The 64,852-nt window shown below is 50.3% G+C and overlaps 4 protein-coding genes across 8 annotated transcripts in view; 3 read left to right on the top strand and 1 right to left on the bottom strand.

Moving 5' to 3' along the window:
* Prss46p overlaps positions 1 to 6,635 on the top strand; it is a 15,741-nt gene extending 9,106 nt beyond the window's left edge. Inside the window, exon 5 of the mRNA XM_008830874.1 lies at positions 6,381 to 6,635. Within this exon, the coding sequence (XP_008829096.1) occupies positions 6,381 to 6,635 (255 nt within the window). The remainder of the gene's footprint in view (positions 1 to 6,380) is intronic.
* A 1,846-nt stretch (positions 6,636 to 8,481) lies between these two features.
* On the top strand, positions 8,482 to 14,909 carry Prss50 (serine protease 50). Its single transcript, XM_008830865.1, has 6 exons — positions 8,482 to 8,650; positions 8,720 to 8,905; positions 11,379 to 11,541; positions 12,367 to 12,650; positions 13,628 to 13,794; positions 14,209 to 14,909. The coding sequence occupies exons 1-6, from the start codon at positions 8,482 to 8,484 to the stop codon at positions 14,443 to 14,445; spliced, it is 1,206 nt and encodes a 401-aa protein (XP_008829087.1). The 3' UTR covers positions 14,446 to 14,909.
* A 722-nt stretch (positions 14,910 to 15,631) lies between these two features.
* On the bottom strand, positions 15,632 to 25,758 carry Tmie (transmembrane inner ear). The gene is made up of 4 exons (XM_008830536.2): positions 25,203 to 25,758; positions 21,349 to 21,466; positions 18,055 to 18,204; positions 15,632 to 16,778 (listed from the first exon to the last, which is right to left on the bottom strand). Exons 1-4 carry the CDS (start codon positions 25,296 to 25,298, stop codon positions 16,672 to 16,674), a joined length of 471 nt encoding a protein of 156 aa, XP_008828758.1. The 5' UTR covers positions 25,299 to 25,758; the 3' UTR covers positions 15,632 to 16,671.
* Positions 25,759 to 32,865: 7,107 nt separating this feature from the next.
* On the top strand, positions 32,866 to 53,612 carry Als2cl (ALS2 C-terminal like). 5 transcript variants are annotated; one of them, XM_017797458.2, is made up of 26 exons: positions 32,866 to 32,941; positions 36,818 to 36,946; positions 37,599 to 37,797; positions 38,111 to 38,176; positions 38,476 to 38,641; positions 39,124 to 39,255; positions 39,880 to 39,999; positions 41,327 to 41,385; positions 41,527 to 41,593; positions 41,990 to 42,186; positions 42,612 to 42,677; positions 43,053 to 43,151; positions 43,242 to 43,427; positions 43,765 to 43,876; positions 44,850 to 44,927; positions 45,591 to 45,721; positions 47,108 to 47,281; positions 47,391 to 47,487; positions 47,690 to 47,847; positions 48,328 to 48,393; positions 49,527 to 49,700; positions 50,524 to 50,566; positions 51,378 to 51,439; positions 51,548 to 51,697; positions 51,922 to 52,018; positions 52,358 to 53,612. In XM_017797458.2, exons 2-26 carry the CDS (start codon positions 36,844 to 36,846, stop codon positions 52,436 to 52,438), a joined length of 2,883 nt encoding a protein of 960 aa, XP_017652947.1. In that variant the 5' UTR covers positions 32,866 to 32,941; positions 36,818 to 36,843; the 3' UTR covers positions 52,439 to 53,612. The 5 variants fall into 5 exon arrangements, with proteins under 5 accessions (XP_017652947.1, XP_017652953.1, XP_017652957.1 ...); XM_017797464.2 differs by lacking the exon at positions 39,124 to 39,255; XM_029562195.1 differs by lacking the exon at positions 32,866 to 32,941 and having other exon boundaries at positions 36,844 to 36,946; positions 43,266 to 43,427.
* Positions 53,613 to 64,852: the final 11,240 nt, after the last annotated feature.

Raw genomic sequence — 64,852 nt, 5'->3', positions numbered from 1 at the left:
AGTGCACCTGTGTTGTGCAATGCCCATGGAAGTCAGAAGAGGGTGTCAGATCCTCCGGAACTGGAGTTACAGATAGTTGTTAGCCTCCATATGGGTGCTGGGAATCGAACCCAGGTCCTCTGCAAGAGCAGCCAGTGCTCTTAACAGCTGAGTCATCTCTCTAGCCCCTCCTGGTTATATTTTTAATGCTTATTTCATTGTTTTTTATTTTTATTGGTTTGTCTGCTTTTGGGGTCTTGATGTAGTTGTTTTTATCTTTTCTTGAGCAGAAAGGTTTGTTCTTTCTCATTTTGTGTTCAAAGCACTTAAAAATCATGTGATTCCCTTTGACTTGAACGTTTAATTAAGCTCTTCAATTTTGTACAGTTGTGATCCCATCGTCACTGCTCTATTTTAATTAATTAAGTGATGTGTGTGTGCTTGTGTGTGCCACAACTGTGCATGTGCAGATCAGAGAATAACTTTTAGGAGTTGTTTCTCTCTTTCCAATGTGTGTGTCCCAGGAATCAAACTTAGGTCGTTAGTTTTGGCAGCAGGTGCCTTTTCTCACTGAGCCATCTTGCTGGCCCCATTGCCCTGTTTTAATATACATTTTGTGGATCAGTGAGATGCCTCAGTGGGTAAAGGTGACTGTGGTGCAAGCCTGGTGAGCTGAGTATTGCTAACTAAGGTTGACCTCTGGTCTCCCCGCCACACACACACCTACTCCCACACAAAAGTTATTTTTAAAAAGCTGGAGAGATTGCTCAGCAGTTAAGAGCACTGGCTGCTCTTATAGAGGACTTGCTGGGAACCAAAACTGGGTCCTCTGAAAGAGCAGCCAGGGCTCTAACCACTGAGCAACCTCTCCAAGCCTGTGAAGAGAGTCTTAAGGAGAAATTATTAAATCAGTTGGCCTGTGGGCTTGTCAGTGAGGGATTGTCTTGATTGTTGATTGACATGGGAAAACCCAGTCCACTGTGAGTGGCACTATTCCCTGAACAGGTGATCCTGGACTGAATCAGAAAGCTGGCTGATCACAGCAGCAGCAAGCAGGTAGCATGGGTACATTTACTTCTCTACGCTCTCATCTGTGGATACGATGTGACCAGCTATTTCAAGCTCTTACCTCTGTGATTTCCTTAAGATAATGGACTGTAACCTCAGTTGTGATCCCAATAAATCCCTTTCCTCTCCTTAGTTGCTTTGGGTCAGTGTATTTATCACAGCAACAGAAATGAAGCTAGGATAGTCAAGGTACACTTTTGTTTCATTCATCCGTTGGAAAGATTTATTTTTATTTATGTGTATGTGTGTGACTCTGTGTGTGAGTGTGCATATGCATGCTGGTGCTCCTGGATGCCAGAAGAGGGTGTTGAATCTCCTGGAGCTAGAGCTACAGACAGTTATGAGCCACCGAGTGTGGGTGCAACCAAACAGGTCATCTGGAAGAGTAAAAAGTGCTTTTAGCTGCTGACACATCTCTCCAACCTACCCCATTCATGTGTTTTTATTTTTTATTTATTTAAATTTCATTTTTATTTTATGTGTATGAGTGTTTTGCCTTCATGTACATAAGTGCACTACCTATGTGCAATGGCCCTGGTAGTCAGAAGACAGTTTTGGATCCCCTGGAACTGGGGTTACAGACAGTTGTCAGCTGCCATGTGGGTGCTAGGAACCCAACCCAGGTCCTCTGCAAAATCAGCCAGTGCTCTTAACTGCTGAGCCGTATCTCCATCCCCCAGATTTATGTTTTTTGATTAATTTTTCCCTTAGAGTCCTGACTTCTGAATTTAAAAGACAGAACTTCTCTAGGACACAACAGAGTTCTTTATGTGAAAACATATTTTTACAAATAAAAAGAAATATATTGGAATAAATGTTTATATGCCAATGTCATTAAAAAAGTAGTTTTTATACTTGACAGAAGGTCTGTGCAAAGAAATGGATGCATAAACACATTACTGCTGCAAGGCAGCATGAAATGCATACTTGCAAGTCTCAGTGAAGGGTCATTGCAACTTCTAGCTTTAAGTTACTTAATTAGCATTGCACTTGATAAGATCACCCAGATTTCCCAACATCCTAGGAAAATAGCTACTTGGGTTTAATTTATTTACATCTAGCAAGCACTGTGTGCTGGGTCCTGGGGTAGCATCAGGCCCAGGAAAGGCCCTAGCTTCAGGGAACAAGCAGTCCTCCATATTAGTCTATACAGAATAAATCATGTAGCCTTTTTTCCCCCAGTGAAGCTGGACTCCACATTAAGATGTTTAGAGGGAGTTGGTCCATTTGTTAAGTGCTAGAATCAGGACTACAGATGCTTCACTTGAAAAATATTTCTCCATGTTCTGGAACATTTGAAGTAATAGTTACCTCCTCCTTGAAAACTGGATAGAAGTTGCCTATGAAACCACAGACATGTTTTCCTTTGAAGGATTGTTCTGGGCACTATTTTAACTTGTTTTGCACATAGTTATTGGACTAGTCAGGTTTCCTATCACTCTTTCATTTTTAATTTTTATTACATTTATTTATTTATTTGTGTATATGTATGTGTCTGTGTGGGTTCCATGTGCATGTGTGGAAGTCAGAGGACAACTTGTGGGAGTCATTTTCCTCCTTGTACTATGTGGATCCCAGGGATTGAACTTAAAGCCCTCAGGCTTGTCTACAAGCTCTTTTACCCACTCAGCCGTCTCACTGATCCTCCTATCACTCTTTAAATTAACTTAAATCATTTGCGTTTTCTAAGAAATTATTCACTTCAATCAGAATTTAAATCTACAAAATAGAAGTTGTAAACAGACTTAAAATTCTGAGAAAGTACATTTTTACCTGGGTACAAGTCTCATCTCTAGTCATACTCAAACCACAAGGCATTTGCCTCTTCCCCCTCCTCAAGATTTACATGGTGCTTATATATTTTTTAAAGAGCAGGCTCTTGGCCTCATTTCCCAAGTCAATGATTTCTCTGCTTTCTAATGTATGAATTTTTATGCTTATTAATTCCTTTTAAAGTATTTTGAGCCTTGCCAGGCGTGGTGACACAGGCCTTTAATACTCGGGAGGCAGAGGCAGGCAGATCTCTGTGAGTTTGAGGCCAGCCTGGTCTACATAGTGAGTTCCAGGCCAGCTGGGGCTACAGAGAGATGCTGTCTCAAAAACACCAAAAAAAAAAAAAGTATTTTGAGCCTCATGTTCAGTGATAAATAATTGATCAACAATGAATAATTCATCTTCATTCTCTTTTGTTTGATACTAAAAGTATTTTAGACCAGAACTAAAATCCGTGCAGTTTGGGCCACATCCTGTGGGCTTGTATCGCCTGCATGTATGTGAGTGCACCTGTGTCGTGCAATGCTGCAGAGGTCAGAGAGGGCTTCGGATTCCCCTGGAACTGGAGTTAAGGACAGTTCATAGCTGCCATGTGGGTGCTAGTAATCAAACCCAGGTCCTCTACAAGAGCAGTCAGTGCTCTTAACTGCTGAGCCACCTCTCCAGCCCCACAATCTATGACATTCTTGTATTCTACATTTTAATTGTAGATTTTAATTCTGTTTTCATCTTAACATTTTTGAAAGTTTTTGTTTTCCCTTAATGGGGTGGTTCATAGTTTGCTACTGACTTTTGGCTTTATTTACCTGTGGAAAGAGAATGTCCACATATAATGGCTGTCTGTCTGTTGCTCTTCTATCCTCTTTCTGCACACTCTGTATTTCTCTGGGCCTCTAGCAAGGGCCCTCACATTATCATTGCTGGCTTGATTAGCACAGGCCTGATTTTCTCCTTTAACTTCCTGTCAAATGCATCTTTGTACTCAAATCTATTCAATAATATGCATCATATAAAATGTTCATATTTTTGAAAAATACTTAGTGTGGCAATATATTTTGAAATTCTTTTTAACACTGATTTATTTATGTGTGCATGTATATGCACGTGTGTGTGCTATAGTGTAAGCATGGAGGTCAAAGGACAACTTGTGGGAATTGATTCTCTTCTACCATGTGAGTTCCAGGAATCAAAGTCGGATCATCAGTCTTGGCAGTAAGTTTCTTTACCTACTGAGCCATCTTGCCTGTCTCATGTTGCTATATATTTTATTTTATGTAAATAATGTGACACGCATGCCCTCCTATAACCTTGTTTTTATTTTTTTAATCTTTGTGGTTTGTGTTCATTTGTTTGTTTGTTTGAGACAGATTTTCCTGGGGTCTAGCCTAGCCTCAATTGAACTTTCTGTGTATTTTAGAATGACCTTGAACTTCTGGTCCTCCTACCTCTACTTCCTGAGGGCTGGGATTGTAGGACTATGCCACCGTGTCCTCTTTATATGGTGTTGGGAATCTAACCTGGGTCTTCAAACACGCTAGGCAAGCACTCAGCCAACTGAACTACATCCCTGTCCCCAAATGCTCCATCTTAATCCATCATCTATTTTCAACAGTATTTGGTGTTCTTCACTGCCAAGGTAGCCTTCATTTTGATGTTATTAAGAAGAATATATTTCCCCTCTACAGGTTTGTGGATTTTGAAGCTTCTTTTTATTTATTTAAAAAATTTAAAAAATATTTTATTATTTTTATTTTATGTGTATGAGTGTATTGCCTGCATTTGAGTAAGTGCACCCATGTCGTGCAATGTCCTCAGAGGTCAGAAGAGGGTGTTGGATCCCCTGGAACTGGAGTTACAGATAGTTGTTAGCCTCCTTGTGGGTGCTGGGAACAGAACCCAGGACCTCTGCAAGAGCAGCCAGTGCTCTTAACCACTGACCCATCTTTCTAGCCCTGAAGCTTCTTTTTAAAACATGTGCTTCAAACAAACAAACAAAAAACATGTTTCATTCAAGACATAAAGTTCTATATATTTTTAATTAGTTTTCTTTTTCACTTCACATGTAGAATTCTCCTAAACCCAGAGTATAGTATGCTAGGATCCAACTTCATTTTTGCCCATCTTCTGAACCAGTGTTTTCATGCTCTACTGAGAATCCTGCTTACCTGTGGGCTTCATGCTCTCAAGTGACAGAGGCCAAGTCCCTCATACACATGGGCTCTCCATTGCCCCACCCTGATGATATCATAAGCTTTGGAATTTATCTGTCTGCTTGGTCAAATCTGCCTCCAGCTGGATGCTTCCAATATTCTCTGCCTTTTCCAGATTGTTATTTACCAGCCCTCCTTTAGAGTTTTCAACTGGAGATGGCAAGGCCTGCTCTGAGTTGTATCTCCTGCATTCATGAACAAGACTGTGAACCTTAAGCTCACTCGCACCAGGGCTTGGGGCAGGCCTTGGGGAAAAGGTTTCTGGGCTCTCCTGACTTTTTGGGTTCCAGTTTCCATTCAGGTTTCAGGCTCTAAGGCGTCCTTACTTTCCTGCCAGGTCATGCATGCACTTAAGATGCTATTTAAAAGAAAATCTCATAAGAAGGTTGTTTAGGGTTTCTTGTTTTTCATACTGTTGGAAGCCAATGGTTGAGAACTGACTTTTGTACACAGTTGAAAGTTGTTCATCTGTGCCTAGTAGTGTTTCTGTACACTAATGTAGGTCTTCTTTTATGTTCTTAAGCACAGCTTTATGATTATTTTCCTTAAGTTTTTTTATGTGCTTTTCAGTAGATCATGTCCTGTGAATCCTTTTGCATCATATTAAAAAATAATATAGTGGTTGCGTATGGTGGTGGTGCACGCTTTTAATCCCAGAATTCAGGAAGCAGAGGCAGGTGGAGCTCTGTGAGAGTAAGGCCAGCCTAGTCTACATAGTGGAGTTCCAGGCCACATGGGGCCATAGGGAGACCTCTCAAAAAATAAAAACAACAACAACAACAACAACAAAACCCAAACATAAAAAATAATATAGTGAGCCATTCTCCTGGTTCATAAAAATTTTGAACATTACAGAGGAATGTGAAGTTTTTTTCCTCTCTCTCTCTCTTTTTCCTATGCTGGAGATAGAAACCAAGTTTCCATACATGCAAGGTTAGTGCTCTACCATTAGGTGACAAATGCAATTCCATAAGAGAAAATTTAAAAAACATAAGGAACCCACTATTATCTTCTGTATGTCATTGTAAATGTTATTCTTGTACATATATCTGTGCACAAAATGAGGGGAATTGGTTTGCATTTCTAAGCGCACCTTCGGTAAGGGAGACTGTAGGAAGGAAGATCGATAATTGTGCCTTGGAGGCCCACTGGGGTTTAAAGAGGGCATACTGGTCAGAGAGCTGGCAGAATAATGAAGAAAGAGGCCAGCATGGTCCCAAGCTTGAACCCTGGTACAGAGTTTCTGCATCACGGAACAGGTTCATAGGCAAGTTTCATTCTTGGGGCTAATAAAGGCCTAATCCAGTTCATAATGCTGCCTCCTGAGGCCTCCCTTCCTCTCCCCTGCAGGATACCTCTGGCAGCTCCCTTGTCTGTCAGGTGAACAAGACATGGATCCAGATGGGGGTGGTGAGCTGGAACTTTGGTTGTGGCCGTCGCAGGTTCCCGAGCATCTACACCAGCACCTCCCACTACACCCAGTGGATCAAGAGGCAGATCTCCGACTTGAGGTTTTCCAGTATGGCTGTCCCTTCCTACCTGAGCCCAGTCATCTTCACTGGCTACATTCTGCTGGTATCTTTGGGCTCCCTGTGGTTCCTGTGAGCTGTGTTTCTACAATGGTCCCTCCCGGAGTCTGCTTCTCCCTCCTCTCTGCTCCATCCCAGAAGTGGACACTGCTGGCATCACAGGACATCAGGATAGAGGGACTTTGGGGGAGGGTCCTAGACCCACTGTGGGTTTTGTTCCCTAGTTATTCAATGAAGATGCTCTCAAACTTTGAGCTACTGAAGTTGTCATGTTCTTGACTTTGGCCAGAGCCCTTTAGACCTACCTCCCTTACCTTCACCAAACCTAGCTATTCTCACAAGCAGAGCCTACTCTGACAATCTTAGCTTGTTTCTGTCATAGGCTTGTTGTGTGATCTTGGGAGATTGATCCTTTTTTTGGCTATAGTCTCCCTTTTTGCTAATTGGGACTTGAAGCCCCTGTTCTGGATTGTTCCCAGCAATCCAGCATGCCCCATGGTCCAACGCCCTCCTCTGGGTCTCTGAGGAAAGTTTTTCCTCGGGCCTTCCTGTAAGGACTGGCTTCCTTCTGAGAAACTTTCAATGGCTGGATCACAGACTTGCCTCTATGAACCGTTTTCTGGAACCCCTTCATCTACCCCTGAGGGTCTGCAGATCCCAGCTCCTTCTCCCTTTCATGCAGGGGCAGGTGCCTGCCTGCTTGGATGTGTATGAAGTGACTGTACCCTGGGCTCCTGGGCTGCTTCATGAACCCCATCAGTGACCTTTAGCCCTGGTTAATCTGGGGTTCAGAGCACCAGCCCCCACCCCCAGGGCATCAGAAAGGCAGTAGGCAGTTTGTTCTTTCAGGGATTTGTACATAAATTACCAGCTCAGGCATCTCTCCTGAGAAATGTCTTGGCTTGATTCAACTTTCACTTGTCTTTTATTAGGCTGTAAGTTTCCAAAATCCTAGCACAAAAGCTTCTAGTATATTCCCTTAGACTCCTCTTTAAATGTGTTAGCCATCTATGTCACTGATCACCTTGAATGTTCACCAAATGCCAAACACAGTGACTTCTTGCTTTTACCGTGGCCTGATGGATACCATCACTCCTCCTCTGTGGAGGGGTGACACTTTACCTGAGCCACCTTTCTTTTGCAAATAGACCTAGAAAGCAAGGGCATGGTGGAACAGAGAAGAGATTGTTGCTTAAAGTGCTGTAGCCTTTAGGAACCATTGCTGAGGGGCCAGAGAGATGTCTCAGAGGATAAGAGCCCTGGCTGCTCTTCCAGAGGATCCAAATGGTGGCTTACAACTGTCCATAACTCCAGTTCCAGGGGATGCCACACCCTCTCTGGTCTCCTCTGGCATTGCACACACATGGTGCACTTATTTCATGAAGACCAAACACTCATGCGTGCACACACACACACACACACACACACACACACACACAAATAAAAATTTCTAAAGAACCATTTTTGAAGCTGAGCTTGGTGGCTCACTTCTATCATCCCAGCACTAGGAAGGCTGAGGCGGGAGGGTTGCCACCCTGTCTCAGTGCTCTTTCCGACCCCAATCAACACCTTAATTTGCGTAATTTCAGTGCCTTGGAGCAAAGGCTGTCAGCAGGGGAAGGTATGGATGTCCGCAGGGGGGAGTAGGAATTGGTGGGTGGGGTTTGGTCTTCCTCTTGGTGCTGCTGGTGGTGATGGTGACAGTGAGGAGAGGCCTGGGCACTTGCTGAGGTGAGGCAGAGACTCTCAGCAAGTGCTTCAAGCTAGAGAGAAAGAAAGGGCCCACGGGACTGGCAGACCCCGGCTGAGAGCCCTAGTGATGCTCGCCGGCCTGCCTGCCCGCCACACGGCAGGAGCAGTCCGCGAATGGCCGCTAGGAGGCGCCACTGCGGGCTGGGCACCAGAGCCGCCCCAGGCGACCGATGCGGGGCGCCATCAAGGAGAAGCCCAGGGGCACCATGGAACGCTGCTGCAGGGCCCGAGCCCGTGGGCAGGGCCCCCGTCCCGCGGGGTCCTCGCGCGTCCGCACCCTCACTGTCCTCCTGCTGGTGCTGCTGCTGCTGCTGCTGCTCCTGCCTCGTCTGCCGGCAGGTGAGCCGCGTCCGCCCCTCCCCGACCGGCCCCGCCTGGGCGCCTCTGACCCCTTGTGACCTCCCTCAGGCTACTTGGCTGCAGGCGAAGCCCGGGGGGTGCTGTCAACGCCGGAAGTCCCCGGAGTCTCCTGTGCCCCCAGAGCCACCTGTCCCTCAGGCAGGCCTCGCCTCCCCAGGCAGGCCAGCACTTCGAAGAGCACAGCTGCACAGATGTCGACCCCAGGGACGTCTACCAAGTCCAGCAAAGTCCTCTGTGAGCACCCGCCGTCTGTTGGGCGGGGGGTGGGGGGTGGTCTTGAGTTGTCGCCCGCCGTCTGCTGGGCGGGGGTGGGGAGTGGTCTTGAGTTGTGGTCCCGGGGAGTGGAGTGGGGTGGGGGTAGAAAGACCAAGGGAGCAAGCCCCTGGGAGGAGTGGAGAGGGATGGGACCGTCCTTGTACAGATGTTTGGACTGTGGGCTTGGTCCCGCCTTGGCAGGGTCAGACTAGGGGTCTTGTACTCACAGGCCTTCCATGCTTTTGAGGTAGATAGAGAACCAGGAAAGCCAGAGCCAGGAGGGCAGAGGGGGTGCCCAGAGCTGGCATCTTTCAGGTGACTGTTGCTCAGCTGCATGCCGTCAGCAGGCCTGCCCTTGACCTGGTCCACTCTGGACCAGGGTCCCAGTCCAGAACCTTCCTCCTACACACACAGCTTTGTGAGCCTTCCTGTGATGTCTCCAGGGTACACCTGTATACCTTCATTTAAGCAGTGGTCTGTATCCAAGACCCATGTGGGAAACAGTTATTATCCCTGGATTTGGTGCATTTTCTTTAACCGCCTCAGAAAGTCTCCCAGAGGACCATGCAGTAGTGCATGTGCATGCTGGTTGTCTCTTAGCTGAATATCTTTTTGTTTGAGACAGGGTCTCACTATGTAGCCCTGGCTAGCTTTGAACTCACTATGTAGAACAGGCTGACCTCAAACTCACAGAGATCCACAGTGCTGGGATTAAAGGTGTATGCCACCACATCCAGCTCTGAATATCTTTAAATTTTTTTATTTTATGTGTGTGAGTGTACTGCCTGCATGCATGTAAGTGCACCATGTGGGCCCCTAGTGCCTGCAGAGATCAGAAGAGGGCATCAGATCCCCTGGAACTGGAGTTACAGATAGTTGTTAGCCACCCTGTGGGTGCTGGGAACCAAACGTGGGTCCTGTGGAAAAGCAGTAAGTGCTCTTAACCACTGAGCCATCTCTCCAGCCCCACCTCCCCCCACAGAATTCTTAAAAGGTATTCAGGGGCTGAAGCAATGGCTCAGCGATTAAGAGCACTTGTTGCTCTTTCAGGGGATCTGGGTTCAGTTCCCACAACCCATATGATGACTCACAACTGTCTGTAACTCCAGTCCCAGAGAATCTGATGCCCTCTCCTGGCCTTCTCAGGCACTAAGTTCACATGTGCAGGCAAACACACATACAATAAAAAGAAATCCTAAAAATGTTTCTTAAAACACTGTTGCGGTAGGCTGGGGAGATGGCTGAGTGGGTAAGAGCTCTTGCCACTCAAGCATGAGGACCTGAGTTCAAATCTCCAGAACATATATGAAAAGCCAGGCATAGTCCCATGTGCCTGTAACTCTGGCACTGCAGTGCTGTGGTTCTCTGTGGGGTGGGACAGAGACAGGAGGATTATTGGGCCTTGCTGGTTGCCAGGCTAGCTACAGATTTAGTGAAAGGCCCTGTCTCAAGGGAATAAAGTGGAGCGCAATGGAGCAGGATACCCCAAATCCTCCTCTGGTCTCTGCATGAGCACACGATTGCGCGCGCACACACACATGCGCGCGCGCGCACACACACACACACACACACACACACACACACACACACACACACACATTGTAGGTAAGGTAGATCGTGCACCAGGCCCTGAGTTCCATCCCAAGCACAATTAAATAAAAATAAATAAATAAATAAATAAATAAATAAATAAATAAATAAATAAGCAAGCAGCTGGGCATGCTCACTTTCTTAATTTCACAGTCTATTGATTTGTTAGGAAACACTTGTGTGGACCTACCCAGGAAGCTGGATATTGGCATCTTCTTAAAGTAGCTGCAGTTGGTGGCACTCTCACCTTCAGGAGTGAGCATTCTGGCTAGAATTCTCATGGACACTTGATATCACAGACACTTAGCTTTTGGCAGGAAGGTGTGTGATGTAGCTTAAGTCTGTATATTCCTGATCCCCCAAAGAGGCTGAGCGACTTCTGTGGCATTTGTAGCTTCCCTTCCCTCCTTGGGATATGCCTGTTCCCACACATGGCCTGCTTTATTGCTGGGTCATCTGTCTCTCTCTCCATGAATCGTAAGAGTGGATTCCCAGAGAACAGAGTGGGGTCCACCTTGGCTGAAGTGGAGGACACAGTGAAGGTTGAAGCAGATGGACATATGGACTAGTTTGTGAAGGGTCTGGCTGGAGCTGAGGGGTACACTAGGCTGATTATTGGGGTGCTCTAGAGCCCAAGCTGTGGGAACAGGGAGAGGGGTACCTGGGCAGTGCTGAGGCTCCTCTGCAGCTGGAGATGTCCACATATGAGTGCCATCATTCCATAGTGACAAACAAAAAAGGAGGAGCAGGGTGGACAGAGGTCAGTGCTGGACAGGCTGGTGGTAGGGGTAAGGGTGGGGACAGGGTCACAAGATGCAGCTGGGTAAGCCCACCCTCATCAAACTCCTTCCTTCCTCCTTAGCCTGCGGCTTCTCTCATGAGTCAGACCCTACCCTCAGGGATCCAGAGGCCATGACTCGGCGGTGGCCATGGATGGTCAGTGTGCAGGCTAATGGCACACACATCTGTGCTGGAACCCTTATTGCCTCCCAGTGGGTGCTGACTGTGGCCCACTGCCTGACCCAGTGAGTTGGGGCCCAAGAGGGGTGGGTGGAAAGGCATTTGGAGTGCTAGGGGCCCAGTCACCTTTCCAGATGACCTATTTATTGGTAGCAATTATGTCCTATGCAGAGCCCACAGACCTGGTCCCAGCCTTACCCTTACTCTGAGCAGGTGAGGGTTTTGTCTTATAGATTCCTTCCTGGGACTCAGCCTTTGGCATGTGCCCACCCTTTGCCCTTTGCCCTGCCTTTCAGACCTGTGCAGTCATTTCATAGATAGGGAACAGAGGCTCAGAGGCCTTCTCTCTATTGGAAGAGGAGGTCTTTCACTCCACCCCCTTTGCTCCCACTTACTCCTGTCAATCAATGGTTTCTGGCTCTGGGTATATTGATGTTCTAGGGCCCGAGAGTACCTGGCAGTCCATCTGTGTTGTCCTTAAGGACTGACCAGTGGAGACATATTCCATGTTGGCCTAAGGGACAACATAATGACTTCAGGGGCCAGGAATGGTGGCTTGAAATCCAGGCCATGGATAATTATACAGGCCCTCTGTTACCTGTCATGGTGCAACATAGTAAAAGCCCAGAGTCTCACTCGAGGAAACAGAGTTCAGATTCTGGCTCTACCACTTCCTAGCTGTGCGTCCCTCAGCAGGCCACAGGTCTTCTCTGAGTCTGTTTTCCTCCTCCGTAAAATGGAAAGGACCACGAAGTGTGTGTGCAGGGCTCTATCATAAGGAACAGGAGGAGGGGGTGTGGCCTGCCTGGAATTGCTCAGAGGGCCACAGTGGAGTGGGGGCTGAGGCAGGAGCCTAGAGCTGATGGCAGACCCCCTCATGGTTCCCCTAGGCAGCATGTTAACTATACAGTAAGGGTGGGGAGTCCATGGATTAACCAGACGGCGATAACTAGCTCCGACATGCCAGTGCTCGAGATCATCATAAACCGCAAGTATCAGCCCCGGCGGTACTGGTCCTGGGTTGGCCGGGCCAATGATATTTGCCTCCTCAAGCTCCAGCAAGGGCTCAAGTACAGCAAATATGTGTGGCCCATCTGTCTGCCTGGCCTGGAGTATGTGGTAGATGACAGCTCTCTCTGCACTGTGACAGGCTGGGGATATCCCAAGGTTAATGGTGAGTCAGAGACCCCTTCCCCCTCGGGTGCACAATGGGAGAGAGGATTTGGATGTGAGCCTCAGTGACCCAAGGATGGACCTTCATGGAGCATCTTCTTTAAGGGGCCAGGAACCTTCCTCTTGGTTCTTCATCTCTGAAGACCCTTTGAGGGTCTCAGCAGTGAACTGCTATGGTCACTTGGGCCCTCAGGGACCATTATTGCCTCAGAATCAAGCCAGCATATGTAAGCAGAACTTTCCTGAAGGCAGGAAGTTCTCAGAACAATACCTTGTCATTCATATATAACCCTAGAGTGAGTTCTTGTGTCTATAAAATGATCCCCAGAAGACCCCACTTGGAGGCCGTCTGTATCTGGAGGTTGGGGGTCACTCAAGGCCCTCCTCCCTTCAGTGGCCTTCATTCCCTTGTCATTGCAATGCAGAAGCAAAGGCCCTCAAGACAGGCATGTCCTCTCATGCTCATCCAAGGGGATCATTTTTCTGATGGTCTCTGGGAATGTCCAGCTTTAGGGAGCTATCAATGTGCGAGAAAGATGCCCTTCTCTCTGTCCTTAAGGAGCCAATTTATCCCCAAACAGCCCATTCTGTGGCCTATCTAGAAATGGTCAGAAGTTTCCTGTCTCCCAAGAGCTCAGACACAGTGGAGGTGGGATTGAGGATAGTGGTGGAGGGTGGATTTAGGAAGTTTGGTAGGGAAGAGGCCCCTAGGGATGGCTTTAAAAAGATGAGGGCTTTGCCCTTGCAGGCACTTGGGCAAGGACTAACAGAGCCAAGAGGTTGAGGTGGGATGTCCACTCTAGTGCCTCTGTATGAGGTTACCCTTGGGAGGTGCTGGCTAAAGGAGCTCAATGGCTGCTATGGGGCACACAAAAGAGACTGGAGGGTGGAGAGGTAAGGAAGGTAGAGAGAGAGCTGGTGAGGGCGTAGGTTGAGGAGCTGCAACCAATGGCTAACCCATGGGGACCTGTCCCACAGGCATGTGGCCACAGTTCCGGACCCTTCAGGAGAAGGAAGTCACCATCCTGAACAGCAAGAAGTGTGAGCAGTTCTATCACAGGTTCTCCAAAATCCCCTCTCTGGTTCGCATCATCAATTCTCAGATGATATGTGCCTCAGACGGCAACAGGGAGCAATTCTGCTATGTGAGCACCTCCAAGTCTTACTCATTTACCCCACAGACAAGAGGTGGAGGGCTGCCAGAGGCAGAGTTGAGGGCTATGGAGAGGAGAGGGGGGATGGAATAGATAAGTGGGGAAGGGGAGGGGAGAGGGCAGATGAAGACACAGGTTTGATGTGGAGATTGGAAAGAGAGATGGGAATTGGATAGAGATGATGGATGGAGGTGAGCGGCATAAGAAGGAAGGTAAGGTAGAAGGGGGAGTACTTTTTGAGGAGGGTACATTGGGACAGGGGCCTCTCTCAGCTATATTTACACTGGGGAGCTATGGTAAGGACCTGGTGGTCAACACCTAGGCTGGCTCCTTGATCTGGGTCATGTCCCCCCCTCAGACCTCGCTTGGCCTTCCTGAACCTTTTTACTTCCTCCCTCTTCACAGGAGATAACTGGTGAGCCCCTGGTCTGCTCTTCGCATGGCACATGGTACCTGGCGGGAATGATGAGCTGGGGTGCAGGCTGCAAGAAGAGTGAGGCCCCACTCATTTTCCTGCAAGTTTCATCCTACCAGCCTTGGATCTGGGATCAGCTCAGTGGGGAGCCCCTGGCCATCCCGGTCCCATCCAGGATCCTGCTCCTGGCTTTCCTTCTGCCCCTCAGCCTTCTGGTTGCACCGTGACACTGCTTGTGTCCCTGGTGCATCCCTGTACCAGGTCTCTTCTTCTCCTCCTCCTTCTGAATGCTGTTCTGTGGCCCTTACACAGCAGAAACTAGCAAAGATTAAACACTTCTTTTTCCTATGTTGTCTTCTTCCTGGGTCTGCTCTAGTAGGCAACTGGTATATCCATTGGGGGTGGGTAAGGGACTCTGGGTATTTATACTAAAAAGTGTAAAGCCTTTCAAAGTTTAGCGTGCTCCTAAGAAAGTGGAGGGGGTGTGAAGGGGCAATGGGGAGTCAGATGATGGCCTAGAATGTACTACCCAGGCTGAAGCTGAGGCTGCTGGGACTCCAGACGTGGACTGATTTGGGTTTTTTTTTTTTTTGCAAGCCTTGAGTGGGACTTGGGCTCTCATTGGTCTTGATTACCTTGTGGCTGGTGGCTGGAACGTACCAGTATATTGCTCCAAAGATCCATAGAATACTTTGACCTCCTAACTCTATCTTCTAACCTGGAGACTCAGGTGCACGAGTCCATAAAGGGTTAATGCAGACTTCAGGTCAGAGGTCTGGCAGACAACCTCCCCCCAGGCTTCCCTAGCTTCTGCTCTGCAGGAGCTGGAGTGGCCCATGTCTCTCTGAACTTCCACTGCCTTGTCCCATGGGGGTGGGGGTGGGGGTGGGGGTGAGGGTGGGGTTTGGCCTGTCTGGGGAGAATGACCTTTGCCAAGAAGCCCTGGACCCTGAGGGAAGATATCAGGCATCTAAATCCATGACAGGGCTTTCTGTGGTCTGTGTCCCCTCAGTGCTCTTCATCATGTGAGCCTGGCATGCTCCTAGAAGGATGATGATCCGGGTCCAGATCAGGAGCCAGATGACTCCTGTGAGTTCCCAGTATCAGGCTCAAACCATTGGAGGCCTATGGAGAGCATGGGTAGAGGGGAGGAGAGTTCAAGGTGGCCTTATTAGCTTCTCCCAAGACTGCCTGGTGGGATGGGGTAGCTGCAGCTGCCTTTCAGCCTCCAGGCTACTTTTGTTTGTTTTTGTCTCACCTCAATTCAGGCTGGGACAGGAGTCAGGGAGAGAACTTCAGGCTGGTCCAGTCCACTTATTATTATTAATTGCTGTGTCACCTTCCCTGGAATCCTTTGCAGACTGATAAAGTGTTGGGGGTGGGACAAGGGACAAGAGTCATCTCAAGAGGCAGTTTTATATCCAGGAACTGAGGAGGCACTCAGCTTTATTTACGGATCTCCACAGGCTGTTTTTCCAGCTGTCTTCTCCATCCACAACTCTGGTCTGAGAACCTGAGTCTGATGTTGGGATCCCCTCTGCGTTCCTTTTCCCTACAGAGTCAGGTCTCCCCCAACCCAGTGACATTTGAGTCCTTGTCTTCTGGGAAGAGATGCTTCTTTGAGTAGGGGACACGACAGATGTTGTATGCTGCTATATTAGCAGGTGGAAAGCTGACTGTGTCTCTTGCCCCTAGAGCCCCAACCATAGAAAAGACCACCACAACAGCCTGAGGTGCCCCTTGGCTTCTAAAGTATCTCTTGATTCCCTTGTGGAGGCCCAGGCCTGCTCCCTCGACCCACTGGCTTCAGTTCTCTGTATCTTGCAAGCCCCCGTCCCTGAGCTGGAAGCCTCTAGCCCCTGGGCCTCTCACCAGTCTCCCATCAGCTTCCCAGCAGCCCCAGCCCCATCACACTGTGATCTTGTTTTTAGAGTTTGTCATTTGCTGGGTCAGAGACTCTCCTGCTTCTGGGGCCCCACCTGCCAAGCTTTGGGGCAATCTCCTTGCCACTAGGGCTGCTGTCTGGCTATGTCAGAGAATCTCTCATTTTGTAAGTTCCCCCATTAGCCCCCTCTCCAAGTTCATGGGCTCACACTCAACCCATTCAGTCCTGACATCTGACACCTCCCATCCCTGATTCCTTCATAGCCACCTCTACCTCTGTAGAAAGAGTGAGACAGGAGAGAGGAGTTTAAGGCCACTCTGCATCTGCAGAGGGACAGTGGCCCGAGGAAAGTGCCTGTATGGATGATGTCAGAGTCCAGCCTGAGAAGCCCGGATACCTGGGAAGTCTTGTCAGTGCCGATTTGGGGCCATGAGGAAAGGGCCATGACCTTGGCATTGCCTCTGACCACAGCCTCTGTGGTCCATGTATGAACACGGAGTTCTGATGCCTGGATCCTGGGCTGAGCTTGGGCTTCAGGGCCTGCCCACCCCATGTGCCACCTCTTTCCTCATTTCTCTCCTTTCTTCTTCTTTGCTTCATTCTTCTCATCCTCTTCTACCTTGATGGCCACTGTGTCCACGCTCTCCTTCTTCTTCTTCTTCTTCTTCTTGTCCTCTGTGGATAAGGGGAAGAGGTCAACCACAGAGGTGAGACCAGCTCAGGGCCTGGTGACCTCAAGGGGCCAGACCCCCTCACCCTGCCCTTTCCATCTTTCTATCTTTCAAGTGTTTCTTTTTTATTTGATTTTTCTCTACGTGTGTGTCTGTATTGTGTCTGTGTATTTACACATGTGAGGGTGAATGTGGGCATGCGTCTAGAAGCCAGAGGTTGGCTGGTGTCTTCTACTGCTCTCCATCTTATTTTTTCAGTTTTTTAATTTTTAGAAAATATTTTATTTAGCCAGGCGTGGAGGCGCACGCCTGTAGTCCCAGCACTTGGGAGGCAGAGGCAGGCGGATCTCTGTGAGTTCAAGGCCAGCCTGGTCTACATAGTGAGTTCCAGGACAGCTGGGGCTACAGGGAGACCCTGTCTCAAAAAGACCAAAAAAAATTTTATTATTTTATGCGTATGAGTGTATTGCCTGCATGTATGTAAGTGCACCTGTGTGTGCAATGCCTGCAGAGGTTAGAAAAGGGCATTGTATTCCCTGGAACTGGAGTTACAGAAGATTATTAGCTGACATGTGGGTGTTGGGAACTGAACCAGAGTCCTCTTTGAGGGCAGCCAGTGCTCTTAACTGCTGAGCCATCTCTTCAGATTTATTTTTAATTATGTGGATGTGTGTGTCTGTATATGTGCATGTGAGTGCAGTACCTGCAGAGGCCAGAGGCATTGGATTCCTAGAAGATGGAGTTACAGGTAGCTGTGAGTCACCCAACTCTAGTGCTGGAATCAAACTGAGGTCTTCTGGAGGAGCAGTGAATACTGCTGAGCCATCTCTCCAGCCACCCATCTTATTTTATTTATTTATTTATTTTTTGAGACAAGGTCTCTTACTGAACACTGTAGCAAGATTAATGGGCCAGCAAATTCATGGATCCTTCTGTCCACCTCCCCAGTGCTAGGGTTGCAAGTGTGTTCCATCATGCCTGGCTTTTTTATGTGGGTGCTGGGGATACAAAAATGTCCTCATGTTTGGGCACCAAACATCTTATAGACTGAGCCATCTTCCCCTGCCCCTACAAGCTTTTTCTACTAGAAAATAAACTCCCATTTTAGTTTCCTGGCTCTGACCAGTTTCTGTGCTCGGGTCTCCTGAGATAGGGCCCTTTCCCCTCTCTGGACTGTGTACAGGTAGAGGGCAGGGACAGGGTGAACTGGGACAGTAGGACTGGGGAACTAGCCAGTCGCAGAGTCCAGTGCTGGCTAGGGTGGAACTGGAACTACTCACCTCCAGGGATTTCTGTGAGCTCATTAAGGGGAGGCACAGTCTCCAGCTTGTCCGTGTACATCTTGGCAGCCTTTCGCTGTAGGTACCGAGCCTCGATCTCTTTCCGTGTCCGTGGCACACGGCAGTTGAAGACACAGCACAGAATGATAACTGTAGGGATGTCAGAGCGGGTTTGGCTGGGGTAGGTCTCAGCCATCTTAGGAGTACCCAGACATCAGGTTTTCCCGTTTACTTAGGCATGTCGCTCATAAGATACTTTGGCCAGACTGGAGGCTTAACATCTACAAAATTCCTAGGTGACCTCCTGAGTGAAACTGACCTCATACACTTGTATATGACCTGTGCTTAGCATAATGCTTTACTGTCAAATTCTTAGTAACCTGAACATGAAGCCTGATATCTTCATTTGTACTGGACCCATAAATTATATTGCCAGTCCTGGTCTGAGGGTCTTTCTGATCACACTAAGTACCAGAGGAGGTTAAAGTAAAGGTTTGAGGTATGACTCTAGCCTTGGCTTCCCAGAGCCATCCTGTGCTTCTGACCCAGGTTCCTAGGTACTTCAGGACACCCTAGGATTCCTGCTCCATCTCCTGAGAGCAGAGCCAGAGCTGCCTCAGATACCTGAGGATGTAGTTGTGTTCTCAGCCTATCTGAGAACAAGCCTGGGTCCTCTAGCTGGAGAAGGAACCAGTGACAGGACACAGACCCTGTCCTGGAGCATTTGCCTTCAAAGGAGTTATTCTTGGAGTGGTTTTCCGGCCAAGGGCAGTTGCACCCACGCCAGTTGAGCCAGAACCTGGACCTGGCCTGTCTAGTGATGGGAAGGGCAGGTTGAAGCTGCCAGGACCTGGCTAGGCTGAGTTTATTTTTCTAGGTCCCCACAGTCTGACCACTGTGGCCCCAGCCCTAGGGGAGGGGATGAGGCTGATTCCTACTATAAATCAAATGACCAGACAGAACTTCCTGGCAGGCTACTGAAGGGCAGAAGGGCCCAGGCATGACAAGTCAGGGCTACTTTGGAGAAATGGATCAGACCTAGGTAGGATGGGGCCATCTTGTTTACTCAAGGCAAGGCCTCTTGAGTTAAATATTTTTTACTTGTCTCACCCAGATAGATATTCAGAGAAGCAGTGGATGGATGGATGGATGGAAGGATGGATGGCTGATGGATGAATGGATGCATGGATAAAATGGTCCAAAAGCCTCCACTGCTGGGAACAGGATTTGATTCCTGAACATTTGAATAGATTGGGGAGCCACCAGCATCCACGCATATGCCAGGGGACAAAGGCTTACTATATTAGGGCCCCAAATTGTGGTTCTGATCATACCTCTGCGGTTAGGCCTGAGTCAACAGTGGACTTTTCTTATCCAAAGAGCTCTACTCTGATCTTTCCCGGACCCCCACATGCTTGAGACCCAAGGCTGTCCTCCTTCTCCAACTCCACTGGCTTGAGCACCTTTCCTAGTCATCCCACTGGACATTCCTCAGGACCCTGCCTGCTCAGGTCCCATTCAGGTTGGTGCCATGTCCTGGGAGGCCGGGGCTTCAGAAAAAGCTGAACAGGCAGCTATTGGCAGTCAGAGCAGGGCTCACACTGCTGCTCTAAAGAAAATGAAAAACTAAGGGCTTTGAGTCAAGTTGCAAGGCCAGGCAAGGGCTTGGGATACCAGTCCAGGGGATGCAGGAGACTCCCAGAGGCTCTTCATCCAGCCCCATCTACTATCTCTGAGGGGTTCTTGGTATAATATTCCATGAAACAGCTGCCTGAGCCTAAGCATTCTGGGAAGCAGAGAAGCGATTTTCCCAGCCCCTGCTCTGAGCAGCTGTGAGATGGAAGGTAACCAGTGCTGACCTGCTGTTCAGGGGCCTTTGGTTCCAGCCTTTCCCCCTCTAGAAGACTAGGTTAGGGGTAGGGGATGCTCTGGGCACTTGATGTCCAAAATACCTCTTTGAGACAGACTCTGCAAATTTCTGATGTAGCTCCAGGCACCTCCACTATTTGGCTGGAGCAGAGTCTGGGCAATGCTGATAGGTTCCTGCCCCCTACCCTCTGGGATACCCCAAAGTTGCTCCCTTGGCTGCTCTTGGGCTTCTCGAGACAGTTCTTTCCAACCTTGCCTCTTGGTGCCAGGGGTCATCTCCCTCAGGATCCCTGGGCTCCAGCTGTGGAGACATCTCTCTATGGGGCCTTCACTAAGCTACCTGACTCTTTCTAGGCCTCAACTGGCAACACAGTCTTAGATCTGGGAGGAAGGGGGTGTTTTCTATCTGGAGGTCACATTAAGTGTGAAGAGAAGAACGTACAAATCAGATGTCATCCTAGGAGACCTCCACATCTGGATGGTTTCACTGTGACCACCCAGCACTCTGGGGATCTCCTGGGAAAGCTCCCACTAGAATTTAAATGTCATTTTAGCAGCCCGCCCCCTTCAGGGTGCATTTTGGCAATGGCCCACAGGTTTCTCTGAGACCTGACGTGGAGACTGGTTTCCTCTTAGCTTCTGGTCCCTCTGTCTGGAGTCTTTCCAGCTTGCTTCCCTCTGGTCTACAACTCAGAGGCTCCCTCCTCTGTGGGCCTTTGTAGGTGCAATCGCTTTCCTTTCCCTTTATTACCTACCCACTCTGCACTTGCTCTGTACTCTGGTACTCTCTCCTACCTGGCCTGCCTTTCATGTATCTTTCTGTTCCCTTAACTCCACATTGAGAGGGGCAGTGGAAGGGTGCACACCAAGCCCACTTGGCTGCCTTTTTGCAGGAATAGGACTCCAGACCCCAGGAGAGGAACAGGCCCCCTGCTTTGAAAGGAAGTGAGTGTGAGTCATTTCTGGAAAATGGCTTTTGAGGAGCCAGGGTTCCAGGCCTGGGAGCCACATCTGCTAGGTGTCTGGGGAGCCTCTGGTGGAGGGTGGCCTTGCTGGGGCCCCTGGGTGTGGACTTTTTAAACTGGCCAAACTACAAGAAAACCATCAGGAGGCCAGCCATATGGAAAGATGACATGTCCTCGATTCGGTGGAGTCCCCTGTAATTACCATAATTGCCATGTGGCTGCCTCCCTGGGTCCAGCAGAAATCTTTGGGTCACCACTGGCCCGTCAGTCTTCCACAGGGACTTTGTGAGGGTGAGGAGGTGCCAGAAACCACGGCGGGCCTCCTGTGGGTGCCTGGCCTACTTGTACTGCCCGGAATTGCTGCTATGAACTCAAGGGGTGGTGCTGAAGGGGCTGAGGGTTCTGGGGGCACTATGCTCCTCCTGTGGTGAGGTGGAGAGGGTAGGGAGTGGCTACTCACTGATGCACAGCACGAAGAGTGAAAAGATGCCCACCACGTGCCACAGGCGCATATCCCAGAACACCACCGTCTCCTTGGTCAGAGGGGGCGGCTTGGGCTTGGGCGGGGCGGTGCTGGGCTATGGGTCAGAAGAGAGAGGAGCATAAGTGAACCAGGCAGAGGCCAGAAGGTTGAGATGGGGTTAGCAACACTCAGCCCACGCATTTTAGAATCTCCCAGCCCCAACTGTTTCAGGCATTCACAACCAACATCCTAGACCTCAGAAAGTTCCAGATTTAGAGCAAAAGCAACGATCAATGTCACAGATCATGGCACCAGGGACTTGGATTGGAAGAGTAGTTGGCACTTGGGGAAATAAAGACCCAGAGGGGCAAATGTGGACAGCCTGACCCACCTAGGTCAGCACCCCTTGGGCAGCTCCTGCCTTTCAGTCCAGGGCCCCACATAGATGGGGTCTCAGGACCAAGGCCAGAGACAAAGATAAGGCCTGTTTCACTGGCCCCATTTGCTGCCCCTGTAGACTGGCTTTGCTCTAATCTCCCACCTCATCTCTCATCTCATCTACTGCTAGGCTACCTGGCCAGGACCTTCCTAACACAGGTGACCTCATACAGTCTCTTTCCTCACTGATAGCCACACCACCAAGAAGGCTAGGCCAGAGTCCTGGCAGGACAGGCCTAGAAAAATAGTAATGCAGCGCCACCAGGTGGCCAAATGTGTAACTGCAGTTGTAGCAACCCTGAGCCAAAGGGAGGGTGGGTTGGAGGGGGTGGGCGTGTGGCTTAGGGACATCATTATACCCTGGGTTTCTAGCAGGCTCAGCAATGCCCTGGGTCTAAGGGGAAATGGTCCTTCTCCAGGGCATGAAAGGGCTGTTATCTTGCCTTGAGTTTCTAGAGAATACGATCATACCCAGGGGAATGAGGGGCCATGTGTGGCCCCACCTTGGGTGTCTTGAAGGGACATACCAGTAATCTGGGTGTTTAGGAGATACAATCTTATTCTAGGTGGGGTTTTTGCAAGGGGGGTTGGGGGGAGTCTTTTGAGACAGAGTCTCCCTGTAGCCCCAGCTGGCCTGTAACTCACTATGTAGACTAGGCTGGCCTTGAACTCACAGAGATCTTCCTGCCTCTGCCTCCTGAGTGCTGGGATTAAAGACCCAGTGTGGCCTAGGTGGGTTTTTAAAGATTGATTTGTTTTTATTTTATGTGTGTAAGTGTTCTTCCTTCATGTATGCATGTATACCACGTACATGCCAGGTGTCCATGGAGGCCAGAAGAGAGTGTCATATCCCCTGGAGCTGGAGTTACAGACAGTTGTGAGCTGTCATATGAATGTTGGGAATGGAGCCCAGGGCTTCTACAAGTACAGCAAATGGCTATTAACCACTGAGCCATCTCTCTGTGTTTTTTTGTTTGTTTTTATTATATTTAAATTTAAAACTTTTTTGGAGCTAGTATCTCGTAGCCAAGTTGGCCTCTGACTCCCTGTGTAACTGAGGATGACCTTCAACTTTTCATCTTCCTGCTCCTATCCCTTGAGTGCTGGGATTACAGGTATGTGCCGCCTCACCTGATTTATGCGGTGCTGGAGATCGAACCCAGGGCTTTGTGTGTACTGGACAAGCACTCTGCCACCCGAGCTACGTTCTCAGCCTGCCCTGGGTATTTTGAGGGGACATGAGTGTCTAAGGGACATGGCTATGCCCTGTAGAATGTGTGCAAGACCTGTTCTGACCAGAAAAGGATATGATCTTGTCTCTGTCAGCAAGTTTGGCTGAGGGGCAAAAGTGTATGTGTGTGTGTGGGGGGGGTGTTCAGAGGGAGTCATCGTATAATACGTTGTCCCCTGAATGACCCATCAAAGACAGGCTTGAAGAATCCCTTGGGCTGCTTGGGAAAGGCCACTTGTTACTCAAACCCTCTCCTGCCCTGACAATCATACATGATCCATAAACATGGATGGGCACCTATTGAGAACCAAATACTTCCTTGCCTAAAAACTGCCACCTATGGGGTCAAGTGGCATTCAGAGGGGATCATCAGCCTATGATAGGCAAACCAGAGATGCTGAGCCCTGGATTGGTGCATGACTCCTAGCTCTTTTCTCTGGACCTCAGTTTCGCTCCCTGTATTTGGAGTGGAGTAGTTTTAGGAGTCTCTGGAAGCTCTTTACCCAACCTGATGACAAAACTGGCAAAAACATGCCACTTATCAGCATCATCCCCTGGATGTATCAGAAAACCCTTTGGAGGCAGGCACATGGCATGTGGATATGGGTAGAGGGTATATTTGTAGCTGGAGCACAGGCTCATGAACAGTGTGTTGGTTGGGCTCGGTGCATGACTAGAAGACCTTGAGGGTTAGAATAAGGTTCCTGGAATCTGAGCCAAGGCAGCTAAGCATACTCTTGTACACACTCTTGCCCCAGCCTTGATGTGGGTAGAGCTGGGCCTTATCTCTCAAGCCTGGCTCTAGGGTGGAGGGGAACAGGAACCAGCCAGACATCTCCTTGGTGGGCCCTGCTAGGGGTGAGAATTCTATAGTTTGGGAGTCCTGCCTCCTTCAGAGCCATAGCCTAGAGGAAAGGGATACCGCAGTGTTTGGGCCGGAGGTGACATGGATTCCAGCCCTGTCCATCTTTCTAGTGCTTCTCTGGGAAGACTAGGCCTTGTTGGCCTATAGGCAGATGAACTCCAAATGAAATTTCCTTTGCTGAGCCAGAAGATGGATTCCTAGGAGTGGGAAAACCCTTGCCTCAAAGCTGACTTGACCATTTCCCTAGCCTTATGGACTACTCCCAGGCCAGTTCAGTTTCTGCACAGGGGCCTCAGAGCAATTGGTGAGAGGCTTAAATATGCTCCATGGGGCTCAAGCCAGCCTGGCTTCCCTTACAGAGCACTGGAACTGACACTTGACTCCATCAGTCTCTTGAACACACTCCTTCCTGGTCAGTAGCAGAAAGGACACACTACCCAGGAGTACAGAGCTATGTCCCCATATCCTCCTCAGACCCTCCAGTTCAAGGATATGGTCCCCTCAGAACTCTCTGAGTGTGGCTGTCCCTTGGCAGCTGCCCCTCAGGCCTCCATTTTGCCCTATCTGCCAAGGCTCCACTCTCAACTTCTCCCTGGCCTTGGCTCTTGAAACTTCTCTATCCTGCCTTCAGCTCCAGAAGGCAGGAGGTCCCAGGGACATGTAGCAGAGAACCAGAGCAGTTGCAAGTGGACCCAGACAGGCTCTGGCCAGCTTGGCCCACCCATCTTCACCTGCTGGTTACTGGGCTCTCTCCTCCTACTCTCCCACTCTGTGTCCTCATTTATTCTTCTAAACCTGAACAAGTCACCATGCTTCTACTCAGAAACCTTCCAGAACTCCGGATATCACTAGAACCCAGTTGGATCCCCCCATTCCCTGAGTCCTGCATTAGGCAGGGGCTCTGGAGAATCTGTGCAGACAGAGGTCAGGTCCTCCAGCATACTTAAGTTCAGGTCCAAATCTCCCTCATTTCACTAGAGGTCAAGGAAGGCAAGGGCTAAGCATGCTCCCATACCCCAGGAGAACAAAGACTGGGTAACAGGACTGTGCCCCTCATTACACAGGGCAAGGCTGTGCCCCACCCTCCAACAGACTGAGAATCCTTGAGGTCAGGGTGGGTCTCCACCACCAGTCAGAGGTTGTGTCCTGCCACCAGACCAGGGACCCTAAGAGTCAAAGAGCAAGGGGCTGTGTCACCCCGTGAGGTCATGCATCCCAAGACAAGAAGAAAGGCTATGGCCAGTCCCCCTCCCCTCTCCGCGGCCCCCTGCCTGGACGGCGCCAGCACCCAGTGCCCTCCGCCATGCGGAGCCTCACCTCCACCAGCTGCGCTGCGACCCGGGCCAGGCAAGCCCCCAGCACGGCGCCGCCCAGAGCCCAGAGCCGCCCCACGCCTCGCCGCCATCCAGCCATGTCCGCCCAGCGCCGCGGGCCTGGCTGCGGGTCGCGGGGGCCGAGGGGTTGATGAACAGGGCTGCCAGGTGATGGCTCCTGGCCACGGGCGACTGGTGATGGTGGTGGCGGCGGCGGCGGTGAGTTCTGGTCACCAGCGTTTGAGCCCGCATCATTTATTCATCGTGGGTGTCAGGTTCCTGGGGCGCCACCTGCGCCATCTCTGCTGGGGTGCTGGTGGGGGTGGTGGGGTTGGGGTGGGAGTAGGGGTGGGAGGCCCCCTCTGGGCGATCCGACTTCAGACCTCCCAAGGACACCAAAGCAGGGAGAGCAGGGAGGGAGAAAGGGACAGATTGAGACTGGTCCTTAACAGATTTTCCCCCCTCCCTTCCCTACTCAGGCCTCAGTTTCTCTACTTGGAATTAGGGGAGGAGCTGGAATGGGCTGATCTAGAGGCCCTTCCCATTTGACGTCCTGAGTTTAGAAAAAAAAAAAAATTGTATTGGACTTGGGTTGGGGGGAGGAGGCAGACCGGGCATGTTGCCATGGTGACAGTCGCTGAGGGATGTCCTAGGCTTTCTGGGCTGGCTTCCTGCCCAGAGGCAGCTCTGGTCACCCTGGACACCAGAGCTGAAGAAGGGGAATGGAGAACCCCGGATGGCATAGTTAGAGCCGGCCAGATGTTGGTACTGTGGAAGGTTCCAGCAGGAGCCAGTATCTTCTGCATCACAGGACAACATGGAAGGGCTACAGGGCCATTTTCCGACCTTCCGTTTCTGCTATAGCCTGTCACTGCAGTTGGCCCCACACAGACCTGTGGGCCTGACCCTGGTGGTGAACTTTGAGTTTCTGAGCAGCTCTGGAGACCTGAGGGAGAGCTGAGGCCTTAGTGGAGAGTGGGGCAGGTGGAGCTGGGAGACTCCTTGGTCCATCCATCTCCCTCCCCTTCTCTCCCTCCCTCCCTCTTCCATCATCTGCCTACTGAGTGCTGGGAGAAAAAGCCCAGCAACTTCTGTCATGAAGGGCACCAGTGGAGTCCAACCCAGGCTGTGTGTGTGTGGAGACCCTTCAGCAAGGCCCTCAAACTGGACCTCTGAGGCTCTGGTCTTGACAAGGATTGAGGTGGGCCTCAGCAGGGAGTAGAGGGCCAGCTGCCCCTCAGGGTCTGCTGAGGACAAGGCAGGCAGGAAAACTGTAGTTGCTGGAAAAGGACAAGCGGCCCAGGCCCAGGAGGCCCATTAAGGACACACTCAATAGTGGATGGCAAAGTCTGGGAGTTATCTCATTCAAAGCAAGCAAGCCAAAAAATAAATGAAACAACCCAAACCCACAAAACAACAACAAAAACCCAAATACTCACCCCACCCCATGCATCTAAACTCAAGGCATTAGCAGAGACTCTGTCTCTGACTTGTTTGAGTCTTAGCCACTGTCAGGCTAAGAAAACCACATTGATACCCAGAGGGAGTCACTCTCAGGACATGGGGTCAGGGAGGCAGGACTAGGCTGGGATTAAGTAAAGCTGACTGTGGCACTGTATAGACCATTGCTCCTCTTTGCCTCTTTTTCCTGACCTGTGGAACAAGGAGGCAATGCCCACCACAAGGCTGATGGTGGGGAGTGGGGAGGGCATAGGGACGTTGGCTCTGAGAGCTGGCCCTTTCTAGCATAATGACAGCCCACTGCTGCTCCCACGGCTCCTGCTTGCTATTCAGTCCAGGGGAGGGGTGCTACTGTTTAAAGTTTATCATCTTTTCTGTCTAAGAAGTAGGGCAAGCCAGAATTGTAGCCCTATTAGAGCGCTTGCCTGGCATGTGCGAAGGCCTGGTTCAATTACTGGCTCTGAAAAAATAAACAAACATAAAATAAATCAAGGAAGGAAGAAAGAAGCAGGCCAACCTGGTGAAGAAACCTGAAGGAACTACAATCCACATGTGCACTATTGTTTTATCCTGAAAGGGCACCACTCCTTGTGAGTTCTATCTCTCTGCAAGGGTCTATCACTGCCCCCATCCCTCTCTAGTGTTTGGAGACAGGGTGTTTGCTATGCAGCCCAGGTTGACCTCAGACTCACAATCCTCCTCTGTAGGATCTTAAACAGAGCTGATGGCTCCATATCCTTTGAAACCAAGTCTTTTGATCCAACAAAGCTCCCTAGATACCTCCTCTCATGATATACGTACACACACACACACACACACACACACACACACACACACGGAAAGAGAGAAAAAAATACTATACATTCAGGCTTCAAAATCCAATTGGCTTAGTACAGCAGGATGTCCCAAAAATCTTGGTGTAATTTTATAGTTGAATAACCTGAGAAGTGAAAATTTATGACTTTACAAGAAATACCACTTGATGATTGGGTCTCAGTGGCACACACTTATAATCCAGCACTCAGTAGCTAGAGGCAGGAGGATCACTGCAAGTTCAAGGCCAACCTGGTCTACACAGTGACTTCTGGGCCAGCTAGCTCGACATAGCAAGACAAAAGAAATTGTATTTGAGGGGCTGGGCATGGTGCTGCATGCCTTTAATCCCAGCACTCAGGCAGAGGCAGGGGGATCTTTGTGAGGTCGAGGCCAACCTGTTTTACATGGTGAGTTCCAGGCCAGCTGGGGCTACAGGGAGACTCTGTCACAAAAAGACCAAAAAAAAAAGAAATAGTTTTTGAAAACTTATTTAAATTTCTTTTTTGGCCCTCTGAAAATGGCAAAAGTTGAAAAGGGTGGGCTGAAGAGATGGTTCAGCAGTTAAGAGCACTGGCTGCTCTTGCAGCAATTCCCAGTACCCACATGGCAGCTAACAACCATCTATAACTCCAGTTCCAGGGGATCTGATGCCCTCTTCTGACCTCTGTGGGTACTGCATGACTCTGGTACATTTAACCTTCACGCAGGCAATACACTCATACACATAAAATAATACATTGTTTTAAAGTTGAAAGGGGTTATTCAAAATTGACAAAATATAATTAGCACAAAAATTTAACTACTTTTTAAAAGTTTTTTATTTTTTAAATATTTTACTTATTATTTTATTTGTATGAGTGTATTTCCTGTATGTGTGTAAGTGTACCCATGTTGTGCAGTGCCCATAGAGGTCAGAAGATAGTGTCAGATTCCCCTGGAACTGGAGTTACAGATGGTTGTAACTTTCAAATAATGTTTCTTGTAAATTTGTAGCTTTATGTTTCATAATATCTGAAACATATCTCAGCACTTGGGAGGTAGAGACAGGAGGATCAGGAGTTCAAATCCAGCCTAACTACAAAAGATCTCAAAAAACAAACAACAATCACAAAAGCTTAATCTACACTACATATTCTGGGACATGATCAAACTGACTGCTGTAAACCATCAGGCAGATTACTTACCATCTCTGAACACCAACCCTTACCTGTAAAATAGGTGTGATGACAGCAGGTAGTGCCTGCATGTGATAAGCCATTGTAATGTTTGTCTTTATAGATTGTCATTGTTCAAGGCTGTATGTACATAGTACACTGAATAAAAACAGAGCAATATCTTATTCGGTCAATACTCTGTTGTTAGATCAGGGGTTTCCAATTCTCCAAGAAGTGAAACTTACATTTTGGATTGATAGTTGGCCTTTGCTGTGACTTTGGTTTCCCCTGTTTTCTTTTGTCTTTGTTTTTTGTTTGTTTTGGTTTTTTTGTTTGTTTTTTGTTTTTTGGTTTTTTTTGGTCTTTTTGAGACAGGGTCTCCCTGTAGCCCCAGCTGTCCTGGAACTTGCTATGTAGACCAGGCTGGCCTCGAACTCACAGAGATCCGCCTGCCTCTGCCTCCCAAGTGCTGGGATTAAAGGTCTGCGTCACCATGCCCAGCTGGGTTTCCCCTGTTTTCTTATGTTTTATTCTTTTGTTTGTTGGTTGGTTGGTTTGAGACAGGGTCTCCCTATAGTCTCAGCTGGTCTGTACCTATGTAGATCATCCCAGGCTGGCCCAGATCTCACAGCAATCTGCCTGCCTCTGCTACACCACCACTCCTGGCTGTTTTGTTAAGATTTATTTACAGGGCTGGAGAGATGGCTCAGCAGTTAAGAACACTGGCTACTCTTGCAGAAGACTCGGGTTCAATTCCCAGCACCCACATGTCAGCTAAGGACCATGTGTAACTCCAGTTCCAGGGGCTCTCATGCATGGTATGGGTGCACTTACATCCATTCAGGCAATACGCTCATATACATAAAATAAAAGTAAAAATAAAAAATGTAATTACTATGGTGCTGAAGAGATAGCTCAGGGGTTAAGAGCACTTACTGTTCTTCCAGAGGACCCAGGTTCAGTTCCCAGCACCCACAAGGTGGCTAACACCCATCCTTAACTCCAGTTCAGGGAGAACCAACACCCTCTTCTGGACTCCTCAGGTATTTCACACATGTGGTTCACTTATGTACATGCAGGCAAAACACTCATACACATAAAATAAAAATAAAATAAAATAAATATTTATGTATTGTGTGTGCCTTGTTAGTGTGCATGATACGTGTGTAGGGGATAGTGTGTGCCACAGCACATGTGTGGAGGTCAGAAGACAACTTTGTAGAGTAGTTTCTCTCCTTTCACCTTTACGTGGGTTCCCAGGATTGAACTCTAGTTGCCAGGCTTATACAGCAAGAAAGTGCCTTTACTAGCTGATCCATCATGTCAGCCCTGCTCTGCTTTCTTGTGAAGGATAAATCCCAGAGAGGAGTTGTGCTTGGCCTCAGGTCACAGGAACTGCAGCCTCTGACTCAGTCTTCTGCCTCTGATCCAGGGCTCTGCCCAGTCTTTAGTAGTATTGCTACTTTGTACCAAGCCTGTTGACATCCCCATGTTCCTCCCCCTACCTCAGCTGGGTCCGTCAAGACTAGGGTAGGGGGTCTCTGGCTCCCGGGAAAACAGCACCCCCTCCTTGCATGGAGGCATGAGTATTGGCGTGCTCAATACAACTTGTTCCTCCTGCACTATTTTTAGGTCTTGTGGGTTTCCTGAAGGGAGCTAGTCTAATCTCCTGGGCCTCTGGGCTGGAAGCTATGGGCAGAGACGTGAGTAGTGGCCAGGAGACCCCATGTTACTTCTCTCCTGGAGCCCGAGATGATGGAACTCTAGGCTTAGCTTTGGAGAAGCTGAGGAGTAGTGAATAGGAACATCCCCCATCCCCAGTCACAGAGCAAGGCTGGGATCCTGGCCATCATGGACTTAGCCTGAGGTGGGGGTGGGAGTTAGATAGCCTGGCTTTAGTGACACAGCAGCCAGGGTATGCTGGGTGCTGGCTGTCTCTGAACTTGCTGGCCCTAGGCCCAGCCTAGAATAGCTCAAGTGCATGAACTTGTGTTTGTGTACCAAGACAATGGTGTGCATGGGAGTACATTGCATTTTGTCTGCCCCTCTGTGTCCTTGTAGATGGATGCATAAGTGCCCATGAACAGGGCTGACACTGTGGAGCTGTGAAGCACAGCAGTGGAGGTCACATCTGGCCCAGGTGAGTGCACAGACTGCCACATTCCTCCCTTGTGGAACTGCATGTATGTGCAGGGCATGTGCATATCTGTGGGGAACTGAGGCAGGAGCACTGCACTGCCAGGGACCGAGGCTGGCGAATCCGGTGGAGATTGTCCTTTGGGCACTGCCAGGGGTGCCGAGGCCCTGTCTAGTCCCCAGCCAAGGACTAACTGGAAGATCTTGCCTCATTTGGCAGATAATAAAGCAGGGAATGGCAATACCTGTGAGGTAGCTCAGTGGGCAGGGAAGACTGATTCCCAGCAGAGCTCAATCCTTGTCGATGAGACTGAACAGCTGTCACATCTGGGAAGAAGGCTGATACAGCCCCTCCCTTCCTGTTGGAGTGCCGGCAGTACTGCTTCCTTTCAGATACATGTACACATGAAGAAACTGAGGCCCAGAGAGGGAAAGGGCTGACTGTCCAGCTCATGACCCTGCCCTGCCTTCCAGAAGGGAACAGGCAGTGGGCTAGGGCAGAGTAGTAAGCCTCTAGGACATTAAGATCCCTCAGGTAGCAGGAAGCACAGGGGGAGGTAATCTAGAAAGCACTGGAGTGATAGTTCTGGCAAGTGCTTGCCTTATAAATATGAGGACCTGAGTTCCACCCCCAGAACCCAAGTGAAAAAGCTGGGTGTGGTGGTGCACACTTGTAATCCCATCCCCAGGGAAGTAGAGACAGGCAGATGAGCTCTCTCACTAGTCAGTCTAGCTTACTCAATTAGCTCCAGGCCAATGAGAGACACTGTGTCAGAAAAGAAATATAAAAGTAGTCAGCACCTGAGGAAAGATAGCCAAGGCTATCTTAACTCTAGACTTCTCATGGATGCAAATACATATGTATACACATGCACTTGGATACATACACACAAATCTCACACACACACACACACACACACACACACACACACACACACACACACACACACCTGTAATGAATGTATCTACCTAAAAAGAAAAAGGCTGGAAAGAGGTAGCTAGAGATAGGACAGGTCTTGGCCAGGTGGGAAGGGAAGTGGCTGGGGAAGGGCTTTTGAGGATGGAGACCCAAGAGCAGAGTAATGTTGGGCTGGGGTGGGGGACACACAGGCAGTGTCACCCAAGGCAGGGGCTCAAGGCAGCCAACCCTCCAAGCCTGGCACTATAGGGCAGCTTGGCAGAACTTGAGCCCTCACCAAATGACAACCTAAGGGATCCAGGGCTACTGAGGTTGGCAGAACCCAGCAACAGAGTTATGCCTTCTTGGAAGTCTCTCTTCCTCCTAGCAGGGTAGATGGAGGCTGAGTCTTGGGTAGGGGGCAGGTGGACCATCCTTACTCTCTTTTACAGCTGTCTCTACACTAGGCTTCTTCCCCATTTTCTCAGGCTTGGAAAGGTTAGATGCTCAGTGAGGATGGGCAGCTCCCAGAGCCTGGATGCCACCGGAAGTTCTGGGTGACTGGTTTGCTGGCCAAAAGGGGAGCAGGACAGCAAGCCTCTTTGTTACAGGTTTGAACCAAGGCCCCTCCTCCATCTAGGAGGTCTGTCTGGAACTAGGCCTGTTCCAGTCTTTCCAGGGTCGAAGGCCTTGGCACAGGAAACTGGCCAGCCTCAGGCTGTACTCCAGTGGGGGCAGGGAGCCTTCTTCAAGGTCAAATAACCACTACCGAAGGACACCCAGTCCAGGGGTTGCGGGGTCGTCACAACTGACCGCTCTAAGCAGCAAGTTTCCGGAATCCAACCTACGGCGCCTTCTGAGCTGACCTCGGTGATTCAGAGGGGGTCAGCAAGGTTCCAGAGCTGCACCCAGGGGCAGAGTCGGTGGGCAAGGAAACCGAGGTGGCCTCCCAGACTGCCCGCTGTCCTTGGAGCCTGGAAGGGGAAGTGAGGGGGGCCACAGGCAGCCAGGGTGCAATCTCTGGTACACGGAGAGCAGGGAGGCACCCCAACCTGCGCTTCAGGGTGGCTTCTGGGAGCCTCTGCAGCTCGGCGGTGGCTGGAGAGGGACCTGCCGAGAGACAGGCGGCGCCGGGACACTCCGATGCCGCGCCCCGCCTCCTCCGAGGCGCCCCCAACCGGAGCAACACCCCGGGGCGGGGCGCCCAGAGCTGGCGCGCAGGGTGCGGGCGGCCGGATTGCCGAGCCGCGCGGCCAGTTGGGGCACCGCTTGGCGCAGGTAAGGGTGCGCGTCTGCGGGTGGGGTGCGCTGCCCCACGCTTGGGGCAGCCAGGAGGGGGCTCTCGCCCGCTCCCCCGGCCACCGTCCTGTCCCGATCCCTCCATCACAGCCCAATCTCCAGCTGTACTCACGCCGCGGGCTGCACTAGAGTTTATCCGACTTAGTTTCCTCCTCCCTGCCCCGTGGTCACCCAGCTGGGGTTTAAACGCAGAGCTGGGTCCAGCTCTAGCAGCCGTGCAAGGCATGAGCACAGTGCTCAAGGGCCTGGCCTGGACCCGGGTGCAAATGTTTCACGGAGCCTCGTCCTGCGGGAGAGCCTGCCAGGAGGAGGTGTCTCCTGTTGGTCAAGACAGGACAGGCAAAGAAAGGAACCCAGAAGGTGTAGCTACCCTCCGGGAAGGACAGTAGGCAGGTGCCCGATGTCTGGAATTGACTAGTAGGTTTGGGAAACTCTGGTGACTGTGCCAGGGCAGGCAGAGGAAGAGGAAGCTGGGAGCTACTCTACTGCAGTGATGGGAAGGCAGCTAAGGCCAGAAGCTAGGAACCACGCAGAGGGAGAAGGGAGGCTGGGGGTGGAGACTGAGGGTTAGGTGTGCCGGCTCAGTGCGCCTCCCCAGGGCAGTCCCTCTCTCCAGTGTCTAGTGGGCATGTTGGTTGATTAAAAGACCTTCAGCACAATTCAGGACAAGACCTTCACAGCAGAATTTAAGATTCTTGCTGATCCAGACCAGGAAATACCAGAGTGAGTGCCATGCCAGGGTGAGGCTCAAAAGGGCCTGAGGGGCCAGGGCTGGGAGAAGGCAGGGAAGGCCCCAGTGACCCTGCTTAGGAGCAGTGTAGTGTGGACAGAGGCCAGGAGTGCAGAGGAAAGAGAGAGCAAGCAGGTTCAGCTTCTGTTTAGACCGCCTCAGGGATGGTGGCTGACTCACCTGTACATGTCCCAACTGGCTAGTTCTGGTACACCACACCCCTTGTGAGCATCAAGTCTGCCTGGGGATGGGGTAGGAAGCTGGACTCTGACGGAAAGGCGTTGCATGCCCCAGTGAGTCACTTAGCCTCTCTGAGCCCCTAGCTCTGGTGAGCCTGTTGGGGCTGGGAGTCAGAGGCCTGGGTCTGAGCCTTGCACTTTCTCTACAGATAGTATCTCTGGGCTCTACTGGCCTTCCCTTGCCTCAGTTTTCCCGTTTTGTGTTGTCTCCCACCAAAGACCCTGGAGTTGGTGGGAGGGAGAGGATAAGGAGGTCATGCCCTTAACCAGAAGGGTATGGGATGGGTGGTGGGCCTGGGGTTGAAGAGGGGAGTACCTCCCTGTTATTTGGTACCAGCCATTTCCCTGTGTACACACACTCTTGCACACTTGTGCCTGGCCTTACCCCTGCCCTTATATCCACCCCATCACTTCCAGGATGAACTTGAATCTCCTACACCAGGGACCTCCACACCAGACTCCCAGCCTCAAATGCACCATCCATGCTTACTTTCTATCCTTTCCTCTGGACATTGTGATTTCCCAGGGGTGAATAGTCTTTTGGGGGGCACAGACCTGGAAGACACTCTGGAATTAGTGGCCACTAACCTAGGTCTGTAGCATTTACCAGGGCCATTCTATGCCTTGGAGATGTGGAGACTCCAGGTTCCCATACCTAGAGAGGCTCGCCTCCACAGTTTGCTCTTTTGAGGGACAACTACAATAGCTTGAAATTTTCTGGTATACTTAGATATCCATTTCAGGAAGGGTGAATGAGGTTCAGAAAGAAGCAGGGGCCTGGCAGGCTGAGATGCCTCTCCTGTGGGGAGCAGACGAGGTATGGGCTGGTACCTGGGTAGTTCAAAGTTGTAGGCATAGGCTTTCCATTCTATCAGTTTCTGGAAACATGGCTCAGGGTCAGGCAGGTCCAGACCACTGACCACACCTGACTCCCTCAGCTGGGCTATCCTAGACAGTGTCAACGGATCTAGAGCCTCCTGAATTGTCCTGTCCCTGCATCCCCCATTCACCCTGCCTCCCCAAGGACTGGGGCTGCTGCAGTGGCCAGCAAAGATGACTGCAGCTGGGCATCCAGCAGCTTCCTCTTCCTGCCTCCCTTCCCACAGTCTCGCCCTCCCAAAGCAACAGAGCTGCAGCAGGAAAGGTGGGGCAGGAATGCCTGGGCCTGGGATCTGGGCCAGAGTTCTGAGGTCCCCACCCCAGTCTCTTCAGAGCTGATTCCCTGGAAATCTGAGACTGTATCAGGGGCCTGTGGTGCCTCCATGGCATCTTTGGGGGTGACTTCAGAAAGACAGCCTCCTTCCATTTGCTTGGGTCTGCTGTCTGTGTCACCTGCCTTTACTGACCACTCTGGTGATATTGGCTCCACCCAGGTCTGCTAATTCCAATGCCTCAGGCAAAATAAAGACCTAACTCTACCCTGAGGTGTCCATTGAGTCAGGCCATTTGGACAGTTGAACCCCCTCCCAAGTGAGGACGGCAAGGGCCAGCTGGGGGAAAGTTTGCCTGAGCAGAGCCACAGCACTGCTGTGGGGTGGGTTCAAGTCTAGCTTCCTCACTGCCCCTGCTGCCCATAAGGATGTTGCATCCCCGGTGATCCCTGCTTGCTTAAAGGATCCCACACCTAGGGCAGAAGATCCCAAGGCTCCAGCTGACCTACCTGCCCAGCCCAGTGACTCTGCTTCTTGAGTGAGACCCCTCCAGCAGGCTCAGCCTGGTTGGGAAGGGAGATGTAGAGCATCTGGGCTCCTGTCCATGCTGAGCTTTCTTGTTGCCTGGCTCCATCTTCTCTGAAACTGTCACCAAGTTTGTTCCCCCAAGTTTGATCTGCTATTACCTTGTTCTAAAGCCCTCCACTATCTTCAAGGTTGACTGAAGCAAAGTCAGGCTTGTCTGTGAGCCAAAGAAGGTGGGCCGTCCTCTCAGGCTTGGCCAGCACTTCCATGAGGCTTTGCTTTCACTTCTCCCCAATGCATGCTACGTTTTCTCTTCCCTTCCTCCCCCTCCCTCCCTCCCTTCCTTTTTTACTTTCTTTTTTTCTGACAGGGCCTTAGTCTTAGCCCAGGCTGGCCTCACAGCTGATTCACAGCAGTCCTGCTGCCTCAGCCCCCCAGGTGCTGGGGTTACAGGTGTTCAGCACCATGCCCTTCTCTTTATGACTTGCTTTTCCTTTGCAGTTCCAACAGAAGGCCTCCAGACTCCTTTTGTTGTATCAGGTCTCTCCCGACTTACATAGCCCAGTCTGGTGACAGGGAGCCCTGACCCCGGCCATGAGGGCACAGTTGAGCTCCTCTGGCAGGATGTCCCTTTGAAAGACTGCAGAGTTAGGCTGACCATGGTGGCACACACCTTTAATCTCAGCGCTTGGGAAGCAAAGGCAGACAGAGCTCTGTGAGATCAAATCCAGTCTGGTCGCCACAGCGAGATCCAGGCCAGCTGGGGCTATAGGGAGACCTTGTCTCAAAGACAAAAAAACAAAAGCAAACTAACAAACAAAACAACAACAACAAAAAGATTGCAGAATCCCCTAACAGATTCAACAGAAAGGTGGCCAGGGCAGATACCACAGTATCCCCCGGGTACTTGGATCCATGACCAGTGTTTGAGCAGGTCAAAACTGACCTTGAAGAATGCATACTCTTGGGTAGAAAAGATGCTTCCCTTGGCAGTTTACAGCCCTGTCTTCTTCTCCCATCTGGGCCTTCCACTGGGCCAGGCAAGGAGTAGGGTGGCGTCAGTGGTCTGTCTAGATCTTTGCTTTGAGAGGAGCTAGGGTCAGTGAGCAGTTCTGATATGAGTGGTCATGAGCCTGCTTTCTGGACACTGGGGAGGACATTTATGACCCTGCCATGTTCTCTAGCTGTGACTTGTGTCCTTCCTACCCAGGAGGCCCTGTGTCTGGCACCCTGGCCATGTGCAGCCCTGAGGAAGCAGACCTGCTCCGGCTGGAGGAGGTCTTCTCAACTACCCTTGCCCGCACCAGCAGTCTTATCCTCCAGCCCCTGCTCTTAGCTGGTGAGTCTAGACCCTTGGTGGAGAAGGCAGAGGATGTAGGAGTGGTCCTGGGGACAAGAGTCCTGCCATGTTGGACATTCTGTGTCAGTCTCAAGTGGGAGTGGTGGCTCTTGGTACTGCCATCTTTTTATGGCACTGACACCTTGGCCACCAGTTATTGGTTGTTTCCTTCCCAAATGGACTCTGGGGACCACACATCCCTTGCCTCACTTCTCATCTTGAACCCTGCTCAGGGCTCCTGGTGGTGCTGTGAAATGTTCTGACTTGAAGGCAGGACGCAAGGCCTTCCTTCCATCTGGGGTTTCCCATGTTAAGTGAGCTTGGGCAGGTGCCTTCTTCTCAGGGCCTGTTTGTATATCTGTGAAATGGCTGGGGAATGAACTGTGATTCTGAAGACTCCATATTCTGCATTTGGGTCCAGAGTAAGGAGGCCAGAGACTCAGGGGTGTTAGTGGACTTGGTTCCCCAAGATGATTATGGTTGTCCTATTAAGACATACATACACAACCCTACTTACTCATGGCCTCAGCCCCTACCCAGCCAGCCTGCTCTTCCACTGAGGAACTCTAGGGAGTGCTAGTGCTGTCCCGAGAATCCCGGGGCTACCGGACCCTACCTGAGTGCCAGCTCAGACTGATTATACTTCTCACAGACCCAGAGCCCTCAGACTCACGAGGCAGAGAGAGCATGCAGCTCCTACATCGCCTGCATGAACGTGCCCAGCGGTTGTGGGAGGTGACAGAGCTAAGTCTACACTCTCTGAGGCAGAGGCTGCACCACCCGTCCTCCACTGGTCTCAAGGCCCTGCTGCTACTGCAAAACACTGACTCTGTTCTTCGGGCCCACAAGGAGTAAGACCCCAGGGGAGGTCTGGTCACCCTGGCTATTCGACCTTAAGGATCATCTGGAGTGAGGTTGGGGTGTTGGCTTGGCACCAGGCTCTGACATTCAGACCTGAACATTGAGCCTCCCAGGGACTAGGCCTATGTAGAATGGACTCTGTCATTAGGTCAGGGTTTGAGGTCATCGGTGCCCAGAGTCAAGCCATTCCCTTGTCCCTCACAATTCTGACTGCTCAGTGGATGGGATCTGGGGTTCCCAAAAGGGCAGGGGCTGAGCCTGAGTTGGGAGTTGGGCTTGCAGATTGATCTGGATTGCCCATAGGTACATCGAGTCCTACACTGACTGCATGGTGGTACAGGCCTTTCAGAAAGCCACGAAGAAGAAGAGGTGAGCCTGGGGCTGCCATGGTAGCTCCCTGTGTCAATGTGAGGGCGTGTGTGGATGAGGGTGGAGCTGGGGAAGCCCACCACAGAGCAGCAGTCCACCACTCAGGTGTCCCCTGCCCCTCCGAGATGCACCTGCAAAATCTCCAGGAAGGGAACTTAGTACTTTGCTGGACTAATGAGGTACAGAGTTGGGGTCCTGAGGCTAGAAGCTCTGGGAATGGAGGTGGGGAATGGTTAGAACAGGGGACAGTGGAGATGGGTGCAGGCATGAAGATGATGTATGACCCTCCCTACATGCAGTGAATACTGGCGGAATCAGAGGAAGGTGCTGCAGCCATTGCTGTCCCATGCAAGCTCCGAGGGCTCATTGGGCACCATGCTAAGCCAGGCCCTCCAACAGCCACTTGCCCAACATGTGCAGCAATACGTGCTCCTCCTGTTGAGCCTCAGGGATACCCTCGGGAAGGTGGGTACCAGGGGCTGTCCAAGGTGTGTGGGTGTGTGTGTGTTTGTGTGGTGTGCGCACGTGCATAGCTGAAGGAGAGGAAAAGCAGGCAGAGTCCAAACTCAGGGGACCAAGCCAAGCAAGGGGTAGAGACACTGGAGGGACATAGCTCTGCCCTGGGATGTCTACTTGTGGGGGCGGGGGGACATTCTGGGGACATGAATCTGCTCCATGGAATCTTAGGCACATGTCTCTGCCCTGGTAGGGCAGCTAAAAACCAGAAAGCAGACATGGGATCCTCTACTGAGTGTGAGGACATATGGCCCAGGGAGGGCCAGGCTGTTGAAGGCATTGAAGTGTCCTGACTCATTTAGAAGCACCTTCACACCCTCTCCCTGCTCCACAACAGGAGCTGTCAGAAAAAAAAAGGATGGAGCCTATCACTGGGGTGGGGGCTGGTTCCAAGGCCTTCAGACTCTCCCCATCTGTCCCGTTTTCCCCAGCACCATCCTGCCCAGAAACTGGTGATGCATGCAGTCACCCAGTTTGAGAACCTGCAGTCCTTCATGGGGCAGGCATTGGATCAAGCTGTGGCCACACAGGCCCTGTGGCATAGCCTGAACAGCCGGCTGAGAGTGAGTTTGGGCTTTGGGGCCATCAGGGAAGGGGAGCTTCATGTTGGATGTGAAGTTGGGGCTGGGATCTAAACAGATGTCTGCCTCAGTCTCCCTATCTGGAAGGAGAATTGATGACCTGGTGGCTGGTCAGCTACCCTCAGTCGCATGCTGAGTGGCTTCTGGACTGGCCCTGACCAGATCAACAGAACTGACTTTCTCTCTGGTGGTGTTAATCACATCTCCCAGTCACTGTTTAGCATGTCATGTAATGGCTCTGCAGGAGGGAGAGTCCTTGTACCCCCAGAAGGTATGATGGGTCAGATGTAGAGGGAACTGGAATAGCTGCAGCAGATGGAGGTGTGGGATTTCGAGGGAGGTTGCAGCATACAGGATGAGGTGACGAGGTCTGCTGGCTGTGGGACTGGAATGGAGTATGGAGATAGCCCAGGAAAGCTCCAGAGAGAGAAGCTGTGCTGCCCTGCTGGCCTGATCCAGGAATGACCCCCCATCTTGGCACATGGTGGTGGGAGGGAAGCTACTTCAGGCCTGCTGACATGGCCTCTGGGAGGTGTCTGGGGTCTGGGGTACAGGAGGAAGGTACAGGGGTACCTGAACCCCTTGCCTCTCTCTTCACCCCACCAGGATGTGCTCTGCACCCCTACTCACCGACTCCTACAGGACAGCCAGGACATCCCTGTGACAGTCACCCCGCTGCGGGCTGAGCGTGTGCTACTCTTTGATGATGTCCTTGTCCTGCTCCAGGTTGGGAGGGAGGTCACCTGAGGTGGGGCTCTGGGGTCAGATTAAAAACTGAATTGGAAGGGAGCAAGAGATGAAGCTAAGACCATGGACTTGGGGAATAGGAGGAGAGAAAGGTTGAGCATTGCAGGTCAAGAGGAAACTGAACCTGGACTTTGGGCATTGTCCCATAGCCAAATAACCTTGACCAAACTCATCTGGTTCTTGTGAAGTTCACAGAATTACCTTCCCTGACTTAGAATGTCAGCCTGGTTTGGGGTTTGTTCTGATTTTGTCTGAGTACCCTCCCTTCCTGACTTCACTGTCTGCCCTTTGGAGATGCCATTCCTAACTGCTAGCCCTTGTATTGATTCCTTTTCTTGTTACTGTGACAAAATACCCGACACAAACAACTTAAGAAAGGAAGGGTTTATTTTAGTTCATGGTTCATGGTTACAGTCCATCATGGTGGGGAAGGCATGTCAGCAGAAGCATGAGGCAGCTGGTCACATTGCTCCCACAGAAGCAAAAGGAGATGAACACTGGTGCTTGGCTTACTTTCTTCGTTTTTATTCAGTCCAGGACCCCAGTCCATGGGTTGGTGCTGTCCAAATTAAAATAGATCTTCCCACCTCAATTAACCCAATCTAGAAACTCCCTCACAGGCATGTCCAGAGGCTTGTCTCCCAGGTGATTGACAACCAGTATTAACCATCATATCACCCTTGGGCCTTAGCTCATGCTGTTGTTTCTGGAGGACTCTTGTCCCTTGGCTATGTCTCATAAACTCTTCAACTCTCAGGCTTAGACTGTGCCTTTTTCCCTCCTGGCCACTGAGCAGTAAGCAGCCTCTTGGGCCAAGTGGGAGGTCATAACACCCCAGAGGGAGGGACTTCTCATCTGCCTCAGAGTAGGGTAACCCTCTGGGTAGAAGGGAGAATATGAGCAAAGATGTAGAGTGAGGGGAGTCTGGGGAAAGCACAGGAAGGCATGATGGCAGAGCGTCTGACACCTGCAGCTGGAGAGTGTGAAGATGGGGGTCTATGGGCCTGAAGTGGACATATTAGGCCCCACAGTGGGTCTCAGTCCCTAGGTGAAAGGAGGTTCACAGCAGTGGCTGTCAGGAGACAACTGTATTACCAGAACACTCTGGCAGCCACACAGGTTAAGGGTAGTCTAACCAGGTGCCTGACCAGGCCATTAAGATGGGAAAAGAAATGAAAGCTATAACTGGAAGAGAACAGGCTGCAGTGGAAGAACCCAGAGCTGGTGTGCTGACAGCCTGGGGCCACCAGGGCAGGGGTCCCTCTAGACTTGCCTCTGAATGACGCCTGGGCCCATCTTCTTCCAGGGCCACAATGTCCACTCCTTTGACTTGAAGCTGGTGTGGGTAGATCCTGGGCAAAACAAGTGAGTGACCTGCTTTGCAAATGTGCTTCAACGTTCCTCCCTCTACTCCATGATACCTGCCCCCACCTCCAGGCTCCCACATGGGCTCTATCCCCATTGTCAGACAGAGCTGGGGCTCACTGGCCACCTCTGTCCATCTAGGTGTGTGCTTCACATCCTCACACCAGAAGAAGAATTCTCCTTTTGTGCCAGGGACTCCCAGAGCCAGGTGAGTGGTAGTGAGGAATGAATGGGAGTCGAGTCAGGAGCCAAGAGAGGGCAGAGTGCTAATCTTACAAGGCTCTGGAGTCAGGCTCAGAGGGGTCACAAGTGTGCTTGGGGTTGGGTATTAGGATGCTAAAGGAACAGGGATTTTTTTTTTTCCACTATGAGGGTAGAATCAAGGTCCAAGTTGACACCTGCCTCACAGTCTTGTATAGCTTTTAAGTTGTCTAGTCCCTGAGCTGCTCAAAGGATCTTGGTCCCATGCCGTACTGTAGTGGGACAGTGTGCTTGGGGTAGGGTGGTGGGGTGTGGAAGGGCAGGGCCTGGATGCCCACTAAGGCCTCTTTAGGGGATGCCTGCAGGGGTGTTGACCTATTCACTGCTTCCCTGTCCCCACCAGGTTGTCTGGCGGTGGAAGGTGAGCAAGGCTGTATGCCAGGCCCTGCGTGGCAAGAAGGATTTCCCTGTGCTGGGGTCGATCATAGAGCCTTCTGCACCTCCTGACTGTCGCCATGTGGCCTACACTTTCCAACACGAGGGCCGGCTCTGTCAGGCTACCTACGAGGGTGAATGGTGCTGGGCCAAGCCCCATGGCAAGTAAGTCACCATCACTCTGGCCTGAACACTTCCTGGAAGGTCCCAGGGATTCATGGGACATTAGGAGGAAGGAGTTTGATAGAAATCCCATTGACTAGCAGTTCTCTGTAGCTTGAAATTTAGCTCAGAGCTGCCTGTGGCCCAAAGGATAAAGGGAATATAGAGTCTCCAGGGCTTTCCCTATGGGAAGTGGTGAGTACCTTGAGTGTCCCCACAAGGTTGCTGGTGGAATTGTGTCAGGAGATGAGAAGGCTTGAGATTTTCAGTGAGGGCTCTCAGAGCTCAGGTGAGGACTAGGCGGGTAGAATCCAGTTTGAAGGAAAACCCGGAGTCGGGGAAGGGAGGGCCTCTGAGACAGTCTGGGGGTGAGATCGTCAACCAATTGGTCTGGTGGCCTAATGTCATAGACCTCACCTGTGTTCCAGGGGAATCCTGAAGTGGCCAGATGGGCGGAACCATGTGGGGGATTTCTGCCAGGGCCTGGAGCATGGGTAAGGCTGACTGGGTAGATGCTGGCATATGGGGTGGGCAGGATAACAGTCATCAGCTGGGCCTGTGTCACTTTTCCAAATCTCAAGCAGGAACAGCCAGATCAGCTCCTCTTACCAGATAGGTGCAGAAAGGGAACCCAGAACTGGATAGGAACATGGGTCTCCGCCTGAGACTGGCATCCATGGTGGAGGGAGGGGTGATCTGAGGAATTTTTGGAAGAAGATAGGGCTCTCTGAGATCCTCTTTATCTTCTGAGAGATTCCTTGGAGGCAGGGCCACCTGGGTAACATGGAGGGATATGATGGGGCGAGTCAGGGCAGCGTAGGCAGGTGACTTGGATACTCACTTCCAACCCCATCCAATCACACGGTCAGCTTTGGCATCTGCCTGGTGCCCCAGGCCTCAGAAGACAAGTTTAACTGCTACAAGTGCCACTGGCAGGAAGGCAGCATGTGCGGCTTTGGTATTTGTGAGTAAGTCGATTGGGAGTAAGTCGATTGGGAGTAAGTCGATTGGGAGTCGGGTGGGGAGTGGTCCTTTGGCATGAGCTTCTTGAGGTGTAGCCAGCTGTTGGTGACCCTCTCCAGGTACAGCAATGATGAGGTGTACAAAGGCTATTTTCAGGCGGGGCTACGGCATGGATTTGGCGTCCTTGACAGTGCCCTAAAGGCCTCCCAGCCCTTCAGGTACACAGGCCACTGGGAGAGAGGCCAGAGGAGCGGCTATGGCATTGAGGAGGACAATGACAGGTGAATTCTGGCAGAGAGGGCCCTTGCAGGCCCAAATGGCTCAAGGCACAGACTCTCTCTAGTCCCCTAAGCACCCTTCAACTTTTTGAATTGCTGAGCAACCTCTCAAATCTGTCCTGGGCTCCTGCCTCCATGGTACCTCCCTCCATCTGTGCTTCCTGCCACCTCCAGGGGTGCCCTCAGCATTCCCCCTCCCCCAGGAAGATGCCCTCCTTTGCCACCCTTTTTTCCTTGGTATCCTCTCTATATCTGTCTCCCTGCAGCCTCTGCCAGTAGGTATCCAGAAAGCACAGGGAGCCATTCTGAATCCCTTCTCTCACACTCTCTCTTCCCCCAGGGGTGAGCGCTATATTGGTATGTGGCAGGCTGACCATCGTCATGGCCCTGGGGTTGTGGTCACCCAGGCAGGTGTCTGTTACCAGGGTACCTTCCAGGGAGACAAGATGACTGTGAGTTGTGGCCCCACTCTCCCTGTTCTCCCTTGCCATGGGTACTAGGAAGCTGAGCTGAGGCCAGGCTAGGTGGGTGGGTGGTGGGTGGGTAGTGAGGGATGCCCAACTCTGCCTCCCATCTACCTTGACCTGGCCTCTCCCAGCCTCAGTTTCCCCATGTACAACTCAGGTCAATGGTTCTTATTGCATACTCATGAGCTAGCAAGAAAAAAGCATGTTATAATTCTATCAGTGGCACTTGTAGACTCTTTACTGGCCCTGGCTGAGCCCCCTATCTTCTTTCTAGGGTCCTTGTGTGACCCCTGAAGTTGATGTCATTATCTCTAGCATATAAATGGCCCATGTGCATTGATGGCAGATGACAGGTTCCAGAGAACCTGCTTAATGTCATATCCTGTAGGATGCCAGACCAAAATCAAACCAGTTTCCCCGAGCCTGGGCCTCCAACTCTTACCTTCCACCTCATGTACCAGCCAGGGGCTTTGACCAACACCTATGTCTGGTTTTACGGCTTGTTTGTTTAGGCTTCCCCTTGTTCTGGAAAGAACTCAAGGAGATGTATAAAGAAAGGGGAAGGAAAGGCAAACATAGGCACACAAAATAGATCCAGAAATAAGTTGAGCATAAACTGACTCCCACTCAGCAATGAGCTTCCTGGCAGCTGTGGTAATAAGGGAACTTGATTGGCCCTGAGGACCTAGGGCAGCGACAGGGAAGCAGGGACAGCTGAAAGGGAGCCGGCACTTCCTGTGCATCCAGGGGTTTTCTGCAGAGGCTGCTGGAGGAGGTGCCAGGCCTGAGGGTAGGGAAACCTATAGATGGGGCTCATCGGGCTCAACACACCCACCTGGAGATGGGAATACTGGGGCTGGGGGCTTTTGGCCCTGCGGGTCAGTGTCTAGTCCCCACTCTGGTTTCCTGGTTTCCTGGCCATTTTCATCCATCCTTCTACTCCTCGCTTCCTTTCCAGGGCCCAGGCATCCTGCTCTGTGAGGATGACACCCTGTACGAGGGTACTTTCACCAGGGATCTGATGCTTGTGGGAAAGGTGAGGGCCACCCACCTCTCACAGCAACCCACAAAGCCAGATCAGGAACCTCTTGTCTCCTCTTGGGCCCAGAAGCTGAGGGTAGGCAGCTGGAAAGGCCCCTCCCACCTCCATGGCATCAGAGGGGCTCCAAGGGCCTCACTTGCTGTGAAATACCAATTTGACAGTGTAAAGTGACAGGGTTCTGGGAGTCTTGCTTCATGCTCAGAGGGGGCGCAGTGGATTTCTGGCTGTGTCTGGGCCATGCCCTCCTTCCACCACCATCACCCCCAGAGCCTTGGGTAGCTGTCCCTCTGGGTGGGATGGTCAGGACAGTGATCCTACTTGAGCTGACCCAGCAAAAGGCAGTAATGTCCATTTGGAAACTTAGGGGCAGTTTCTGGTCAAGAAGGACAAGAGGGTACATCATGGGTGACCAGGGGTATTATGAATGAAACAACCCCAAGCATCAAGGAGTTTCCCCTTCAGACCTCTGCCTGACCCTGGACCCACAATAGAGGTGGGCACTGCTGTTAGTGAGACCTCTGCAGAGCTAGAACATTCTAGTCCTTTAGGTGGTCAGAAGTCTCCATCTGACCCACACAGGCAGGCATGAGATTAATATGCTCGGCTGGATAGCCAGCTGGGCACATAGACATCCCTGCCTCCGCCTCCTGCTCCCAGGGCAAGATCACCTTCCCCAATGGCTTTACCCTGGAGGGTTCATTCAGCAGTTTGTCAGGAAAAGGACTGTACACCCAGGGGGTGTTGGACACAGCTGCCCTTCTACCTGACCCAAGCAGCGCCTGCAAGAGGTAAGAGCCCAGCCTGAAGACTGGAGAACTGGCTCAGCGGTTAAGAGAACTGGCTGCTCTTGCAGAGGACTTGGGTTCAATTCCGTGGTGGCTAACAACTGTTCATAACTCCAGTTCCAGGGAATCCGACACCCTCTTCTGACCTCTGTGGGCATTGCATGACAGGGGTGCACTTACATACATGCAGGCAATACACTCATACATACAAAATAAAATTTAAAAAAAAACATTTTTTTAAAAAGAGCCCAGCCTGCGACAGGTGTCTCTTCGTACCCAAGCCATCAGAGATCAACAGAGGACTTCAGTACAGCAGAGAATTCAGAGCCCCAGGCCCTCCAGCCAGAGGTTCTTGAAGTCAAGGGCTAGGTGGACACAATAGTATACCATAAACTGAAAGGAAAATATGATTTGTAAGCTTTACTTTGATGCTATTTTTTTCCAAAAATGATATGTAACAGTTTCTAAAATAAATGCAGAAGAAAAAAAAAAGAGAAAAGAAAATTGTGAGCTAATCTTAAAAGAAAGAAATAGGTATAGGTCTTGCAGTAGTTATGGTTTCCTTAGCCTGGCTCTGAGTTCTCTGATAGCCAAGATGAAAGAAACTTGCTAAGTAGGCTCACTGTCACCCAGAGTAGATGATTGTGAGGGTTTTTTTTTTTTTTCCTCCTATGGAGACAGAGCTCTTTTTTGAAAATTCATAGTAAGTGATGACTCTTGTCATGTTTGTTGAGAAAGACTTGATATGTTCAAGTGAAGAAATGTGTTGCGGGGAGGGCAGGTAATGGAAAGTGGTCCCAGAGAGCATTTCAGATGTAAGGCAGGGGTAGAATGGCCTCATTAACCCATTGACCCTGTACGCTGCTTCTCTCTGACAGCAGGAGCTGGGGGCCTGCCCCAGCGTGGTAGGGTATAGGTGGTGTGGGGATACCCTTTGAAGGCACAGCAGGGCTCTCTCTATGAGATACTTGTCAAGTATACACAAGCACAGCCAGCTCTCAGCCTGTTGGCCAAGGAAGGATCAAGCACAGGGAGGCTATAGGAGAGGACAGAGCAAAGAGCAGGGAAATCCTGGACTTCTAGGCACTGGTCTTTCTTGATTTAAGACTGTCTAAATTTGATCTCTAGCTCCCACGGCCTGCCCACTTTCACAAGACTATGTGTCCTGACTCTGTTGCATCTCAGAACACCTGCTCTGGTCCCTCTCTCTGCCTTTCTTTCTCCTCTGTGTATCTTGGTGGTCATCTATGCCTGCATTTCCCATCCCTCCACACTCCCAGGGCCTGACCCTGGGCCAGGCTGGTCCCACCACCTCTTCCAAGAGCAGGGACCAGGGACCTGCGGACTGTAGCTCTATCTTTCCACATCTCTCACTGTCCCCCATCACAGGCAGCTGGGACTGGGTGTCTTCCCCTTGGAGAACCGCTGGCAAGGAGTCTATAGTCCATTCCAGGACTTTGTGGATGCAGGTTGTCCTGGGGACATGCAAGAGGCCCTGCTGGGCTTCCATGTGCACAGCTCCAGGGAGCTTCGCAAGTCCCAGGAGTACCTGAGTTGTGAGAGGTGAGCCCAGCGCTCGGGGTGGCCCCTCAAGTGGGAGAGGGCCAGGGAGGCTCCTTGGGATGGGTATCAACCCAGGGGTGGGTGAGGGATGCTGTGCATGATACCCCAGGAGCCACCCTAAGGACAGTGCGGGCAGCATGGAAGATACCCTGCGGGAGCTGCTGCAGCACCGAGAGCCCAAGGCCCTGCAGCCGTACCTCAGGAAGGTGAGGGCCCAGTGCTGGGGAAGGCCTCCTGTATCTCAACAGCATGGTGTTGAGCTGAGGGGACAGGCCCATGGGACTCCTGGTCCTCTGAAGACGTCATTGTTCCTATCTATGAAATGGGAACATCCTGGGAAGCTGATCTGGGCTTGCTGTACTCCTGACCCTGCCTCTGAACATCCTTGTTGTCCTCTCTCTGGCCCAGGCTCTAAAAAACTCCTGGCACCCCCTGGGGAAGTTGCTCCGCACCCTGATGCTGACCTTCCAGGCCACATATGCGGGCATGGGCACAAACAAACACCTGCAGGGGATGGCCCGAGAGGAGGTGAAGCAACACGCTCAGGAGCTCTGGGCTGCCTACAGGTAAGCCTGTATACTAGGTGATGGCCACTGCTTGGGGACTAGCCCAGGATTTCCCTTTCCAAGGCCTGGCTGTCTTCTGACCAGAGGTTGGTCAGTGTGTCAATGGTGAGCAGAGGTCTGAGATGACAGCAAGGGCTTCCAGCAGTCCCTGGCCAGTGGCCAAGCCCTACTAGTTCCAAGGCCCACCTCTGGCTCCAGGGGCGCCCTAACTGTGCTGAAGGCTGTGTGACCCTGGACTCAGGCTCCATTTATCCTGTCCTAGGAGGAGCCTAGATCCTGTGAACATTACAGATAGGAGCTTCGGCTGCCAGTACTTGCCAGTGGCAAGAAGAGACAGGCATTTGATGCAGGCATTTGATGTAGATCTAGCAGGCTGATTCTGGGAGGTGGAGCTCCCTCTTCTCACTTTTGGTGACTGAAAGGGTGGAGCCCCATTTTTGTAGGTGATGGCCACTTCACGCCTGTCTTATTGGCTTGCAGGAGTCTGCTGCGAGTTGCCTTGCAGCACCAGGGCCAGACCTTGGAAGAGGAGGACAAACAGACAAGGTGACTCTGGCTATGCCTCTACACCCGGGGCCTCCATCTGTGCACTTCTTGGGGAAGGGTTGGGCATATATGCTATTCACCAGACATGCTGCATTGACTGTACATCACAGTGACCTATGACCTCAGTCCTGAGAGCCACCAGGTAGGGGGCTGTGCCACCATGCACTGAATATCTCTGTTATAAACACGGCCTGTCAGCCTCAAGTCCCAGTTGTATAGAGGGAAAACCCATTGCCAGAAGCCTCCTCTTTCCTGTGTACCAATGAGGAGACTGAGGCCTGGTGAGGATGAACTTAAGGTCACACAGGGCAGGAGTTAGCTGTTGCTAGGGTAGACTCCCAGTTATGCAGATGCGTAGGACCAGGGATGTCTTGCTGTCCCTGCATTGTGGAAGACACGGCTACGTCCTGTGTAGTATATCAATTATATAAATGTATGAAACATTTTACCATTAAAGAAAACTGGGTACCGAGAGACCCCCTATTCCAAAGAACAAAGAATTCCAAGTCTCCGACTTCCAAAGTTTTATTAGGTTCTCTAAGCAGGTGTTTGGGAACAAAAGGTAGGCAGATCAGAGGACATTTCTCTGCAGGGGCTCAGGAACTACTGACAACAAAACGTGGCTTGTTTACAGAGTATAGAGCAGATGTTCATACAACAATGTAAATAAGGCAGAGTTTTTCTAATCTAATCTAAACATAAGGGACACTGCACTTCAGAACCTATGTATATGCCACTTAGACACTCTTGGCTGGTGGTGACTTAGAGCCAATGCCCAGTAAGATTTTGGCAGAGTTCAAGCAGAGCAGTGGTCCCTAACAACATGGAAAATGGGGTTAGAGGATATTAGGGAGAATGTCCCCCTGGATCTAAGGAAGTAGAACCAGAAATCATGGGGTGAAGGAGGCTAGTTTCATGTTCAGTCACACAGGAATCCAAAACCTGCCCTCAGTGCCTACTGGCTGTAAAGTTAAGTGAGGGAAGAAGGCACTCTTGGTCAGGGATGAGATAAACAGATGGTGTTTGAGAAAGACATGGAGAGGTCTAGGGATCCTCACCATGCGAATAAGCTCTGTCGGCCCCTCAAGGGGTGGCTCTGGCAGTGATGTCTCCACCCTGCTCTGGTCTCTCAGGGATCTGCAGGTGCATGGGTTGCTGCTGCCCCTCATCCTGCCCAGCTTCTACTCGGAGCTCTTCACACTCTATCTGCTTCTTCATGAGAGAGAGGATGGGCTGTACAGCCAGGGTATCACCAACCTCAGCCTGTTTCCTGACACCAAGCTGCTGGAGTTCCTGGACGTGCAGAAGTAAGCTTCTATTTACCAGCTCAGCCTGTGCTTAGGGGTGGTGGACTGTTCTACTAGACCTCAACTGTCTTCAGCAAAATGTAGGGTGGGCTAGCTGGTGTGCACACCACAGAGTTCTAGGGAGCACGTTTGAGCGTGACTGGATCTAGGTGCTCAGCCATCCCACAAAAGGTATTTATTACTTTTGCTCTTTCCTCCGGCTCTATCTCGTGATGACAAACATGGTACCAGCCACTCCAGGGTTATTCCCTTCTAGCTCAGTTCCTCCACTGTCCCCAGAGAGAGCTAGCATTTCCTGCTCCTCAAGTCTAGCTCAGATCTTGGCGCCGCTCCTGATTTGGCATCCCTACTCTGGACGGTGGCCAGTGTTGACTACGCCCGACTCCAGATCCACCACTGAGACCCATGCACCAGGCACTAGCACTGAGAGTGGGGGAGGGGAGACCCCTAAGGGGAAACCCAAGACTGTTTTTGGAAGCAAGTCAGACATGTGTTCACCACACCCTAGTGCTTCCCCTGCCCTCTCCCACCCCTAACTTTTTCCTTAGCACCTCTCTGACATGTGGATGTGGCTACCTCTCCATCTCAGACTCCTCCAATGTCCAAGGCTCCTTGTCATGCAGCAATGGAAAATCACTTCTTCCAGGAAGGACCTTGTAACTTCTCTTGGCCTCAGGCTGTGTGTGTACACCTGAAGATGCCATAATGGCCATTGCCAGTGCTTAGCTGCCCTGGGGGACACAGAACAGGATTGTGTCCTCTGAGCTTAGACCACAACCCCCTCAGACTGGCAAAGCTCCCTGTCTCTTGTCTCCAATTTCAGGCATCTGTGGCCTCTCAAGGACCTCAGGCTGACAAGCAATCAGGTGAGAGGGCAGCTTGTGCCCCAGGTCAGGGCCTCAGGGGCCCCTCAGACATCCAGGAGCCTCGAGTCAGGATTGCAGGGAAAGGCAGGTGAGGCAGATGAGGGAAGAGACACCTGACTTCCTGCCTGTCTAGAGTAGCTCCCATATGACTAGGCTCAAAAGTAGGTTCAGCCCCTCTCCTGGCCAGGACCCTGGGCAGGGTGCCTGAGCTCAGAGTCTGTTTCCTCCTTTGTGAATGGAGCCACACCTGACCCACCTCCTAAGGTGGCTGTAGTGAAGGGCACATGAGGCCACGTGTGACTGACTGGTTCAGGACCATCTGGAGCTTCCTAGTAAAGCAATTGTTGGGCCACCCCATACCTATTTGCTTTTTCAGTGCTAGGGATGAAACTCAGGGCCCTGCATGTGCTAAGCAAACATTCTAACACTGAGCCCCAGCCCCAGCCTTATATTATACCTGTAGAGTCAGAAAGTCAGGAAGTCAACCCAGGAGCCTGTGTTTCAGAAGGCCCTTGGGTCCACGGACCACTGACCTCAGCATTTGGAATTGGGTGACACCTGGTGACCTCAGCTATTACAGTGATTGTCTGTCTACCTTGATCTTCTCAACCCCCTGGAGCCCAGTTTTCCATTTTATAGATATATAAAATGAGGCCCATAGTGGACCTGTGACATGCTCTGGGTCACTCAGCTGTCAGGTTGGAACTGTACTTAAGTCAGTGATAGGACAAATGTACATGTTAAGGGACCCTGGGAATGAGAGCATGTCAGAGCTGGGACCCCTGCTTTACTCCCCTACTCCCCCTTACAGAGGTACTCCCTGGTCAGGGACAAGTGCTTCCTGTCAGCCACTGAGTGCTTGCAGAAGATCATGTGAGTGTCCACCGGAGGTAGGGGGGTGTTGAAGGGGCACAGGAGTGCTGTCCCTCCTTCCAGGGCTGAGCCCCAAGGCCTTGACCTAGAGCTTCACCCTGCTTACAGAACCACAGTGGACCCACGGGAGAAGCTGGAGGTGCTGGAGAAGACCTACAGGGAAGTTGAGGCCACAGTGTCTCGGGTGCTGGGCCAGGAGTACAAACTGCCTATGGATGACCTACTGCCCCTGCTTATCTATGTGGTGTCTCGGGCTCGGTGAGTCCCAGCCAGGCAGGGAAATAGGTGGGCTGCAGCAAAACCCCTTCCTAGTCTGCCCTCACCTGCCGCTGGGCAGAGGGGGAGTGGAAACTCAGAAAGAAGAGGGTCTCATGGGTGCCCAGGGCAGAGCTGGAAATATCCTAGAGGGTTTCTTCCCCAGCTATGAGGTTCTTGTCCATGATAGCCCCCTTTTTATGTCTTGCTGTTTGTATTTTCTCCAGAATTCAGCACCTAGGAGCTGAGATCCATCTCATCCGTGACATGATGAACCCCATCCACACAGGAGGCCTCTATGACTTCCTGCTCACAGCCTTAGAGGTGAGGGATGGGTGCTGTGAGCTGAAGGAAATGCTCTCGCTGTTCCAGATACCATGGTGACATGAGCTCAAATCTCAGCCTTGTGTGTCTTCATAGAAAGGGTCCTCACAGACCCCTGGTATCGCCCTTGCTCAGAAGGTAGGGCAGCCTCGTAACCCTCAGGCAGCAGCTCCAAGCAGCAGAGGGAAGCCCCATTTCCCCTTAAAAGTGACTCACAGCAAGTCCCAACTATGTACTGTGTACACAGAGAGGTGGGTGCGATGGCCTTTGGGCCATTAGCCCACGAGCACAGTTGGGAGCCGGCCTGCCAGACAGCTCTAACCTTGCCTCTCTCCCCAGTCCTGTTATGAGCACATCCAAAAAGAAGACATGAGGCTACGCCATCTGCCTGGCCACTGGGACTCCAGGGAGCTCTGGTAGCACGGCCACTCCTGGACCAAGCACAGTGCTGAGGGACCACGTGAACTTCCATGGACTTTCAGGGACTGAGCACCATCCACCTGTGCCCTGCTGCCTAGGTCGAGGGCAGGGCAAGCTGCACAGACAGCTTTCAAAGTAGATGACGTTTTGCTTGTTGCAGGGAAATACCTAGCCACTGCTTGAACTGAGGTGAGGGTGAGGGCTGGCAGCTGTGACCTTGAAGCTGATGGCTCTCCCATGGCCTCTGGTCCAGGCTCCGATAATCCTGTCCCCTGCAGCAGCACCCTAGGGTCAGGAGGAGCCCTGGCTTCCCTTTGTCTGAGGCTTACTCCAGAACCATCAAGTCTCAAGGCTGTATGTCATGTGATGGTGCGGTTATGGCTCCCAAAGAGCTTCCTGTCTGGCTGGCTGAGCTCTGGAGCCCTTCCTTCCCCAAGTCTGGTTTCATTCTGTTCTTTGGGCTGAAATGGAAATTCTCATGGCACTGTTCATTTCATTTCTCTTTCTCCACTCCTGGCCAGAAATCCCAAGCTACAGAAGGGTCGGTTTATTGGGACCTTTTCCCATGAGTATTCTCCTGGGGACCTGCCTTCTTCCCAGCTGGGCTTCAGGGTGGAGTTGGCCTCTTGGGGAGGATGACCCCTTGTGGCAAGAAAACCTTAGCTCCATGCCAGGCTTCTGGGTGGCCTCTGGCAGCCCTACCCTTGCTGAAGTCATGGGATGTAAACAACAGGGGTCATTTACCTGACTTTGCTTCCCTCACAGATAACAGACTGCAGGCGGCCCATAAATGACATTCCCTGTGACCTCTGTGGCCTGCTGTGTGAGGCACAGCTGGAACACTCAAGGCCAGCCTGGGCCCTGACAGATGAGCACCTCTGGCTCAGGAGTCTTCAGGGTTGGGAGCTCAGATCATAACTCAATAATGGTTTTAGTGCAGGACCTCAACCTTGCTGGGACTCAGTTTCTCTTCCCCACATTAAGGGGTTTGGGCCAGGTGACTCCAGGGCCTTCTGCTGCCCCAACAGAAAATGAGTGACAACAAGAAACAGGAATATGCTCTGAAGTGGTCCAGGGGTGAAGCATGGGGATAAAGATGTCTTTATGTGGGGGCACAACTCTGCATTGGGACCTGCTGCTATGAGCTGGGCCATAAACAAGTCTGATCACAGTCCCTCCCTCTGTGTCACTGTTCACTGCTTTGGGTGTGCCCCTTAGCAACACAGGTCTCAGCGTGTGTGGAAAGGGCTGAGAGAGATGCTAAGAAAAGCCCACACACATCCAAGGCTGGGCTAAGGCCCCTGGGAGCCTCAGAGAGAGCACTTCCAGAGCCTCTCAGATGATATGGAGCAATGTGTGGCAGAGCCAGTGGTTTCCCTTCACTGCCATCTCCAGAGGAAGCAAAGAGCGGCTTTCTCTGGCTGGATCCACCAAAGGTATCAGCATGAACAAAGGGCCTGAAGTTGATTGAGTTCGGCCAGAAACTTGTGGAATTCCTAGGAAGGTCCTAGGAAGGCCAAAACTGATGGAGCAAAGATATCCGTGTGTACCCTGGACATGGCAGCCACTGTGGGCAACAATCCTCTTCAGCTATTCTCCTCTAGTTCTTGTTGCCCAGCCCTTCCAGGTAGCTCTAAGTGCCTGTGACACAGTTCAGCTGTGACAAAACCTTGCTACCCGTCCTCCTGCTGGGCCTCACTCAACACTAAACTGGGATCTCTGGTCCTTGTGAGTTCACAGGGTTTTAATTGTGTCCTGGGAGATTCCAATAGCAGCCAGGGCTGTAGCAGATCCTTAAGACAAAATCAACAGGTGATAGAGAGGCAATAGAGAGGAAGGAAGGTGACTGACAAATGGAAGTGGGCAGTTTCTCACAGAAATCAGGTGGCCACCTGTATTTGGTGCCTCAGAAGGCTCATCTGCAGTCAGTCCCAGACCCACCCCAGTGATGGCTTCTTCAAGTGGATTCTTTCATAGGTGATGACTAACTATCCTAGAACGCCTCCCATGGTTGACAGGTGGGCCATGCAAGTAGGACAGTCTTTAGAGTTCATGACTGTTGTCATCAATACCTGTAATTTCCCAGATTTTGTAGGGCTCCAGAACTGTACCCCATCTCATAGATGAGGTACAGGCCTGAAGTTGGGGAGGGAAGACTAGAAGTTGAGCTATGTAGTTCAGGTCTCTTCGATCTAAGTGATATATGAGTCCCCCTCCTGCCTTATGATTGAATGTTTTATTTGTACGCTTCTTTTCTGGGGATCAAAATTATAGTCTATTTTATTTATTAGGCTTTTTATATGTCCATATATGTATGTGTGTGCACACACACATGTAGGGGTGTACTTACACGTGTGTATGCACACATGTGGGGGCCAGAGCTGACGTCAGGTGTCTTCCTTGATCACACTTCACCTTTGTTTTTGAGACAGGGTCTCTCCCTGACCCTGAACTCACCAATTCACCTAGACTGGCTAGTCAGAAAGCCCAAGAGACCCCTCTCTTATCTCTGTCATCCCAGTGCTGAGATCACAGGTGTGCCCTTCTATACCCAGCTTTCTGAGTGGATGCTGGGGTGAGAACTCAGGTCCTCATGTTTGTACAACAACTATTGATAAGCATCCCATATCCCACTCCCCATTTCATCTTTTAATGGTACCTCCTGCCTGTGGGTGACGGCATGAAATGGCTCACAAATGCCCAGATAACTGCCCACTGATGGTTCTCTTAGCTATGAGAGGGGCAAGAGCCTTGTATTCAGAAGAAGTAATATTAGAAACACACTTCCCTTCACTCTGTAAATGAGAATTGTGTCATTTCTAGAAAAAGGTGTGTACAGTACTGCGCTGCTGGGAGACTGAGGAGTCAACAAGTCTGTTTCCCATGGCTGGCCGGTATTGGACTATGCCGTCCTTCCTCGATGGTTGTGGATCTGGCATTCCAGCACACTTACCAGGCTTCCTGGGCCTCCTGTGCTGGATTTTGGCCTAGTCTGAGCACAGACAGATTGCTATGCCTGTGTACAGGTATATCAGATATACAGGTGGCTGCCTGAGCTGTGCAGAATTGATCAGCTTGATGCCTCCATTGATGCTCATTGACAAAGGCTCCTTTTCCATGGCATCCCTACATGGCATGAACAGAAGATAGGCCTGTGCCATCTGTAGCTGTCATGTTTGTCTCTGCATGGGTTGGGACTGGATCATCTGGGCTTGATTATCAGGTGCTTATCCACACTGTCAGCCCACTGACTACAGGCTGCTTCTTGGTATGTTGTGTCTGAAAGGAGCATTTCCAGGACAAATATTACAGACTGTTCCTCATAGGGTAGAGGTTTTTCTTCCCCTTGATATAGTTTTTTTTAATTGATTTTTTTGGAAAATTTCATATAATGTATTTTGATCATATTCAGACTCCCTCCCCCATCTCCACCCTTACCCCCTGACTTCATTTCCTCTATTATTACTTTTTAAAGGCCTATAAAGTCTAATTTGTGTTCTGCAAATGCTCTTCAGTGTGAGCCCATCCCCTGGTGCCAGGTGTGGGTTCCATCTTATGAAGCAGGCCTTAAATCTAAGCAGAAAGTGGTTGGTTATTTCCTTAACATTCATGCTACTATTGCACCAGTGGGCCTTCCTTGCCAGGCCAGTTGTTATTGTAGCTCACAGGGTTCACAGCTGGGTAAGGTTGATGATTACAATATAGTTTTGGTCTGTGACTGCAGTCTTGGTAGGCCTTTTGATATAGCTGATCTGTGAATCAGGCCTGGGCACCCTTGGGGAACTTGCTGTGTTGAAGTCTGCAGAGAACCTAAAGTGTTCTTCAGACCTCACCCTGGAATGGCTGTACCCGGAAACCTACCTTATTGGGTTTCCCCTGCAGCCTCCTCTTAATAAGGATGCCTGGAAGTCACAATATGTGGAAAGCTGATCTCTCAAGTATCTTCCTATGCTCAGTTACCTAAGTTGAGTGTCCTGAGCAGTATGAGTTAGGCAGTTGCTGCACTCCAAACACAAGGGGGCACGTTGGCTGAGTGCTGACAGCTGTCTGTTGTCTAGTTTGCATAATTATCACTGACCCTGGTGATTTTTGAAGGCTCCATAAGACATTAAGGCCTGAGAGGGAATGCTGTGTACACTGTCAACAAGTTCCTTCCATCATGTCTGCCTCTACCTGCCCTTTAGTGAGTGTAGTGACTCCCAGCCTCACCTTGTGTTCTGTACAATTTCCTCTGGAGTAAGAAGAGAGACACCCTGTGAAGACCAGCAGGTACTTCCCTGCCATCATGCAGCTGGGCCAGGGAATCCAGGAGCCTTCTCCAGAATTCACTTGTCCCACTGTCCACACCATGGCCTTGCCCACTGGGAGGACTTCCTTGCAGTCAGGAGCTGACTGATACTTGAAATCGTTGCAACCAGGGTAGCGATGGGCTGAGCGGCTCTCTTTCCAGCCCCAGATGCTACCTCCCTCTGCTGGACCCTCAGCAGCTTTCAGTGAAGATCCTTCAAAGCCCAGGGAAGCTCTGGATCTCAGGCAGGGCAGTGTGGCTGGTTACAGCTCTGCTCTGCAGCCTGCAAACATTCCTCCATCGATGGGACCTGGGGAGGACTCTGCCCTCCTCCTCCCACCCACTCTACGGGGCAAGCCCATGGAATCCTGGGAGGATTTTCTCAGCCATCAGCTTGGCAGGCCTCTTGGTGTGGCCTCTTCTGTTGGTGTGGCCTCTTCTCTTTTTTCCAAAAAGGCATTGCAACTGCACTGGTGCCAGTTTGTCCAGCACAGTGCCCACGTGACAAGGGTGGTGGCTAACACTACTATAGCTGTTGGTAGACTTGGCACGTCTCTGTGGACCCAGCCAACAAAGAAAAAGTGACTCTGTGTGGACTCAGACAGTTTGTCATTTACAAAGACAGCACAAGGTGAGCATGACGTCAGCTTCCAAGGCCCTAGTCCCACCGTATGACTGAACTTGAGGGACCAGGCCATAGTATGGGTATGGGTTACCTAACCTCCAAATTATAACCAGGAAAATTTGTAGCCTGCAACTAAACCTTAAGTGGTGGTGGTGGTGGTGGTGATCATTGTAATGATTGTGGTGTTAATGGTGGTGGTGGTGATGGTGGGGTGGTAGTAGTGGTAACAACAGCAGTGGTGGGGGACTGGTGATGGTGGTGGGTGTGGTAGTGGTGATGGTGATGGTGTGTATATATGTATTAGAAAGCCCTGCCCACAACCAAAACTAGGAATGTGGATGCTAAGAGCTTATAGTGGTTTCTTAACTCAGCATCTCTTCCCTTACTCCAGGGGGAATGGTAAAGCACTGGTCCAGACTGTAGTGGAACCTTGTATAGGTGGCCTACATGGAGATACACAAGGTTCCCAGGACACCACACAGAGCCATAGTCCATTTACCACTCCTGGTTTCCAAACAGATTGGACATCACCCTCCATTCTACCTCGAGAATCCCTGATCAGGCCTGGAGAGCACCCGACAGTCCTGAGAGCTTGGTTTCCTCCCTGCCCTCCCCAGCTCTGTGCTGGCCTAGGTCTCGAGTGCATCTGCTTCTCTCCATGACCAAGGGCATACCTTATCTAGGCCATGGTCTCTCTCAAATGGACCCTAGCCTTTCCTCATCCTCCTGTGGCCCTCCCTGTCCCCACTGCAGACAGCTGTCCACACAGCAGCATGAAGAGGCTTTGGGAAACTATCCAACAGCTTTCCAGAGCACCCGGAATCAAATCCAGCCTCTACCTTGATGCAGGGTTTGCCTTAGGGTCCCCCGGATCCCTCTGTCCACTCTTCATGACTCCTATCTTCTGTTCTTGTTCTGGACACTCTTCCTACCTGTTTTAATGTTTCTAGAGCCCCTGGGGCCCCTCCTCTACCCCCAGCCCCTGTACTTGTGTCCTCTGCCTGGCTCCTGCTCTTCAGCCTCTTCCGTGGCCCTCCATCTGCCCCCTTTGTCATGCACAAAGATCAATAACAGCAAAGGAGTCCCAGAGCAGCCAGGACTCACAGTGTGGTGCATCTCTGGGGCTAGAGGGAAGAATTCATTGTGACAGCCTAGAGCACTACTGATGGCGACCTGAGATTGGAAGCAATGTTTCTGTCCCCTCAAGGACCTTCTTTCCAGTTTAGAGTGGAATACAATCAACGAGAGAGAACAAGAAAGCAAAGTGACAAGGACTCCAGCCCATCTCCCAGTGGACTTTCCATTGGAAATCAGATCTCCTGGCTTCTGTAGTGCCGAGAATAAGAGAGGAGGTGGGCAGGGTAGCACCTCTGGAGACTGGAAATGATTTTCAGACTCTCCACCCTGGTGTCTGTGGGAGAAGAGGGCAAGGAGTGTCTGGAGGGTCGACTTTCCTCATGTCTACACCTGGATTTGCTGGGTGGGAAATCTCTCAACTCAGGACTAGGAGAGAGACAGAAGTAAGCCAGAAGTAGACAGGATGTGTGGCTTTTCATAGAGGCAGGAATTCTGAGGAAACGGGCACTGAGCAATAAGGCTGTGTAACTCTGGCTGCCTCCTCAGCCCCTGAGCCCAGAACAACCTCAGGATCTGGTTGGGTAGTATGGAGATAGAGCTAGCCAAGAAACCTGGGGTGCCCCTGGAGGAGGCTGTTGGTGGCTGGAATGGATGAATCATGTCCTGATTCTCCACTGTGGTTATGACATCTTCCCTCGCTCTACCATCATGAAAGGACCTCAGTGGCCAGTCTGCCCACAGCTTTTCCTTTGTCTCCAGGAGCTGGGTGCTCTCTACACCTGTAGGCCTTAGAGACCACAGGGTAGCAGCCTGGGGCTGGAGTACATGGTGCAGAGAGAGCACTGGGTATGTGTAGTCCTGGGTTCAGGTCTATGTGGGAGCAAGGACAACTGATGGGAGACAAAAGTCCTGCCACCTCTTACCCAGGTCTTTGGCCTATTGCTCCAAGGCCTGCCTTCCAAGACAAGGACTTCCTGATCACAAAGTTGCTATGATCTAGGATTCTCCTGATCTTCTAAGTACAGGGTTAGGGAGAGGACAGTAGGGGAGGGGACGGAGAGGAGAGGAGAGGAGAGAGAGAGAGAGAGAGAGAGAGAGAGAGAGAGAGAAAGTCATCAAGGCATGACAGAGATAGGTTGGCTATAGGGAGCCTCTGTTTCATAAAAGAGATTTTTAATACCCTACTGGTCATACAGGTGACCCTAGGCTCTCCGTCAGAAACCAAAAGAAGATAACCACAACTGGGTACAAGCATCGGTCTGTACTACTGTGGACAGTGCCTCTGTTTATGGGACACTCGCACAGGACTCTGTTAACCATTGCTTTGTACATTTCATTCAAATGTAGCCAGTAGGCAGTTCCAGGCTCCAGGTATCCCTAGAGACACTTGTACTGACAACATATGACTAGGACTGGGCTGATTACTTACATAGTAAGCCTTGTCAGTGCCTCCAAGGATAGGTGGCCATGGTGAATTGAATGGCCGTAAGATCCTCTTATACTGGGTCCTGCTGGAGAAGGGTCTGGAGAACATGCCCAGATTGTGCCTTCAGGGCTGAAGGATGCAGGGTTCTGACCTAGGACACCACAGAACTGCATCTTTATTTTATGTTTTGATTTATTTATTGGGGCTGGAGATGTTAAGATTGGGTTTCACATAACCCAGGCTGACCCTGAACTTGCTGTATAGCTGAGATGACCTTAAACTATTCATTGTCCTGCCTCGGCTTCCCAAGTGTTCTGATTATTGGTGTCTGTCACCATATCTGACTCAGAACTGGATTTTGAAGAATAAATTTTCCAGAGAGAAGAATGGCACGTCTGTCAGAAGGAAGGGCAGGGGCAAAAGTCTAGAGGTAGAAGGGCTTGGTTTCTCCAGAATGCTAAAATGAGGGGAGGAGAGGCTTGGCAAAGTTAAAGTAAGAAAGACTCTCAAAGACCAGGCTCAGTAACACACTTGCTTTTTTAAAATGTTCTAATTATAGTGAAATTTCTTACAATTAAAAAATTAATGTGTGTGTGATGTGTGTGTGCCTGTGGAAGCCTGAAGTGGGTATTGGATCCCCTGGAGCTAGGTTTATAGTTGGTTGTGAGCTGCCTCCTATGGGTGCTGAGAATCAAACTCAGGTCCTCTGGAAGAGCAACAAGTGCTCTTAATTACTTAACCTTCCCAACACCACAAATTTATTTATTTGTTATTTATTTTGCATGTATGTGTATGCATACACATGTATGCATACACATGCACATATATGGGAGTCATAGAACAACTTTCAGGAATCAGTTCTCACTTTCCACCTGTGAAAGCAGGTAACCACATTGGGCTTTTTATGGTGGTTCTGGGGATCAAACTCAGGTTGTTAGGCTTGTTCAGTCAGTGCCTTTACCTGTGGAGCCATCTTCCTGGTCTTATTACAATTTTTTAACATATTCTCAAACTATGTGATTCTGTTCTTGCTATAACCCCCCCGCCCCTCTCTCTCCAGCACCAGTGTGCTAACAAGGTTCTCTCCCTGACCTCCACAGCTACAGGCAAGGGACTGGCCTTGAGTTATGGCCATTCTCCTTATGTAAGCGCCTCCCAGCCCTAGGGCCTCCAAGTCACATATTATCATATTACCTAGCAAAGCCACATATTGCCTTAGAGCACCCACCCCCTTGCAGGGAAAGGTATAAAAATAAGGAGTTCTCTTTGTTCCCCTGACTCTTCTTGGAGCCAAGTCCCTGCTGTGGTGGCAGAGACTGGTTACCTGACATATGAAATGTGTTTCAGCACCTGTCTATATCAAACCAAGTCTTGCTCTCACTGCCTCCTTATCTAACATCCAGTTGCACCTTTGATTTCTTGCTTCTTTTCAGTTCCTCTGCTAGTTACTTTTCTTATTGCTGTGACCAAATACCTGACCAAAAGTAACTTAAGGGAAGAGAAGTTTATTTTGACTCAGAGTTTGAGGACATGTGGTCCACCGTGGTGGGAAGGCAACAGGAGTGGCTGTGGTGGTAGGAGAAGGAGGTTGCTTGCTCACATCTGGACAGACCAGGAAACAGGGAGACTGGGTCCAGAAGTGGGACTGGGCTGTCATTCTCAAGGCCTACTCCTCCAGGGACCCCCTTCTTTCAATTAGATTCCACAACTTCCCACTAGATAGGGATCAAGTGTTCAAACGTGAGCCTGTGGAGGATTATTTTACATCCAAACCATAACAGCCCTGAAAACTCACAACACTGAAATCATTCCTTTGTGTTTTGTGGTCGATAGTAGTTTAAATGGTACACAGCCACAGAAGCAAGAGGCTTTAATTTCGCTACACATTTTAAACTGTAGGCTAGGGGTGTAGTTCAGTCAGCAGAGTGCTAATGTAGCGTGCACAAAGCCCTGGGTTCAATCCCGAGCACTGCATAAATCCAGGTGTGCTGGCACACACATACAATCGAAGCACTTGGGAGATGGAGGCAGAAGGATAAGAAATTCAAGGTCGTCCTCTGCCACATAGGGCGTTTGAGGCCAGCCTGAACTAGAGACACTGTATAAAAAAGAAAGAAAAATGGTGAGAAAACATGAATTATTAATATCAGAAATGGAAGAAAGGACATCACTACACAACACATGAACATTAAGAGGTCAAGAAACAAATACTAGAGGCAGGTGTAGTGACACTTGTGTGTCATCCCAGTACTGAGAAGGTTGGGAAAGAAGATTGCGAATTTGAGGCTATCCTGGACTACGTAGTGAGATTCTGTCTCAAACAAACAAAAAACAAAATCCCCAAACCAAAACCAAACAAACAAACAAGACACACCAAACCAAACAAAAGAAAAAAAATTAAAAAAAACAAAAAACAAACAGGGGTTGGGGATGAGGCTTAGTTGGTAGAGTACTTGCCTAGCATGCAGGTGTGAGGCACTGGATTTGATCCTCAGCATCACACACACGCAAAAAACCTGGATATGGCAGTACAGGCCTGTGATCCCAGCACTTGGGAAGAAGAGACAAAAGAATCAGAAGCTCAAGGTCATCCTTGGCTCCATAGCAGTTTGAGGCCAGCCTGGGCTAAGCATTCAAAAGAAGACAAAGAGGAGGAGGAAGTTGGGGGGAATACTATACTCATGAATTTGGTAACCTAGATGAAACAGGCCAATTCCTTGAAAAAGTCAATGTACTAAAACCAATGTGAGAGCTGAGTGTGCTTGATCAAGACGGTGGTAGCAATGGAGATTGGATAAGGAATTCATTGTCTAGGAACCACTGTCTTGGGAGTGAGTTCTGGGAATCTTACCTAACCTTATAACCAAAGTTAATCTTATGTTTAGAGATCATTTAACATTGTCTCAGCTCCTATTTATAAACTAAACATATAGCTTTAATCCCCCATAATCCTTCCTTGCCCCTGATATGGAATAATGTGTGTGTGTGTGTGTGTGTCTGTGTGTGTGTGCTGTGAAAATATCAGCACTGAAAGCATTGAATATCTTTGGAAAACAATGAATTATCCCATTTGTGTTGCAAATAGCAGTGGGATTAGATTGATAACAGCTGTTTGTGGTTGTAGATGCTGTTCTGGGTCAGTAGGGGGTCAGAAAGGGAAAATCCTCTTCTTTAAGATCTATTATATGAAATGCACAAAACCTCAATAAAAAATATATATATAAAAGAAAGGGAAAATCCTCTGATAAGACAAATTCTTCATTTTTCCCCATGTCCTGTTGTGTATATTGTTTCTATAAATAGAGAGCAAGCCCTTTGTTTGGGAAGACAGTTCTGAGAGAAATCAAAAGTAACTAGTTCTCAGGACAGATCGGGCTCACTCGTGGTTCTAACATATGCTAAGCAGTCAGGCAGTCTTTGTTCTGGCACTGCCATAATGTGGCATCTCTCCACTATATCTTGAAACATGGGATTTAACACTCAAAGACCCCAGAGGGTAGGCTATGAGCAATGTGTTTTTAGATGTCTGCTTTTTTTTATATCCAACTCCCATCAACTGAAGAGGTGAGTGAATCCTTATGAAGAATTCTGTACACCCCAGTAGGCATGTAGAGTAGTGATTGTTCAAGTTATTTATTCTCAAAGGGACACATGGTCATTTTCTTATGTGGCTATAAACTGTGGTGAGGAGAGCTTCCATGAATTTTGAGAGCTATTTAACAGAGGATTTCAGCTGATATTAATACTCAAAGACCCAAAGTCTGCTTAAGGTTTTCCTCCTAGAATGAGGACATATGAAATCAGAAAATAATGAAGTCTTGGCTTTAATTAAGGAAGTTCAGTTCTTACCTGCTGAACCTTTCTTGGATTTTTCATTGCAGATGGAAAATTATTTCTCTACCTTCACAGGGGCCAGGCCTCCTTTGTTGTCTTCTATAACCCCTGCTCCCTTGAAGGGCAGCTCTCACATACCGACTTGTTGATAGACCTGTGTTGAAACAAAAATCTCTGCCCCTTCACACACCACCCTCTTCTTTACTCATGGGGATTTGTGTCCCTGTCTGGGAGGACAATACTGCAGTGACTTCTCTGATGTTGTCCATGGTCTTCTTCAACTTCTCCACAGTGAACCTGGGACTGGCCAGACCCTATCCTGAGAGTCTTACCAGAGCCCTTATCAAGGATTCTCCATCATTGTGGTGGGCATGGCAGATGTGAAGTCCTGGGGACATGTTGGGTACAGAAGAGAGCTTCTGATGATCTGTTCAGTGGACAGTACCAATGCTGAAACATAGTTTGTTTTTCTAATTCCTGGAGACATGACAGTGGAAATAAGTATCTATCAATGGATTTCAAGCTTATTTCCAGTGACAGAATTTAACACATTACACTATAGGCAATGCAATGAAATTAGTGAATCATAATATTACTGAATGGACAATAACTACTGTGTTTTTGGGAAAAGCCCTACTGTGAATGGAAAAGAGGCTCATGAAGGCTCCAAATTTCTGAGTTCTGCTTAAAAATAAAGACAAGGTTTATCACTGTCCCACTGGACTTCATGATGGGTCCTTACATCTCAGCACACCTGAGCATCCTAGGTTACTTTTGAAAATTGATCTTTAGTTCGTGGAACAGTGAAGTATTGACAAGAAGTTGGTGAGGAGCATATCAAAGAAAATAACCTAAGCCTGAACAGCCATATTTAACTGGAAGGTCATGAATAAAAATGTTGCTGGCTTCATGATTCCATGATAAAAACTAGAAAGCCATAGATAAAGAAGACTTGGAAAAACTTAGTACAGAGTTGGCAAGATTGCTCAGTGGGTAAAGTGCTTGTCATCAAACATGACAACCTGAGTTCAATTCCCAGGGCCCACATGGATGAAGGAGAGAACTGACTCTAGTAGGTTATCCCCTCAACTCCACTCATATGCCATGGTGCACGCACGCACGCACACACACACACACACACACACACACACACGCACCACAGTA

Source organism: Nannospalax galili, unplaced genomic scaffold (genome assembly GCF_000622305.1).
Source record: "Nannospalax galili isolate Female #2095 unplaced genomic scaffold, S.galili_v1.0 scaffold1050, whole genome shotgun sequence".
Lineage (NCBI taxonomy): Eukaryota > Metazoa > Chordata > Mammalia > Rodentia > Spalacidae > Nannospalax > Nannospalax galili.
Note: the sequence above shows the minus strand (reverse complement) of the source record. Positions and strands in the feature narration are given on the sequence as shown.

Excerpts from the sequence above, each read along its gene's own strand:
- Prss50 (XM_008830865.1), top strand. The coding sequence starts at position 8,482 with ATGCGGGGCGCCATCAAGGAGAAGCCCAGGGGCACCATGGAACGCTGC. Across the intron at positions 8,651-8,719 it reads CCTGCCTCGTCTGCCGGCAG|GCTACTTGGCTGCAGGCGAA; the intron begins GTGAGCCGCGTC and ends GACCTCCCTCAG. Across the intron at positions 8,906-11,378 it reads CAAGTCCAGCAAAGTCCTCT|CCTGCGGCTTCTCTCATGAG; the intron begins GTGAGCACCCGC and ends CTTCCTCCTTAG.
- Tmie (XM_008830536.2), bottom strand. The coding sequence starts at position 25,298 with ATGGCTGGATGGCGGCGAGGCGTGGGGCGGCTCTGGGCTCTGGGCGGC. Across the intron at positions 21,467-25,202 it reads TCGCAGCGCAGCTGGTGGAG|CCCAGCACCGCCCCGCCCAA; the intron begins GTGAGGCTCCGC and ends TCTGACCCATAG. Across the intron at positions 18,205-21,348 it reads ACTCTTCGTGCTGTGCATCA|TTATCATTCTGTGCTGTGTC; the intron begins GTGAGTAGCCAC and ends ACATCCCTACAG.
- Als2cl (XM_017797458.2), top strand. The coding sequence starts at position 36,844 with ATGTGCAGCCCTGAGGAAGCAGACCTGCTCCGGCTGGAGGAGGTCTTC. Across the intron at positions 47,488-47,689 it reads TGCAGCCGTACCTCAGGAAG|GCTCTAAAAAACTCCTGGCA; the intron begins GTGAGGGCCCAG and ends TCTCTGGCCCAG. Across the intron at positions 52,019-52,357 it reads TCCTGCTCACAGCCTTAGAG|TCCTGTTATGAGCACATCCA; the intron begins GTGAGGGATGGG and ends CTCTCTCCCCAG.